Here is a 72,089-nt window from a genome sequence, read left to right on the forward strand (position 1 = left end):
GCCTTCTAGACCACATATGAAGATTTTACTTTAAGCAAATTAAACCTATTGGTATGCCTTAGGAATAAGCAGGGGATCAATTTATATTTTTACAAGCTGATTCTGGAGACTAAAAGTGGAAGCAGAGATACAAATTAGGAAGATGTTGCAATATTCCTGTAAGAAAGGCCATTGCCATAGCAACTGTGGTGGAGGGAAGTGGACAGATATTTCTTTGGAGGTCAAACTCAGAGACCTTGCAAATAGATTAGATAAGGATGATGAGGGGGAAAAGGAAGAATCAAAGATGACTTTCAGGTGATACTCACCTAAGTTGTTTTTTTTTTTTTTTAGAGGTAGACTATCTCAGAGCCTTTAATGTATATGAGACTTTCCCAGTGGGGGCTTATGTAACATTTTTGAACTTGTTTGTTTACTGAATCCCAGGCACTTCTTTTTAAACCGTAGAACATCCTTTGTGTCTGCATTCACCTCTTGATGCCTTAAAAATTAAAATATTTAGTGCAAAAGGTATCTGTGTTTAAAGGAAACTGCAATAGAGTTTATTTTCTGCCTTCAATGTATTCATCCATTTAATCATCCATCTGTCTATTCAACAAATATCTTCTAAACACACATTATGTTCCAGATTCTGTGATGGAGTCACCAAAGTAAATGAAAATAAGATCATTTTCTTTAAAGCATACATCTTTTAAAAACTATTTTTTGAAAACTAATTTAAAATAATGAATTCAGTGATGCGAAGAAAAAATGGAAACAGAGTTAGTAATAAGTCAGTGAAAATGTCTTACAAAATAATTTTGGAGAGAGTTAAATAATTTGCAGTAATATAAGGGCATTGCAGTCCCTTAGAAAGAAGGAAGCTGAGATACATATTTGGACCAGTTGGGTAGCCAGGTCAAATTGTTCTTGAGGTTCTGAAGGGTTTGATATGAGGTATTCCCAGGTAAAATGAATACAGTATGACAATGGGATATTGGCGGGTGGGGTAGAAGTACATCCTGGACCCAGCTAAGTAAGTTAATGCAGTTTAACTCAAATTATCAGTCACATTTTCTGTGATTAGATGTATGCTGGGAGTTCAAGAAAATGCACAGCATGGTGCTATCCATACTATTAAAAGGGTAATATGCAAATTGGTCATGACACCCTCACAGTAACAACCAAACAGCAGGCTGCGAGGGGCAACCAGACCGGCAGGGGGGTTAGTGAGGGGCAACCAAACGACGACCAGCAGGCAAACAAACAAGTGCAAACAACGACCAGGCCAGCGGGGGGGGGGGGGGGGGGGGGGCGGGCAGTGAGGGGCGACCAGGCCAGCAGAGGGGAACAGTGAGGGGCAACAAAGCTGGCAGGGGGGCTGTTGGGGGCGACCAGGCCAGCAGGGGGGCAGTTGGGGGCGACCAGGCTAGCAGGGGGAGTTAGGGGCTATCCGGCTGGCAGGCAGAGGCGGTGAGGGGTGACCAGGCTGGCAGCGGGGGCAGTGAGGAGCAACCAGGCTAGCGGGGGTGTAGTTAAAGGTGACCAGGCTGGCAGTGGGGGCAGTTGGGGGTGATCAGGCAGGCAGGCAGGTGAGCAGTTAGGAGCCAGCGGTCCCTGATTGTGAGAGGGATATCCGTCTGCCGGTTTCTGCCCGATCCCTGGGATCAGGCTGAAACTGGCAGTCGGACATTCCCCGCGGGGTCCTGGATTGAAGAGGGTCCAGGCTGGGCTGAGGGGACTCCTGTGCGTGAATTTCGTACACTGGGCCTCTAGTGTAACTATAAACAGCTACGGTCACAGGTTTTCTTCTCCTATTTCTTGAAGCTTTGCCATTAGAGATTATGACAAATAATCTTTGCCATTCTAGAAATTCTGAAGAGATCAGTTTGACATAAGATTACCACAGCTAGACATGGATAATTTAATTTCAAATATACACTGAAGACCCATTGAACTTTAGGGCTTTGTTATGCTATAGTAATAGTTTGGCAAAAGAGCCCTGGTTTTTCTTTATTATTATTTTTTATGCATTCAAAAGAATTTGAGCTGTTGGATTAAAGGTTGCTTATATAAAAATGAGATATAAAAATAAGTACTGAAGTGAATGTGGGAAATACTCATTGAGAAACATTGGGATACTGCTCATGTATCTTTGCTAAAAACCATATAATATTTATGAAAATTTTCTCTTTCTTTACCCTCTCATTCCATGACTGTTTTTGATCTGAAGATTGCATTTGCAGCTTTTAGGGTCACAGATCAGATTCCTAGGGAATAAAAAAACAAACCTGTCCAATTAGTAAATCCTACTCACACCATAATTTTTTAAATTTTATTCATATGAGTTGGGAGCATGAACATGGTGCTTGCAAAGTGAAGGCATTTTACATATTAAAAAGTAAGGCTAAAATAGTGCCTAGGAAGAGAAGAACAGTGTGATAAGCATTATATTTGTGTAATAAAATTAATTCAGGAAAGTGTTACATTTATAACCTAGAAAAGGTTGTTTTTCTCAAGTTAAATTAACTAAGACACACAGAAAAAATACTTGAAATCCTTACAAACACATTCTTAATTAGTGCTACAAACTACTAGCTATTTAAACTAATGACATTTCTAAATGAACAAATGGTTGAAATATACTTGGGGAATCTCAGGTATTCTAAAAACAAACCCTGTACTGTGTCAGAAATCACATGAATGAATGTGTGTGTGGTATCTTCTGATTTCCCAGATTCACTGTCTTCTCTTCACCACTCTATGACTAGCCTTGGGAGGCTCCTGTGCATGGACTGAATTAATGGACCTTCTTGCCTTCTGGTCTTTTATTGGATTCACAGGCGGGGCGCTCTGGCAGAAGCTGGAGGAAGAAGAACATTTATGACCTTGGGTCTTTGGCTAAGGGGTGGTCTCCTCAAGCCTGCCGTATCCCTCCACAGAAGGTTTTAGTGGCCACTTCCTAATCTTGTACTCAAGATGTGAACTGCTCTTATGTTATTCCACTGTCCCTTGTGTTCCCAGATCTTTGTAGATAATCTCCTCATTATACCTTCTTTAAACTATCTGATTTGTATTTGCATCTGTTTCCTATTGGGACGTACACATTAAATTTGGAAGGCAAATCTTGTCCCTGGAGCCTCCTTAAGGGATCTGTATGCCCATGTGGCATATAATACGGCATCAAGAATGAGTTCTCAGGGAAATATAGTGTGGGAATTACGTATATTCTTACCATGTTCCAGACACTATGAAAGATCTCTAAAATGCAAAGCTGTACCTCTAATTCTGAGGCATTTGTAAATTAGAATTTCTGAAAGGCGGAGAGTTTGGTTGGATTGAGGATTGATGCACCCAGAAACTTTCTCTTATCTTTGGAAAATACTGCGTGGGAAGCTCTGGCCAACCTGAGACTGATGGAAACTCTCTTCTCTTGGACATTTATTTATTCACCAACAATTTATTGTTCACATAACATGTGTGAAACATCATGGTAGGAGTGCATTTAACCCACATTTAACAGATAAAACAAATATCAAAGATGCTATATATTTGAACTTTGCCCAGTGTCACAAAAGTAGTAATTGGTAGAATTGGAACATGAACTTAGATATTCTGACTCAAAGTTTCATAGATTTCCACTACATTGTATATGAATAAAATAAAAATCCCCTTAAGAGAAACAGACAAATATGTATATTTAATATTAAAATTATGGTTGACAAATATCAAGGCAGAATTAGAGATAAAATGTGTTCACATTTAGAGAATGTAGGGAGCACTTCTGGTGAAGCTTCTGTTAGACTTCTTGGGAAAGACGGTTAAGTCCAGTTTACCCGTATTAGATCCATGGAAGAGGAGGGGGCATTAAGATCACGGATGACCTGGGAATGCTAAGCCAGGCAATTTGAAATGTAGCCCCTAGTCAGTAGGTATTTTTTAAACGTGTTTGATCAAGATTGTGAGTGATAAGAGTAACCACTTGAGGTTTATGAAAATTAATATGGCAGGACTTCATAGAATAGGTTGGTTATTTTAAAAAAAATGAAGGCAGACCTGTTAGAAAACTTGATAAGTGAAAAGTAACAAATATTATTGATAAGGTATCAAAGGGAATAAATAAGAAAAATACTTGCAGAGACAGAAATCAAAATACCCAATGACTAATTGAATTTTAGGAAATACGAAAGAAGTTAAGGAGCCCTGATGTTTTGGCCTTGCATTGAAGGCAAGATATTACTTCTAAGAGTAGAAAAGAAGAAAGAGTAATTTGCTTGAGGAAGAGAGAGGTGGAAAATAATAAAAGCTTAGTTCTGGAAATGTTGATTTTGACACTATAAGGTAGAATTTATATGTAATATTCAAAATGTAGAAATGAAGCCCAAAGCCAAATTGATTGGAGTCATCTGTATAATTATTTAGTAGATGTCTTATATTCACTTATAGACCACTGGAGAAACAGGGTTGGAGGGATGGCAGAAGTGAATGCGGACCAAGGGGGAACAGTGTCAAGGTAGGATATTCTTGGAGTTCAAGTATAACTGAGAGAGGTGTTTATGTAAAGCTGCTCTGACAGAGGGTGTTCAAAGTTGTATCTCAGAATATACTGCTTAGTGACAAATTCTTTAATGAAGTAAAAAAAAAAGTAGAAAAATAAGCAATAAAAATAAGCCAAGAAAGAAGAAAAAAAGATATAATATTCTATTAAAAAGCTCTGTTTAGAAGAGCTACTTAGTATTAGGCCATAGACAATAAGTACTGGAGTTTAATCAGTGCTGTCATATCTGATGAATGCTATAAAAATGGGCTAGTTGCTGAAAAACTTGGTGAATGAGGGTGATAATGTAAAAAGAAGAGGATGGAGAATTAAAGTTTGGAGGATGCCTATGTTTGAGTGTAGGGTATAGGTGGGAGGAGAAATGAGAGGGATTACAGAAGGGGAGACTAAGAAGCAGTTACAACTGAGGAAATAAAAGTTTTTCAGGATAAAGAAATAGTCAAGTTCCCATGGTGATAACTGAGGGAAGGTCACTGGAATAAACAATTGTGATACTGAAAACTGTTGAGATAGGTTTTTATTAGACTGTTGCACTGGAAGCTAGAAGGTTCAGAGTTAAGGCAGCATGAGGTGGTATAAAGAGTAGTAGTTTTAAAGTGTGACAGACCCAAATTGGAATCCCAGTTCTGTCACTTACCAGCTGTGTCAATTTGGCAAAGTTCCTTAAGGATATTCTTAGTTTGCTAAGCTGTAAAAAATAATTCCCAGTTGTATGATTCTTATAAGGATTCAATGAGGCAGATGAAATTGCTTGGTAGAATGCCTAGAATAAAAGTCTTTTAATTAAATCCATTCCTTTAAAAAAAATCAGGTGGTAAGGTAGGAAAAAAAAAGAATAGGATGATTATTTTGAAAAGTTTTATGGTGGAAGGACCTAAGGCATTTGTAGGGAGTTTTTTAGGTTAGTTCTAACTGAGTATGTTTGCTGATAGAAGAGAAGAGCCAAGATGGGAGAGAGGAAGTGAGGAGTCAAGAATGAAGAAGGTAGGAAGGGTTGGGGGTGGGCCAAAAAGGTGAAGGGGATCAAGAAGTACAAACTGCCATTTATAAAATTAGTCATGGGGATGCAAAATATAGCATAGGGGACACAGTCAGTAATATTGTCATAATTATGTGTGATGCCAGGTGGGTGTTATACTTATTATGGTAATCACTTCATAAGGTATATAAATGTTGTATACCTGAAACAAATGTAATTTTCTATGTCAAATATAATTAAAAATAAATTTTAAAAAAGTGAGAAAGTCAACAAGTACCACAACAAAAAGAGTGAAAAGGTAACTGATGAATCAAGAGCCTGGAGGACAAAAGATCAAGGATTTAGGGTCAAGTGCAGAGGAGAAAGAGTTAACTTTAGAAAAATACATAATTTATTTAGAAACTATTTGGAAGGAGAAGAAATTATATATATATATAATTATTATTTTATATATATAAATTATATATATATATAATTATTATTTTTTACAGAGAGTAAGGGAGAGGGATAGAGAGTTAGAAACATTGATGAGAGAGAAACATGCAATCAGCTGTCTCCTGCACATGCCCTATTGGGGATGTGCCCGCAACCAAGGTACATGCCCTTGACCAAAATCGAACCTGGGATCCTTCAGTCCACAGGCCAGCGCTCTATCCACTGAGCCAAACTGGTCAGGGATAGATATATGTTAAGTGTAGAGAAAGGAAGCTGTAGCAACTCTTTTTGAAGCACAATGTCATTTACTAAGTGAAGGAATGATGAACAAGTAGACTGTAAGTCGAGTAGAAAAGTTTGAAAGCCTCTCATGGTGAAGGCTATAGGAGTCAATAAAAAATAATAAATTAACTGCTCATCCGTGACTTATGCAGAGTTGAGATGGGTGTCGCTAGAATTTAGGAAGCAGTAGCCTGGACCTAAGAGGTGTGTCATGATGAGAAAGTTGAGGAGAAGATGTGATAAATCAGCAACATGGCCAAAAATTAGCCAAGTGGCAGTGATCTGAAAATACTTTTCATATTGATTCACTAAAATCTAATCAACTATGAGAACTTCGTAAATATCCTCAGTGTCTAACAGGAGCTTTATTTGTCATCCAAGACCTGCATGATATGTAGATGGGGGTAGTTGGGTATTGTACATTGTGCCAAAGGTTCAAACAAAGAAGGAAAGCTTAAGCCTGCTTTAATCTCAAGGCAACCTGAGGCTAAGACATGTCCTGGACAGCAGGGACTCAACCTGATGTGGGAGCAAGTATAAGGATGTATGCCCCTTCATGGATCTCTGCATGAGTAAAGCATGATATAGTCATTCGACTAGCCCCCTAAAGGAAAGGGCAGAAAATCTTTGACAGAAGATTATGTAAAATTGAAAGAAATATATGACTTTTGAAGAGCCAGATTATCTTAAACTTGGAGTGGGAAATAAAACCAAAGGATTGCTTCAGAGCAGGAGGCAGTCAATGGCAGCTTCAGAATGTAATGAACTGCCTTAGAATGAGGGATCACAACATCAGTCCTGGGGACCTGCAGAGGAATACATGGTTTCTAAAGGAACAAGTACTAGTAGTTTACAAAACCTTAAGACCAATGAAACCTACCATGCTGCATATCTTTAATATCTTTGTTCTTTCATTCATTCCCTACCATATGACAGACAATAATGGACTACATACTTGGAATAGACAAAATTCCTATTTTGATGGAGCATACATTCTAGTTGGAAATGGGCTTAGGGTAGGGCAGACACTGGAATATTAAAATAATACTACACGGAGTCTTCAGGATCTGAAGCATTTTGTGTACATGTGTACATGCCTAGGCTTGTGTTTATTTTTGTGTTCAGAGTGTAGGTTTAGATGTACTAGTAGGTGTGTATGTGTGATAAAGGTACAGAGAAAAGGTGGTAACTGTAGATTTCCTGGCTATGCCAGCCTCCATATAAAGAAAATAACTACCAAATAATATCATCATGGAAATGCTATTGGTGTCACATAAGTTAGTGAAATGCTTTTTTATTTGCTTTATATTGTTTTAAGGTTTGTTGCCTATCAAAGAAAAAAATTGATTCAGTATTGCCAAGATTATTATTATGAGCTAGACAATCTCTTTTGCTCTTGATGAGGTTATAAATTGTTAAATCTTTCTGGAAAGCAATTTGTAATATGTATTAAGAGCATTGATATGTTCATATCTTTTCAATATACAATTTTAGGGAATTTATCTTAAGGGAATAATCCACAATAGGGCAAAGCTTTATGCACAGAGATACTCACTATAGCCTAATTAATAACAGAAATAAAATGCCAAAAATTTAAATTATGTATGAATAATGGTTGTCTTGCTATGGTTCATGAACAGTATATCTTGTAAATAGTTAAAATTATGTCCTCAAGGAGTTTTAATGACATGGGAAAATATTTATGATATAGGAAGTTATGGTTAAAGATCAAGATACAATTTTTTATATGCTGTATAGTTTTAATATTTAAAACAATTCAATAAAATTGGGTGGAAGGAAATAGGCCAAAATGCTTTATACTTTAATCATTTTCTATGATTTGTACATGGGACTTTTATATCCAGGAACACCAATGAATATTATCTTTAAAACCCTGTGTTTTAGAGTAGAAGCTAACTGCCTCTGTGATTGTCCCATAAACCACTGAGTCCTATTCTGGAATGATGTGGGAAATGAACACTTACATATATAAACATAATATCAATTCAATTTTTTGCTAAAGAATTTGTCAGGTGGGTATATTTTAATGCAAAGAGGGCAATTCTTTTTTTATTTCGCTGTTCGTATTTTTTTAGAAAGTTTTTTTTTTTTAACTTTTTGTCATGATAGATAAAAGTTTATCCTTGGTCTCTGGCATTGTGAATCCAGTGAAAGAGTAGAAATGACTTTATGAGACAACAGTTTTACACTATTATTTTAATTAAGTAAATAGAAAGCAGAGATGTGTTACTTTAAGATTAGGGCAATCTTTCTTATATTTTTTTTCCTAATTGTCACCCGGTAAAATGTTTTATTGATTTAAGAGAGGAAGGGAGAGAGAGATAAACGTTGATATGAGAAACATTGAGATTAAAAAAAAAAAAAAAAAAAAAAAAAGCCAAAACCGGTTTGGCTCAGTGGATAGAGCGTTGGCCTGCAGACTGAAAGGTTCCGGGTTCGATTCCTGTCAAGGGCATGTACCTTTGGTTGTGGGCACATCCCCAGTGGGGGATGTGCAAGAGGCAGCTGATCGATGTTTCTCTCTCATCTATGTTTCTGACTCTCTATCTCTCTCCCTTTCTCTCTGTAAAAAAACCCAATAAAATATATTAAAAAACAACAACAACAACAAAAAAGAGAGAAACATTCAGATTGGTTGCTTCCCATAAGCACCCCTACCGGGGATCCAACTGCAACCTAGTTACATGCTCTGAGAGGGAATCGAACCCGCAACCTTTTGATTGGTTGCATCCCATAAGCACCCCTACAGGGGATCCAACTGCAACCTAGTTACGTGCTCTGAGAGGGAATCGAACCCGCAACCTTTTGACGTATGGGTGATACTACAACCAACTGAGCCACATGGCCAGGGCAGGGCAATATTTCTTAAAATGTAGTTCTGGGACCCCCTGTTTGAAATGTAAACTTCCCTGACCTACTTAATCAGAATCTGAAGATGGGTACCGGGAAGCTGTATTTTTAAAGATAGACCTGGGTAATTTTTTCTGTGATTCTCTAAGAACTACCAGTTGAAGAAGAGAGGCTTGAGATTTAAATATTCTTGCATAGGATCTTCTCTGCTCCAACACTTGGTAGAATTAGACATTTTCTCAATTGCATGGATCCCAAATATACTTTGCTTCCTGGATAAGTCAGAATTGGGGAATGGGATCTATCTATGGCTCTACTGCAATCTTATTTGAGAAGTTTAAATTTGGAATTCTCTGAGAGCTGACACAAGTGGTTGGTAACATTGCTGGGAATGGTGATAGGTGACCATGTAGGTAATTTGTCTTGGCTAGGAAATAGCAGCCCACCAGTTCCAGTTATTTTGAGGGTGTCCTTTGGGTGGAGTGTTTGCCTAGATCATTATTTACAACTCTTGATGAGACAGATGTCCATGAAGAATTCTAATACCTTATGGGTTAAAGGTGCAAGTGCTAGAGTCAGACACACCTGTCACATGCTATATGCCTGGAGAAATTAAATAACTCAAAATCTTAAATTCTTCTTCTGTAAAATTGGGTTACTACCAGTGACAGCCTAATGATGAAAAATTGTGTGCCAGTCATTTAACACAGGGCCTGACATAAAGATCCCTCTCTCTCTCTCTCTCTCTCTCTCTTTCTCTCTCTCCGCCCCCCTTCTCTCTCTCTCTCTCTCTCTCTCTCTCTCTCTCTCTCTCTCTCTCTCTCTGTGTGTGTGTGTGTGTGTGTGTGTGTGTTGGCAGTGGATCCAAGTCTACTAATAATTCTTCATCTGAGCTAGATTTTTGATATCTGTTGGTTTCATGGAACATCTAACCTTATTGAAATTCACCCTCTCGGGGTTGGTGTAGGACTTAATTGAATAATATGAAGTATCATTTGCATACCTTCTCCAGTTTCAAAGAAAGTCAAAAGCCATCTCTACACACATGCACGTGCGCGCACACACACACACACACACACACACATACACACATACACATAGTCTTAATACTGACCAGCTCTGTAATACTTCTGGGGTGCCACATTCCATTAAGCTATTTTAGATTCTAATAAATGTGACTTCATGATGATCACTACCTTGAAGCACATTTACATAACGCCTTTCTTGCCTCATTGGTGAATATCAACCGAGTAGACGTACTAGTTACACTTTTCCCTAATTTAAACTTGCATTTGCCAAGTTACAGTTTTCTCCAGTGGCTTCTTAACGTTAGGAAAATAACCATTCCCAGACCCATGACTAAATCAGGTCGAGACAATTACCAGGAGCAATCATTTATATTATCCAGTTGCATAACACACTTCGTGAATAAATGACATATCCCAATTTAGGATACATCACCAGATTCAGGTCGGAGAGTATCCTCTGCCAGTCGATAAGAGTGCGGGTCACTGGGAGATCTCTTCGTAGAATTTTTCTCAGGGCTTCATTCGATAACTCCTGTAATTCTTCTAAGACCGAAGCTTGAAATTTGTTCTCTTGCTCTTCCACAAGCCTCGCAAAACTTAGAGCCAGTTGTGCTTGGTTAACTATTTCCAAGCTTTCTTTCAGATCCTTGGAGATTTCAATATGAAGGTTGACATTCTTGAAGAAGTGAGCTTGCACAAAAATTCTTCCTGTTACTTGGGTTAGAAATGGATGCACCTGGAAAATCCATTTAGATTTCCAAAGGCCATTCCAGAAATTTCCTGTTTCATAGCAGTGATCTTCAATGCACGCTATTAAGAACTCCTTTTTTTTCACAGTTTTTCTCAGCACGTTGCAGTTTCCTGTTGGATAGTGGTCATTCACGTACAGCTTCAAGGCACACAGAACAACATTTCTCAGGTATTCTGTCTCATTCCGAATGATACCATGAGTTTTGATGTCTTTTAACTGGTTTTGAAGCAGGTCGAATTTGAAAGAAAGTTTGCTGTGACAGTCAAAAAACCGGAAGTCACCCACTACATTGTGGTGAGACAAGAGGACTGGATTTCCATCGATGCAGAGTGGAACATAATATTTTTGGCAGTGTTGATGGCCTGCACACTCACCTTGATAGTGCATAAGTTTTTCATCACGGATAAGCAGACAGAGATCATCAAAGGCATTTACAAATTCCCCTGGAGGAGCCTGTATTAACAGTCTGCGGATTGCTTTTTCTTTCTCCTTCCTACTCAGAACAGCAAGTGACATGTTTGGTTGCAGCAGAAGCAAAGCTTCTGAAATAAAGCGTGTTCAAAGGATGAGAAAACATTCCATGAGTCACCTTTCCCATCAAGGTGTTCAACATTCGAGCTGAAGATTACTGTGTCTAAACATGAAAACAGGTAGCCTGGCAAGCTCCGAGTCTCCTGATGAAGTCATAAAGAACCTTTTTCTATGAAGTGTGGAACTTTTGATGATATCACAATGGGTGCTCAGACCAAAAAAATAAAAATGACAGTCACTTGACAGCATGGTGCCCAGCCAACCAGTTATCTGTATGTTGGAGATATTATGAACTTAGCCTTCCGAACAGCCTTCTTCAAAAGGGGTGTGTCTCCACATACATTATATATTGTCAGGGATCTAGAGAAGTATCGCAGAGTTGCTAGAGAGTGTTTTGCAGCACTTTGCACCTCCTGGGACCACAGTGGCGCTGACTTATACTCAGGCTATCAGAATAGCTGTCTTAAACCTACTGGAAGCATGGTCTGCTGAAAAGGTTGAGGGCTTTGAACAAGATAGCAAAAGTAAAACCAGATTTGGTGGCAGTTCACGGAAACATGCCAGACAGCAGGAGATGCAGCATTTATAAACATTGTGGGTTTGGAGATGGTCAGAACATAAGCAATAAGCCAGAAAGTTTCCAGGGTAGTGAGGTGCAAGGAGCGCATCTTGTGAATTGTTTCTATGGGAATGAAGTGTGAGTCATCTCCAAAGAACAAGGATAGTAAATCACTTTTCCTTCTCTTCTTTCTCTCTAGAAAGGGGCAGTGACAACAGCTGATGAGTATCAAGAGATTCCTTTCTTGCAAAGAGGCAGAATTAATTATATCTGGAACCCGAGACAACACCTAATGTGGAGAGACTTCTAAGCAAGGAGAAAGGGAAGGCCAAGTCATGAAAATATGGAGAAATATCCATTCAAAAGTCCTTTCTATTCCTATTTCCTCATCTTCCTCTTGTTTTATCCCCTTTGTTCTCTTCTCATTCTTGTTTGAGGATTCCTGAACTTAAATCCCTCTCATTTACATATAGACTTATTCCTTCCATATCTGTTCTGAGTTTTTTCTGAGTTTCCCTAGCTTCCAGTATCCTTTTCTTATAAGAACATGAATTGTACCATAGTAAGTATTAGCCATTAAATTGAGGGGCTTCTCATTAGTTCTAACAATCTGAAATTGAGTGGGTTATTGAACAATTTTTTTTACCAATACCTTTAATGATTTTAAGACTGTCATGTTCTTTTCAATCTTAGTTTTTCAAATGGAAGTGTTCTCATTTTTGTAGTGTATCTGTAGATAACAAATAAGTTTGGTTATTTTCATGCCAAATATACACTTATTATGGCATTTTAAACCCTTTTTTATGGTACTGCATATGTTTCTTTTTTGGACATGTATGTACCTGGACATTTGGCTAATGCAGTAACCATATCAGATATGGTTACTATTTATTGAACACTCAGTAGCAGAAACTGTGTTCAATGGTGTTTTGTGAACTCATTTATTGTCCCTACCTTCTCTAAATATTAAATTGAGCACTTTTCAGATGAGAGGAAGGGAGAGGGATGAGAGAGAAACATCAATCAGCTGCCTCCTGCACACACCCTACTGGGTATGTGCCCGCAACCAAGTTACATGCCCTTGACTGGAATTGAACCTGGGATCCTTGAGTCCGCAGGCCAATGCTCTATCCACTGAGCCAAACCGGTTAGGGCTGACAGGGATATCTTGAAGTCCAGCTGCCTCCCAAGTCCATATCTGTAAGTAATAGACTGTATTTCCCAAGTAATAACTGATTTCATAAATGTTTATTTTTATTTTCCTATAATTTTTATTGTGTTATGCCCTTTCATACCTTTACTGAAGAATAATACCTACTTAGTTTGGTTTAAATATTATTTATCATATAATTACCTTGTAATATAAGCACAGGATAGACTATTCTTTAAAAACAAAAATAAACTGAAGAGAGATCAAATATTTCTTTAGGCATTTTAAGTACATCATGACTTTCTGTGAGAATTTCCTTAACTTCCTTCTTTTGTATTTCATACGTGGTTTTTGTCAATTGTTCGAGAAGACTTTAAAGGTGGAAAAATTAACCTAGACAAAGCTCAGAAATTACTTGAAAAATTTAATGTTCAATGTAATTATATTCATGTGAAGTATATTTTTAAGGTGAGATGCTATCTGCCCCTGCCTACCCTACTCTGGAAAGGACTTAACCCAATATAGCAAAATGTCAATAGCTACTTGGATGCTTTCTGCAGAAAATGCATATGAAAAATTAGTTTCTTAAGAATTAAAACAATTAATTATGCTAAATATACTTAGAAGCAAGATAGAATCTAGATAGGATGTAAAACCAGATGTTGATAAAATTTGAAATAATACCAGGTTATCAGTTTAGAAGAATCTACTGAAAATACAGGAATGTCAACATTAGATTAAGATCAGTTATGTGATTAGATTAAATCATTTACATGATGAAACAATTTATGAATTATATGTCAGTGATTTATAGAAAAGTGGGTAATCTTGAAAATAATTTGTATTTACTCACCTCAAAGTACAAAGTCATGCCCAAAGTTCTCCGCTTAAGGAAGATCTGGTAGAAAGGGAACCTGGCTCAGCCGTCTTCCCACTAGAGGACAGAGGGAAGATCATGAATAAAATGAGAAGTCAAGTGTTTAGCCAAGTTTTGCAAATATTGCAAATGGCACATTTCTTGGTGAATCAGGAAAGACTACTAGACTGGCCAATCCAGATAGTTAGGAAGTTAGATATCCTAATTTTGATTTTGTTTTTTGGACGTGAGTAGCCAGAAACACAATCTATGTTGAAATTGCTACCACTAGCACAAACTGGGAAGCTTATGTTCCCTTACTTGCAAGCTAACCAGCTAGTCTGATATAGTTTCACAGGTGCTGGCAGAGGCAGGCTTCCTCTTCAGAGAAACAAGACAGCTTGTTTATCACAAAAATAGCATTTGCCAGAGTATCAGCATTTTGATGCCATTTTTCTGAGCCCCAGTTCCCAAAGTGTGATGATGTGAGGAAGGCCAGGTGACATGCACAATACATGCAATGGGCTGCATTGCATGAACCTCAAGTTTGAGGAACCCACATCTTTTATTATGGGCTGTATGTCAGTCTGACCTTTTTCTCAGCAGGGTGTCATTAGCATTTTCATTGCAGACAGTAAGCAGACCTGTTTATTTCTCAGAGGGATGTACTATATCTTCATTATGCAAACATCCTTGAAAAGCTAGTCCTGAAGAAAGAATACTGGTGCCTCTGCTCCGAAAATGTGCAGAAGCACAAGACCTGTGGAGAATTGCCTCCCAACGAACACTTCTCCCAATAAGATGTAGCCCCCATATTTAGAAACCACAAAGAGGAGGTTCAAACAGAAAAGCTGTAGTACTCAGGAGACGGCAGTAAAAGACAAATGCTTCTGAGTTGTTTCAATGAATCTATGTAGCGTGTGCTGCAGTAAGCTATCCGAATTTTAATCAGTTAGTGCCTAATACTACATCTGAAGGACACAAGTTTTTGTGAAAGACCTTTAGACACACAGAAATTTTCCCCAGTGTTATTGTCCAAGGGGAGAAACAGCTACATCCTTTCACATTCAACATCATATAGAAGTGGCAATTAAATCTCTGTCAAATGTGAAATACTGTTTTATTCAGTGATTTATCAGGTTGCTTTGAATTTTCTTCGAGATAGAGATATCTGTTTGAAATGCACATGAGTGAAATGCATGCCATATTCAAAAGCATTGTGTAGAAAGCTCAACATTTATAAAAAATAAAGAAATAGCTCATTAATTGAAATTTATGATTATTCAGATATGACAAAGCTGATGGTCTATTTTGTTTAGCAAAATCTTTTTGGAGTGGCTATAAAAACAATGGTAATTATAAAAATTAGAGAGGCAGAGATTGCCTAACACACTTCAAAAACCTCTTTAAACTGACCCCAAGTACTTTAGAAGCATAAATTACATATAATTGAGGTCGATGGCCATGACAAACTATTTTTATTTATTAAAACAATTCCACTAGGCCCTCTAATAAATAATATTTGTTGCCTTAAGCTAAACTGCCATATATTTATTAAAATGTTGATTAAATAGAATTCTTAAGGAAGGTGTATTGGCTAACTGAATTTTCTGGATGGCTGAAGATTTAGTTTCTTTAATATCCCAGTCTTCTGCCTCAACTTTTGCTGCTAATATTTCCTCACTTTACGGGTACACCTTTTAGCCACAGTAAATAAAATAAATCAGAATGAACCTTATTTTGGTGACCAAAGGCTACTGTTATTAGCAAGCTCAGTAGGTATGGAGATTCTTCACTCTATTAGATACGAGCTGTGTGATACTTGCAAGGCGAGTCAGCAGTCTCTCTGAGCGAAAGCCTTAATCTGCAGAGTGGGGATACTAATATAATTATCTTGCAGGGTTGTTCTGAATGTCAAATAAGGTGTCATTTGCAATGTACCTAGCACCAGGCTTGGCAAAATGTAGGCACTCAGTAAATTAGTAAATTAGTTGAAGGTATGTCCATTATGATTAAAAAAAATATATAGAAAGTCGTATTACATTTATTGATTTCCTAAGAAGCTGACATCAATTCTGACATGAATTTATTTCCTCACAATGTCAATGTTTATTATAAAATTTGAGTAAAAAATATACAGTGGTGGGCAAAAGTAGGTTAAATTGTCAGCCAGCATTACCTAAAAGATAAATCATAAGATAATGAAATAATGATGATGATAATAATAAGGTAAATAATACAGTAATAAATAAATAATATAAGAATAAGCTCTGTTTCGTGTACTCACAACTGTAAACTTAATTTTGTCTACCCCTGTATAATACTATGAACATAGCAAAATATTCTAAACATTTTAAAAAAAATTATTGAGTCATGGCTTGAGCAGCAATTCCCTAATTTAAAAAAAATCTCTTTATTAATTTTTGTTGTTGTTAATCCTCACCTGTGGATATTTTTCCTTTTTTTTTTTTTGTAGAGAGAGTAGAAGGGAAGGGGGAGGAGAGGAGGCAGGGGCCAGGGCAGAAACATCGATATGAGAGAAACACATTGATTGGTTGCCTCCCGCAGGGGCCCTAACCAGGGCCGGGATCAAGCCTGCAGCTAAGCTATGTACCCTTGACCAGAATCAAACTTGGGACCCTTCAGTCTGTGGGCTGATGCTCTACCCACTGAGCCAAACTGGCTAGGTCTTCTTTGCTTTTATCATTAACTTGTAGCATGTAAGATATTTTATAGGAAATCTGTATAATTTCAATGCACATAACCAATCTTAGATTATACTCTGAATTGTTGGTTGAATATAAAATAGTATCCTCTTAATTTCAAAATTTTATATTATTATAGGGCTTACCTTAAGTCTTCAAATTCTCTAAACAGTTAACAACCATTATTAAATCATATTATGTACATGGCACTAAGTTAGAGACTTAGAAACTATAAAACATGAATAAAGTGTTATCTCTTTCATAAGGAAGAAAAGCAAGGCAGAAATTATTATTTTATAAGTAGATTATAATATCAGAGGTAATACTAACAGAGCACCTGAGAAGACAGAGACTCCAACTTGGGCTTGTGTAAAAGATGCCATGGTGGAGGTGGCCTTCTTTTTGGACCTTGAAGAATGAGAGGCAACATGTATAGAGTAGAGTACAAAAAGTACTTGGGGGATAAAAGGTGATCAAACATGATCTGAGTATAGGATGCATGAAGGGGAGTGATGAGAAATAGCTACAAATGCCAGTTCTGGCCAGATAAGAAATCCTGAATGGTAGGCCTTAGAATTTGAATTTACTTTTGTAGGAAATGGATAGCCATTGAAGTTTTTGAGTAGAGACATAGTGTGTATTTTAGGATACATATGGCAGCACTGTAGAATGGATTAGAGTACAGCAGCAGTTCTCAACCTGTGGGTCGTGACCCACAGGTTGAGAACTGCTAGCAGGGTCCGCTAAGACCATTGGAAAACACAGATATTTACATTATGATTCATAACAGTAGCAAAATTACAGTTATGAAGTAGCAACGAAAATAATTTTATGGCTGGGGTCACCACAACATGAGGAACTGTATTAAAGGGTTGCAGCATTAGAAAGGTTGAGAACCACTGGATTAGACGATAGAAGGCAGGGAGACAAGGTAGAGAATTCCCTGTAGCTTTGGCCCTACAAATCTGCAACTTGGGTTGATTCAGCCACTTATATTTTTGTTTGATTCCACTTAAAGTTTATGAGTTTCTACCACAGTCCAACCAAGTTTATTTTTAATCTTCTCTGGAAAATATGTAGCACCAAATCCTTTTTTAAACATTACATTCTCTCTTTTAGTAGATAAGTTGAAAGAATTCTTTACTGTACATTTCTTTCTCCACTTCTTCCATCATCTACTGCAATAAAATTTGCTTTCACATCAATTTTGGAAACATATTTATTTCTAAAATTCTATTTTCAATGGTGAAGCCTCTATGTGCATTTTATTATTACTCTTAAAATTCTCTCTATTCTGATTTCTGTGACATCATTGTCACCTAGTTTTTGCTTAAAATTTTCGATCATTCCTTCTCACCTGTCCTTCTGCTCTCTTCTTAAAATTCAGTTCTTAATTTTTTTTCTTTTTACTTTACAACCCTTCCTGAGGAATCTTACTGACTTTCTTACCTTCCTCTCTAGTTTTATTGAGATATAATTGGCATATAATATTGTATTAGTTTTAGGTGTACAACATGATTTGATATATGCATATATTGTGAAATGATCACCACAATAAGTTTAGTAAATATCCATCACCTCACATAGTTACAATTCTTTTTCTTGTGATAAGAACTTTTAAGATTATTCTCTTAGCTACTTTTAAATATATGATACAGTATTGAGTTTAGTCACCAGGCTATACATTACATCCACATAACTTATTTATCTCATAAGTGGAAGTTCATACTTTTTAACCACCTTCAACGGCCCTCTCTTGTCCCCGCCTCCGGCAACCATCAATCTGTTCTCTGTATCTGAATTCAATTTTTTTTAGATCCACATAAAAGGAGATTATACAGTATTTGTTTTTTCTCTTTCTGACCTATTTCACATTACATGATACCCTCAAGGTCCATCCATAATGTCACAAATTACATAATCTTCTTCCTTTTCATGACTGATATACATATCACATTTTCTTCATCTATTCATCTGATGGACGCTTCGGTTGTTGCCATAGCTGGGCTATTGTAAATAATGCTGCAATAACCACAAGGGTGCAGATAGCTTTTCAAGATAGTGATTTTATTTCCTTTGGAGAAATACCAAGAAGTGGAATTGCTGGACATATTTAGGTCTATTTTGAAAAATTTTGAGGAAACTCCATTCTATTTATGACCATTATTTGAACTCTTTGACAGATAAGTCATTTATCTCTGTTTCATTAAAGTCTGTTTGTGGGGTTTTATCTTGTTCTATTGTTTGGAACATTTTCCTTGTAACATTTTTTAAACTGTTGCTTTCTGTGCCTTAGATGGAGCATTCACCTCTGCTAGTCTTAAGGAAGCTGTCTCATTTAGTAGATAAACCTCATTGTTTAGCTCAGCCTTAGCTCTTATTTTTCTCAACCTTTGTGATTTCCCAAAGCCACTTTGTTCTTAGTGGCTCCTAGTCCGGGAGGGTGTGTGCCAAGACCTGCCAGCGTCCCAAAGGGAGGATCTCAGCACCTGGCTGCAGGCTAATTGGAAGCTGGACCCTCAGGCAAAATATGCAAATAGATCTCTTTCAGGGAAGGACTGGGAGATGGGTGGAGGCATCAGTCCACTCTCTCAGAACTGACAACCAGGGACTTTTTCTTTGTTTGCCACAATTCTGCTTAACCCGTGAACACAAGCCTCACTGTCCACCAGAGCCAGGCCATAAATTCCCTCCAGTGGGATACCTCCAACCCAGAGCAGAGCAGAAGGACAACACAAAGTCTCTGGAGAACTGCAGCTGTGTTAAACCTTGTTGTTGTTGTGTTAAACCTGGCCTCCCTCAGAGACAGCCTGGGAATTGGGTGCCTCTGACTCTGGCTGTGTCTGTGCTGAGCCCTGGGGAAATAGCCAGTCAAGAACGGTTTCCTTGTGTGTCACAGACCTGTAGCACCTGCAAATGCAAGCCCCACTGGCTACCACAGCCGGGCAACCAAGGAGCTCATCCCCCACTAGCAGCTGCAAAAGCCGGGGTGCCAGATGTGTGCACAGCTTCTTTCAGGGAGACACTGGTGATCTGAAGTGAGGCAGCAGGGGAGCATGAAGATGGCACACTCAGCCCCTAGGTGTGTGTTAGATCAGAAGCATGTCTCTCAGACTCTGTAGAGCTTTTAAGATATCCAAATAGGCCTCTTGCAGGAGAACACTAGGTGCTCACTGTCCTGCCTCTGTGCTGAGGGGTGAGAGTGCTTGTAGGGGGAATGCCACCAGTCCTCAGGAGCCATGAAGAACTGTTTACTGTGCTCTTTTGGGTCTTGTGGACCCAAGGCCCAGTTGTCTTTCAGAGCTAGGTATCTTGGGAGCCTGTCTCTCAGGTGGGAATCTTAAAAGTTGGGGCACTAGGTATTGGGTCCAAACCCTTCATTCCTCAGGGAGAAACTGGGAGTTGGGAGTTGCATCCAGGTTAGAGGTCACCCTGCTGGGGCTGGAGATGATAGACAGATTATGTTTCCGCCTCTCCTACCCTTGTTGATGTGGGTTTTCCCCTCATCCACCCCATGTGTAGGATTCGCTCACTAGTTTCTGGATTCCTTTCTGAGAAAATTGTACCATATGCAGCTGTAGATTTGGTGTGTCTGTGGGAAGAGGTGAGTTCTGTAGCCTCCTATGCACTACCTTATTGACTTTCAGTGGCTTGGATTACTGCTCTCATGGGAACAAAATTTAAGTTTTCTATCATGAACAACAAAGCCATATACAGAGACATGATAAAATGTGTTCATCATCTGCCATGTTCTAGGCAATATTAGGTCTTTGCACACATTATTCTTAAATAAACATTCAAGGAGGTTATTATTAGCATCTTTTAATACAGAAGGATATAGAAGATAAAGACATTGATGTAATCTGTTCATATCTCATATAACTGTGGGAACTCACATCTGGGTATGTCTGACTCCAAAATTCTTATTGTCATGTTTTCTCCTGTAACACACCAATCCTCTCTTTCCACTCCAACCAAGTCTCTGCTTGGATGCCCAGATACTTTAATGTTTAAAATGAAACAGCTTTTTCTGCAAAACTTCATAGTTGATTCCCAGCTCAGACTGCTTCTTGAATTCCTCATATCAAACTCTCTGGTAATCACCACTGAAATTTTCCTCATGAAATGAAGAGTTCATTTCCAGCATGTTTGTCCCCTATTGTACCCAAAGGTTCTCTGTATAGGCCAAGTTGTCAAAAGATGAGATCCTAGGGTGGATGAGGTGAGGGAAGCAGAGATAGATAAGACATACAATACATTGAAATCTAGAACTGCCCATCTTATACATCTCCAATCTGCACAGCAACTGGATGACATAGGTAGTATTATCTATCCCCATTTTGCAGATGTAGACTATGAAGCTCAGAGAGTTTAATTCATATGTCCAAAGTCTCACATATTGTGGAGCTACGAATATGTTAGTCCATTTTGTCTACCAATTGTTAGCTTTTCACCAAAATGTAATGGCCCATGTTTCTTGCATTCAATCTGTTTACAGTGTAATGAGAAAGTTAAAATATAAATGCATAGCCTCTTTTGAAATTAAAGGCCCAACGGTGAACTTTCTGTGCTCGGTTTGTTATTTGTATTACTATTATTCCAGTAGTTATTCTAACTCTTTCCAACACCGGACATTTCTGACTTCTCTCCCTTATGTCTCTAAAATTTTAATATTTAAGTTCTTCTGAGTTCTTCCTTCATACTTTCACTGACACCTGTTCTTTAGTTGCTTTTTAAATTAAATTTATTACTGTGACATTGGTCAACATGAACATACAGGTTTCAGGTGTGGGTTTCTATGTTACAAGATCTGTATATTGCACCCTGTGCCCACCACCCAAAGTCAGATCTTCTCCCGTCAGCATATATTAGGACCCCTTCTCCCCCCACTCCTTCCCTCTGGCAACCACCACACTGCTGTTTGTGTTCACAACTTTCAGTTTTATATCTCACATATGAGGGATATCATATGGTTGTTAGCTTTTTCTGACTGACTTATTTCACTTAGCATAATGTTCTCAAGGTCCATTCATGTCGCTGCAAACAGCGGTTTCATCTTTTCTAACAGCTGAGTAGCATTCCATTGTGTGTATGTACCACATCTTCTTTATCCAGTCCTCTATTGCAGGACACTTTGGCTGTTTCCATGTCTTGGCCCGTGAATAATGCTGCAATGAACATATGGTTGTCTATATCTTTGCAAATACATGATTTTGAGTTTTTCAGGTAAATACCCAGGAGAAGAATTGTTGAACAAACACTGTTCGCTCCCTTGCCACTTGCCCTGCTGTCGCTCCCCCACCTGCCCACTTCCCTCCCCACCCTGCATGCTTCTCTCTGCCAAAGGAAGCGCCTGCTACTGGCCCAACCGTGAGTTCCCCGATGTAGGGCTGCACTTCTTCCTATTTGGTCTCCCTGTTTATTCCTGGTTGCCCACCTTTAGATGTTTCAATGCCTGGGTCTCTCAGGCATGCATCTGTGTTGAGCAGGGCTTTCTTTGTTGAATTATAATTTGTTAACTTGTTGAAATGCCAGGGGGAGAGGACAAGGGGTTTCACTTGGATGTCACTTCTTCTTTAGTTTTTATCCTCTTGGATTATATCCTCTCTGTTATGAATCGTAATGTAAATATCTGTGTTTTCCAACGGTCTTAGGGGACCCTGCTAGTGGTTCTCAACCTGTGGGTCGTGACCCACAGGTTGAGAACCGCTGCTCTAGAGCCTAAGACCATCAGAAAACACAGATATTTACATTACGATTCATAACAGTAGCAAAATTATAGTTATGAAGTAGCAACAAAAATAATTTTATGGTTGGGGGTCACCACAACATGAGGAACTGTATTAAAGGGTCACAGCATTAGAAAGGTTGAGAACCACTGCGTTAGATGCAATTCTCCATCTCTTCCAATTAGTATTGCACAGATAATGATACTAAACTTCTGCTTTTGCTAGTCATTTTCTTACTCAACTTCACAGTGTTGCTGTAACTTCTAATAACTGGACCCAGCCCAATTTTTTCTCTTATGTCATAAAGTTCAGAAATGGAAATTCCAGAACAGCCAGGTGAATCCATGTGTTCTTATTGGAACCTACCTTGTTTGTCACTGTCCCAAATCCTTCATGATATGCAGATACTACCTCCTTCAGGCACTACCTAATTTCTGCAGCACCTGTAGCTTAGTGATCTTGCATGCCTCTGATTTTCTCTGACATTTATGGTGCAGGCTGCATATTAGTAGCATGAGATACATACTGTCTAGCATGGTTTCAAGAAGGCCCTGACAGAGACTGGAATAGGAAAAGAAAATGTGTATTTCAAAAACATACTAGAATATTCATCTTTTTCCAAACCTTATTCTACTCCTGCTACAGTGACCAGGTTTTAAGTGGTGGTGATCCATTAACCTTTTCCCAACTTTGGCATCACTTCCTGCAGTTTTATATATTTTATCTGAGATACTAATCTAATCTAAGATTCATCTTCTTTCAAATATAAGTTGCTCTGTATGTTGTTACCAAATATTCTAATTTATTGTTTGTATATTTTTTTATATTCACAATGTGAGCCCACCAGTGATTTTTTTTAGTAGGCTAATGACAGGCTGAAGCAAGGAAGAATCACCATAGAAGAATTTAGATCAATTTATCGAAGTATTGTATACAGAGAAGAAATTATTGAGATTTTCAATGCGTATTCTGAAAACCGGAAATTTCTTTTTGAAAAAAATCTGGATGACTTTTTGACACAAGAGCAGTATATAGTTAACATGAGTGAAAGTATTGCTTCTGAGATCATTGGAAAATATGAGCCTATTGAAGAAGGTAGGCTTGCATTTCAAAGTTTTATCAAATATTTACATTCTTAGCATTTTTTTATGAACTACAGTTATCAAATTCAAATTTTTGGGTGGGTCAAATTTCTTCTGGATAATATAAAATATTGGTAGTTTTATTCTTGTATTTTATAGCATGTATATATATCTTTTAGAAAGCTACATGGTATTTCTTTCCTATTTCATTTTCCAGCTCCTTCCTTTTAACCATTTTTATATATCTGTCAAATGTTCAGAGATAAGCTTAGTGGTAAAAAGCGATATGAAGATTCTGTTATATGTACTATAATAGAAGAAATTGTCTAAATAGTCATTAATAAGATAAAAATCCAGTTATGGGTAGTCTTCAATCTTTACACATTATATTATTGAAAAAACACATGAATAAATTAGCTAAATGAAAACAATTATAGGAAAGACATAAAATACTACAAAATCACTAATTTCTCCACTTTCTATACACATAATTAACTACAATATTTTAGACACATTTTCAAAATTTTGCTTTTTCTTTATTTTTGAATATAGTCTTGGTTTAAATTAAATGACCACTTAGGCCAGCGATTTTCAACCGGTGTGCCACAAGAATTTTTAAAACATGCAATACCTGACTATTTAGTCAGGGGCACTGACCTCTTTTGCTTTAGATTGTAAAAAAAAAAAAAAAATGACAGAAGTAAACACAAAAATAGCTTTCTAGTGTGAATGTATTGAAATTATACTTATCTTTCTTTGTCAGATTGGGAAAAAATATATTTCCTGGTGTGTTGCAAAATTTTAGTAATTACTTCAGGTGTACCATGAGATGAAAAAGTTTGAAAATTGCTGCCTAGACTAATGAGCTTTCATATATTTTTTATTTTTGTTCCATCTTTCAGTGGATTAGAAAAACTTCAAAATTTTTTATTTATGCTAATTTTTAAATAAAATAATGGAAACATTATATAATAAATTATTTTTATAGTTGCCTAAGTAACAAGTTAAAGCATGGTGTTTAATCCTACAGGAATTAATTGGTAACTCAAAATATTTATTTAACAAGGAGGTATGAAAGTCCAAATTCTGCCTTTGAAAGTTGGTTTATGCCTACCAGTGTTTAACATATAGCATATGAACCAAACTGATTCCTTCACTGAGTCACCCATTCATAATTTATTCAAATATTTATTGTGGCAACCAAGTATGTTTTTAGGGGAGGAAATATAGTGGGAAACAAGGCAAACTAGATCTATTATATTCCTGATGGGGGTTGGAGGAATTTTGACAATGAAGAATTAGAGATACAAAAGTGTAATTTCAAAGATTGCTATGTACTGTGAAAAAATAAAACAGAAAATCAGAGCGAGTAAACCACCCAGGAAGTCTAGTTTAGGTTGGGTGTTTAGGAGATTCCTCTATGAGGCTGTGACATCTGAGCTTAGGCTTAAATGATGAAAAATAATTAGTCATGTCACAAAAATGTGTGAGCAATGTCTGAGCTGAGGGAAGAAAAGTGTTGGACCTGAGTTGGAAAATTCAAGGTACAAGAGGATAGTGCGGCTGGAACTTGGAGAATGAGGGCGAAATGAATTTGGAGGGATAGTCAGGGATCAAATCCTGCCAGTCTTGTAGGTCCTTATTAAGATTTTGGCTTCATGACTCAGTTCTACCTAAAGACTTGGGAGGGTTTTAAGCATAATAGGACTAAATGCAGTGCCAGCAAATGGGAGTTTGATCAGATCACCATTAAAACTTTTTTAGGTTTGCAACAAGATAGTTTGCACCAGAATGTAAAACAACTACAATACTACCACACCTGATGAATTCAGTTAACTTCTTCTTCTTCTTCTTCTTCTTCTTCTTCTTCTTCTTCTTCTTCTTCTTCTTCTTCTTCTTCTTCTTCTTCTTCTTCTTTTTCTTTTTTTAGCAGCAAAGACTTTCTCTAAGGAAGTAGTGAATTGATTTATATTCTGGCTCAAGCCCTTTATCATCAATGACTAGAAATTCACTGATAAGCACTTTCAGTAGAGCTGATTTAGTGAATATTCAAAAAGACATATTTTGGCACTGCTACCTGCAGGTGGTAAAAGATACAACACAGTAATGCGATGGTGGCAATGACATCTTGGAATTGTGTTTGCATTTTAACTATAATATTGCACTGTTCTGTTCATCCATTTCATCTTTTGGAATGTCCTCTGCCTCACTTGGTTTCATACTCAGCCAAGTCTTTGCATTTTATATACATGCTTACTGATCACTTTAGAGGTGTGTTAAGGCCAATTTTAAATATGATTTTTGAGTCCTAAATGTTTCCAAGATTCTCAACTCATCCCATATTGGTATATGACATGTAGCAAATGAGGATTTTAAAAATCCATGAGGTTCTCATCACAATCTTGTAGTTTTAAAGGATACAAAATGAGTTTGATTTCTATTCCATTACCAGAGAACTTTATTTAATTATTTTTTAGTTCAAAGGGTTATAAGCCAATTACTGCTAATTGCACCTGGAAAAAGAATCAATTTATGCAACCGTTACTATTATAATATATGATGCATTTGCCCCACAAGTTCCCATAAATTTGCATGGCTTTGACACAGAAAGCTTGCATGCCTACAGTGTCCTCTATGCATTTTTTCTAGCTTTTATTTTTTATACAAAAATGGTAATAGTATTTTTGAATGCTAAGTTTTTCACTGTTATGATATCATAAACATTTACTTTTGTCACTATATATATTTTTCTGATACATTATTTTAAAAGGCTGTTTAGTATTGTATTATATCTTGGGCTTTAATCTGTTCCCTCCTCTTATTAAGCATTTATAAATCATGCAAGTGTGAGCGTGCTTGCACACTGATCTTTGTTTGACTCTCTATTTCTATAGTATAAATTCCTGGTGATAAAATTCTTTGCTAAGGATCACTCTCTAGTCTAAAACAAATATTCACATCAGCTCTTATTTTAGGATGAAATGAATTATTAACAACAAAAACAACAACAACCAACTTAGAGCTCATATATAGGATAAGTACTCTCATTACCATCATTCCAAACATAGGAGGAAGTTAAATAACATTCTCATTACATAACAAGTGAATAGGTTTAACCCAAGCTGTCTGATTCCACAGCCAGTGTTCTGCTTAAGTAGATAATTTTGGTATAGACCATACTGTGTATAAAAGTTTAGAGATAACTTACTGAAGATGGTAATGTACAAATGACCCAACAATTCAATATTAAGCATTTGTGTCAAAAGATATGTACAGATTGTTTATAGCAGCACTTTTTGTAATAACCCCAAACTGGAAATTATCTAAATGCTTATCAAAAATAGAATCGATAAATAAATTGTGGTGTAATCACTCAATGGCATACTATACAGTATGGGAACAAACAATGTCTAACTGAAAGAATAAATCTTAGAAATGATGTTGAGTAAAATAAACCAGTCACAAAATACCAGCTGTATGAGATCATTCATAGAAAGCACAAAACCAAGAGACAATGAAGATATGCTGTTAGAAGCCAGACCATTGAATACCCTTGGGTGGGTTGTGGGGAGAGATTGAATGTTAGCAAGAAGCAAGCTTTTGGGGTGCTCTGATGTTGTGACCTGTGACCTGGGTGCTTGTTAGCTAGATGTTTAGCTTGTGGAAATTCATTGATCTATGACATTTGTACTTGTGTATATTTTTAATATATTAAAAAAAATCAGATGTAATTGAATAATACATTCTGTACATTAATGTTGAAGAATTAAGGGTATTGCTTAGAAAAATTTGTTTCCAAAGACAAAAATAATATTAATGTTAATTCTAAATGAATATTTTAGAAACATGCTCTATTACTGAATATGTTTTAAAGTGAGATATAATGTTTATACTGCTAATGATATTATTACACCTTTTTACTTCTTTTTTTTATAGTTAAGCAAGCAAGCCAGATGTCATTTGAAGGTTTTATAAGATACCTGTGCTCATCTGAATGCCTACTATTTAGTAAAGAATTTAATAATGTTTATCAAGATATGCACCAACCATTAAGTGATTATTTTATCTCAAGTTCACATAATACATACTTGATATCTGACCAACTACTGGGGCCAAGTGACATTTGGGGATATGAAAGGTATTTATTTGGATCTTAAATTTATTACATTTTAAAACCCTTGGAATTTCCCTCTGGTGTCTGCCTCCATTGGTGGGAATTCGCAGTAAAAGCAGGCTGTGCATATTAGGCAATCACATAGGGAAGAGCCATTTTGATTTGCACATATCTTGGAGACCCAACCTTTCGGTGACTATGCAATCTTTCACTTTCCTCCTAATTCTAGCTGCTGACCTCCTTTTCCCAGTTAAATTGTTTCTCCAACTTAAAATCTAAGTAAATACATAACTTTACAAACTCAGAAGTGTATCCACTTAGAATTCTGTAAGAATAGCCCAACTCATAGCTATCCATTCATTATAGAATTTTCTATTCATACTTTATTAGTTTAATTAAAAATATAAATTTTAAACAGGTTGATTTAGAAATATAATTACTTTTTAATTCCAAAAATATGTTACACCCAACTGAATATTTAAATTTAAATTTAATTATAATTCTTCCTCTATTTCTCTACCCACTTGTGGAAGATATCATTTTAGATCATTTTAGAAGACAATTCTTTTAAAATTTCTTTATTCATGAGAGGTGGTGTAATGTAATGCTTACCTATTAATGTTTAAGTTTTTGGTACTGATTTTTCCTCACTTTTTCTCATTTGTTAATTATGTGACAAACATAAACTCCTTGTGCCTAATTGCCTCATCTTTAAAAGAAAAAAAAACTAATATAAGCTTTCCTAATAGCATTAAATATTTTAATCCATATAAAGCCCCTCAAACTTATTTAAGTGGATCATTTCTATACAGAGACAGTAATTTTCATTATTCATTCCCCAAAAAGGGGTCAATGTGAAATAGTAGAAAATGGCTTCACCACTGGAGGAGACTTTCTCTTACATACTTTCTTGTATATTCCTCTGAGTAACTCACATCACTTTTGCTGGGAATCATATCAAGGAGTCAAAATATGTAGTTTGGTAAAGGTTGTTTGGATCCAAGGATGAAATCAGAACTATCGAGAGAAGTATGTAGCAACAATCAATATTAGGTAGGTTGTCATTCATGAAAAGTTTTCTTCTACAACTGAATTTTTGGTAGTTTTTTTTGGTCTTTTGTTTTCCCAATAGAGAGTTCAGGATTATTCTCTGTTAGCACCCCAAGCAACTGATATCTGTGTTGATAAACAGGGCAAAAAATATACTTTGATAATAACTGAGAGGAAGGCAAAACAAACATTCTTTCCTGGAAATTACCAAACTTTACAAACTGGTATTGATCATTCTACAATTTAAAATCCAAATAAATAAACACATAAGGTGAGAAATAAAATCAGTTTGATTTCTACACATATAGCCCATTTTAGAACTTGTACTTAAAATTAGGTGGCCACCTTATTTGCCCATGGAACTACCAGCAGGTCAAACAAGATTTCCTTAGAAGAGGGTTCTCAGGATATTCCTCCAACACTGGGACAAGTGGACTAAGACACTGAGATTTTACATTACAGTGCATCTCTATATGCCCGAATAAAGCAGTGTGCACTTAAAAAGTAAGACAAAATGGTTTTAAAAAGCAAACCACCTCAAAACCTCAACAAATAACTTATGAACCATTTAGCTTTATGCTGCTTTAGTGAAGCCTCCAATATAAATAAAATTTATTAATTCTCTTCCCCTTTAATGCCCTACCTCCTCAGGTCATTTTCATCTTTTATCTATGTTATTCCCAAAGGAACATAAGGTCCTTTTTTTTTTCTTTTTTCTTTTGTTTTTCTCCCCGAATTCAACACCTCAACTTCAGTGACATAATTACTTTATCTCTCCTCAGTTACACTCCTACCTAAATATTGCTGGAGTCATCTCCCTAACAAGTTGACTAAAATGATACCCAAAGAAATACTAGATCTAAAATGTCTATTTTTTGTGAGTGGTTTATTCGGAACTCTGTATTTCTGTTGAAAGAATCACTGATTCCACATCAAATACTTTGTGCTGGGAGCACACTCTCTTCTTCAGGTTTTTATGTCTCAGGGAAACATTTCTCAAATTCTTCACATTTTATGTCAGATAATTCTTTGTTTACCAGCGTTCCTGGCCTCTACCCACTAGATGCCAGTCACAAACCTCTCCTCCATCCCCAGTTATGGTAACAAAAAATGTCTCCACACATTGTCAAATGTTGCCTAGGAGGCAAAATTGTCCTGACTGAGAACCGCTGGCCTGGACACAGTGGGCTAAATTAATATTTGTTTTGGAAAACAAATGCTAACTTGGTTTTCTATGGGAAAAATGACTTCATGTATGGCAGGGACCTTTTTTTTTTTAAACCATCTCCCTGATACATGAGTAGCACATCTAAGATTCTGATGTTTCAAATCAGCTTCTTTTCATTCATTTGTCTCTCTTCCAAGATTTTGTTTAGAGGATCACTTCTGTCTGCCTTCCATTTTCTTCTTACATATCTATAGCTCTCAGTTTTTTCTAATATAAACACAGTAAATATTTATTTATTTATTTAATATATTTTTATTGTTTTCAGAGAGGAAGGGAGGAGAGAGAGAGAGAAACATCAATGATGAGAGAGACTCATTGATTGGCTGCCTCCTACACGCCCCCTACTGGGGATGAGCTCACAACCCTGGACATGTGCCCTTGAGCAGAATAGAACCTTGGACGTTTAAGTCCGCAGGCCGATGCTCCATCCACTGAGCCAAACAAGCTAGGGTGACAATAAATATTTATTGATAGTGAACTATATAACAAACGTTTTCTATGAGACGTATAGAACTTAAAGCATAAGTAATAGGTAGAAATTGCAGGAGTCAGAGCCCAGAGCCCTGCCCGTGGCACCCTCTTGGCGGTGCTGGAACTGTGGTTGGCCATAGTTGCTCCATGTTAGGCCATGCTCACAGTAAAGAAGAAGAAAAGTGTGTTCAGTTCAACACAACAACTTAGCTTTGTTATGACTTCATTTACAAATTTATTGCAAAATTGCAAGTAGTCTTTGGAACATTTTAACATTTTTAATGATCCAGGAATGACTTTATTTTGTTTACATTTTGCTAGTGCCCTTGTGAAAGGATGCCGGTGTCTGGAAATTGATTGCTGGGATGGATCACAAAATGAACCTGTTGTGTACCATGGTTATACACTCACCAGCAAACTCTTGTTTAAAACTGTTATTCAAGCCATACAAAAATATGCATTCATAGTACGTGCGTATCTTTATTAAATTATATTTAAACACAATATAATTTACATGTTTCAAAATTCTATGATCCTTGGTATTAGTGTGGATTAGTGACAATTAAAATTATGGGTTATGATCCATTAGTAGGCAATGGAATTCATGCAGTATATAGTTAATGATAGATTTATCAAAGTTAATCTCCAGTAGTAAGGTACATGTTTCACGGAACTTTATGTTTAATTATATAAAATGTGTGTTTATTTCATCATAAATATATTTCTTAATGTATGAAAAAGTTTGAGAAATATTCTTTTATATAATAGTAGTTCTATATAATAATAAATATTTTACCAATATTCAACTATTTTACTTTCAAGATACAAAAATAAAACGCGTTAAAAATGTATTATCTCCATTGTTGACTTTTTTAATGACTATGGTGGCAACTATTTTATTAAAATATCTTCTTATTGATTTTAAACAGAGAAGGGAGAGAGAGAGAGAGAGAGAGAGAGAAACATCAAAGAGAGAGAAACATTGAAACATTGACTGGCTGCCTCCTGCATGTCCCATACTGGGGAATGAGCCTCCATCCCAGGAATGCCCTGACCAGGAATCGAATTAGTGACCTCCTGGTGCATGGGTCTTCGCTCAACCACTGCGGCATAATGGCTGGGCAAGTGGCAACTATTTCTACAGCAAAAATGTTTAGAAGTTTATTTTGAATTTAAAAATTATTATTCAATTGTTAAAGCTAGATTCAAAGATCCAGTTCTTTCTAGAGCTTCTAAAGTCAGCTTACAAATCCAAAGCGTATAAATTGGGTAGGTTTTAATAATCACTCAGTTTTGAATACTTGGCCCCATTTACATACTTGGCTAATTAAGCACCTTTATATATTTTAAATTGTTTTTGTTAACTTAGTATATTTGATTTCTTTCTTAAGTAGTTCAATTATAAAATTGAAGATATTTAATCTAATCTTACTGAATACTTAATGTATATCTAATAAATTAATGCATATCTATTAAATTAGACATAAATTTGATAAACTTAAAGTTCTCATAAATAGATCAGTGTATTAACTATAAAAATAAACATAACTTGCTCTGGCTGGTTTGGCTCAGTGGATAGAACATTGGTCTGCAGACTGAAGGGTTCCAGGTTCGATTCTGGTCAGGGGCACATGCCTGGATTTCGGGATCAATCCCCAGTAGGGGGCATGTAGGAGGCAGCCTATCAATGGTTCTCTCTCCTCATTGATATTTCTCTCTCTCCCTCTCCCTTCTTCTCTGAAATCAATAAAAATAAATAAAAAGTAATAAAAATAAACATAACTTAAATAAATTGCTGTATCATTTATTAGAAATATAGTATAAAGTAAGTAAATATTTACAAAATATAAAATATGAAAAATTTCTTAATTTAAAATGTTGATGAATGGCATTGATTTTCTTAAACATACAATTTCTAATAATTCTAAATTTATATCTTTATCCTAACTTCCTGCTTGAACTCTACACCAATACAGACAACTACACACACATTCTACTTGCATATTTAACAGGCGTATTTAACATAAGGTATTTAGATTTGAGCTCCAGATATTCCTCTTCTGCCAGTCCCACTCTTCTCACGGTCTTCCCAATTTCATTGAATGGTAACTTCTATGTATTTAAGCCTAAAAGAAATCATTATTGTCAACTTTAACTCTCTCCTCCTTTTCTCGAACATCTCAGTCAGTTTTTTAGCAAGTCCTGTTGGCTCTACTTTCTTTAATCCCTTCTTCCCATTCTCATTGTCACTGTCCTGGTCAACCACCATCCCCTCTCACATGGATTATTGCAATGACTTCATATCCAATGTTCCTGCTTTTCTTCTTCCTTCCCCGCAGTTTCATCTCAATGTATCAGCCAGAGTGACTTTTTGGTAAATCAGATCATGTCATTCCCCTTCTCAAAACTTTCAATCCCACTCAGAATGAAAGCTACAATCCACACTGGGACTCCCAAAATCCTACATCCCCTGTTTTCTGTCACCTCTCCTATCCTTTGGCCTTTGTCCCTTGTTTGCTTGTCTATTCTGGCCTTCTTACTCTTTTTCAGACATGTCTCAAAGCCTTTGAACTTGCAATTCTTTTTCCAAATATGTGTATAGCAAACTCTTTCACTTAATCCAGGGTGGGTAACGAAGGGAAAAAAATATATAGAGACAATCTTAAAAGTCAAAGGTCTTGCAAGGATGGAAACCCTTACAGCTTCTAAGACTTCAAAGAGAAGGAGACAAAATGAAAAAAAAGGCTTTGAGCAGCAAGACTCAATGAACTTTCTCAATTGAACAGCATAAGTCAATTTTGTGGCAAAGATGAGGTTGAAGGTTGGATTTTCTACCATTAACTTGGGAAAGAGATAGCAATGAAATAAAGTAGATTTGGTAACTTGATTGAGGACATAATTTTGGGCATAGATACTGGCACATGCAACTTATTTAGAAGCAAATACATAAGGAAACTAATTTTTAAAGTTAATGGTATTGTCAAAAACCAAAACAAAACACAAGTGTGACGCAGGTGAGCATGAAAACAACCCTGGGTCAGGAAGTGAGCTATAAGAAAAGCAAACTCCTCAATACTTACTTCAGATGTGCCACGAAGGATAAAAGACAAGAGGACTTTTCTAGAGGTTAGAGCCAAGGACCACCACAGAAGCCAAAAAAAAAAAAAAAAAAAAAAAAAAAAAAGAGCTTTCCCCATCTGCTAAGCTATCACTTTGCCTAGTTTCAAAATCACTTTTTATTTTTGGAAAATTCTTTACATGTTCTCTTAATATTAGACGGAGTCTACATATGTGTGTATAAGAACGTATATTATAGTAGGCTGAATATGGGTCCCTGAAGAAATTAGGTCCTCATTTTTGGAACCTCTAAATGCTACTCTATTTACAAAAATGGGTATTTACTAATGTGATAAAGCTAAATAATTTGAATGAGAGGATTTTTTAAATCCTGGATTATCTGTTTGGGCCCTAAATGCCATCATATGTATCCTTATGAGGGAGACAAAGGAATATTTCAAGCACACAGGGGAGGAAACCATGTGAAGACACTGGGGAGGGAGGACAGAGATTGGAGTGATAGGGTCACAAGCCAAAGAATGTTGGCAACACCGGAAGCTGAAAGAGACAAGGAACAGATTTGCCCTGGAGCCTGTTGATACTTTGAAATATTTTTTTAGCCAGTGAAACTGATTTTAAATTTTTGGCCTCCAGAATTGTGAGAGAATACATTTCTGTTGTTTCAAGCAACCAAGTTTTAGTAATCTGTTACAGCAGCCACAAGAAAGTAAGATTCTGATCCATTAAATAGGTATAATATATATCCTATTTAAATGTCTGGGATAATGCAGCAGACCCTGTAATTCCCTGGCTTGCTTATAAAGTTGGTAAATTTGTGTCCTGATGATCATATATGGAGACAAAATAATTTTGAATAAGATCCAAAAATGAGTGATGCTCTCTATTTTGTAGCAAATTTCAAATTTACAGAGGTGAGAAAGGGCAGAAAATGTCTTTGTAGAGTCACCCTTCTTTAATATATCTCCTGTATTATTAAAAACTAGAAATATCTTTATTGTTGTTTTAAATGATAAAACAGTAAGTTTTGATTTTAGCATTTAAAATGGAAAAAGTAGAAAATTAACATTTTCCTTAACTTATCAGTGTTAAAGTTTTTTCCCTCACATTTAAACACATATAAATAAACACATACGTATGTACGGTATTTTGAAAAATAAAAGTGTAGCCTTATATTCTCTGGCAACTGCTTTTCTTCATAAGACTATAGACCTATTTCTACAGCAGTGTACTAGTATATAGCTGCACCTCCTTTTTTTTTTTTTGCACCTCCTTCTTAACCGAACTATATTATCTCTTTAAATGGATATGCCATTATTTTTTTTTATATTTTATTGATTTTTTATAGAGAGGAAGGGAGAGGGATAGAGAGCTAGAAACATCGATGAGAGAGAATCATTGACCAGCCGCCTCCTGCACACCCCCTACCAGGGATGTGCCTGCAACCAATGTACATGCCCTTGACCGGAATCGAACCTGGGAACTTTCAGTCCGCAGACCGACGCTCTATCCATTGAGCCAAACCAGTTTCGGCTGGATATGCCATTATTGATTTAAATAAGTATCTGTTGTTGTATGCTTCAGTTGTTCCCTATACTTCTGGTGCAAATAGTAATCATTTTTCTTTTCCTATAGATTTAATGTTCTCTGATTTGTCAAACTTAAACGTACTCTCAGTTTAAAAAATAATTATTTTCCAAAGGTACGGAACATTAGAAGGGGTAAAATAGATTAAGTGCTTCTTTTAATTACATTAAAATTATTAAGGAGTTCTGAGAAATAACTGTGGTAATGGTTCATTTTTTAGACATCTGACTACCCAGTGGTGCTCTCTTTAGAAAATCACTGCTCCCCTTCCCAACAAGAAGTGATAGCAGACATTTTGCAGTCTGTTTTGGGAGATGCCTTGCTGTCTGATATGCTTGATGATTTTTCAGACAAATTACCTTCACCAGAGGTAACATTTTATCATAGAAGCTCAGGTTAAGACCAAAAGAAAAAAATATGTCACTATGCTATTGGTTCATGAAACTGGGTTAGAGATCGTTGAGAATGCTTAAATTGGATTATTTGTAGAGGTGTATCTTTGCAATGTGTTGCTTAGAAATGTTTCTATGGACCTTTAGGTGAATATATTTTGTATGTTAAGAATTGTGTACAAATTGAAATGTCTATGTATTTATCCTCACAACCTCAGCCCAATGCCTCAGCACCTGGGTGGCAGGTTCCCTATTTTAATCTGCTCACTGTAACTGTCTCTATGGTCCCTTTCCACGTTCAGTTGAGCATATGCTAGTATTTGGTTTAAAAAAGGTACCCCCCCCCATCCTACCCTCAGGATTTCAGTTTGATTTCCAGCTATTTATTTTATTATTCCTGGTCTTAACCACATTTTTCACTTTCTCATCTCCTCACAACCTACCTAATCGGGATTCCTCTTGCAACTGCACCGTGGTAAATATCTCATTTTGGTCATCAAATACTTTTCTGATGATAAATTCTAATGGACCTATTTCAGTCTTTATTTGACTTATTCCCTTGACAGCATCAAACACTGGGGCTGCCTCCTTCCTCTCCTTAAAGCACTTTCTTGTGTTAACTCCACATTTTTTAGGCTTTCTTCATTCTTCCCTGACCCTTCCTTCTTAGTTTCCTCTGCTGGCCCCAATTTTTGCCAGATGATAAATGAACTCTTTTTTTTTTTTTTTTTTTGCAGGATAGTATTGTTTAACAACAAAGAGTTTAATTTTGCTATGTCATCATTTTGGTGCAGAACAGTCTTTTTTAAATATTTGAATATTTCCCTTTATATTTTTTACTCATTTTATTTAATTGAGTGAAAAATTTAAAGATGAAGGTGTTTTGACAGTGTTACTACTGTGAGCTAACTGCAAATCTGATGAAAGACTTTCCAGTGACTGTTACAAATGCAAACTTACCTATAAATGTGTAATTGTATCTGTCTTTCAAATTGTCTCTGTAGGCATTAAAATTCAAAATATTAGTTAGAAACAAGAAAATAGGAACTTTAATAGAAACCCATTCAAGGAGAGGTTTGGATAAGCATGGTAAAGTAGAGGAATTTGAAGAGTATGAAGATATAGGTCATGAAGAGGAAGTGGACAAAGCCAAAAGTTCAAGATCATTGGCTATTTTAACAAACAGTCCAGAAAAGGAAGCAGAGTCAAAGACTACAGCTGGATTTGGACTTTTCAGGAAAAAGAAGGTGAGATCATGATTTGAGAAAATCTTACAAGTGATTGAAAAGTTGTTTTATTTTCTTTTTGGTGGAGAATTAAAATATATTTTTTAGAGAGAAATATTTTTTCTCCTTATAAAAACTTTAGTTTATCATTCAATTTTTTTTGGGAAAAATTAGCAGTAGAAAATAATTTTTAAAAGTTATCTCTTTTCCTTTTGTTTTAATCTCTTTCTCTATAGTGACAAATATTATGTGGTATTATGTGCTAGGCATTGCGCAGTGTACAAAAGATACAAACAATATAATGTCTTTGCCTTCAAGAAGATCAGACTGTCAGAGATAAGAGAATCACTGTTTGTAAAATATCCTATATAATAAAAGCCTAATATGTAAATCAACTGAATCATGGAATGACCAGTGAAACGCCCGGTTCCTATGATGTGCACTGACCACCAGGGGGCAGACGCTCAATGCAGGAGCTGCCCCAAGCCCACAAGCTCCAGGCCAGCCAAGGCGGGTTCCAGCAGGGGGCCCCCTGATTACCCTGCTTGTCGCCCTGGCAAGCAGGTGGTGGCGGGGGGTCAAAGGAGGGACCAGCCAGTGAGGGGGCGGCACCAGGCTGGCCAAGGGGGCTGCCAGCAGGAGCCCCTGATTGCCCTACCGGTCGCCCCACAGATGGGCCCTTATCGCTGGCCAGGTCTAGGGACCCTACCCGTGCATGAATTTCATGCACTGGGCCTCTAGTAGTATTATAAGTATACAAATTAACATGACATAAGAAGGCATATCAGCTTGCAAGTGATAGAAACAAATTTATCTATTTTAAGTAAAAGTTATTATTTTTGGTGCAATTAATTAATAATTGCCCTACATAAATGAAAAGTTTAGGGAAAGGAATGTTACTTTCAGGAAAGACTTGGTATCATTTCTCCAGCAAAGTCCACAGAACTTTGTTTTTTTCTCCAACTTTAGACTCACTTTCCCTATATTGGTGCAAGACTGTATCTGCTTTCAGGTTCCAATCCAGTGGCAGGCCCATCTAGCTCTCAGATGACCAAGCAAATTCTTTTTGTACATTGGCTTTGACCCAGTTATTTGCACATCCCTGAACCTATTAATGTTGCTACGGAAGGCAAAGCTTTGATTAGTCAGGCCCAGTTCATATTATCGATACTTAAGCACATAGATTTAGCATGAGCACAAAATGTTTTTCCCAAACAAAACTTGGGAAGCGGCTAACAGAAGTATAGAGCATATAGATGCAGGGCTGTAAAAGAGCCAATGAATACTCTACAACAGAAGTTACTCCAAGATGTTATATCATCCTGGAAATATGACTTACTCAGGACTAAAATTCCTAAATTTGCAAATTCATGACAGCAAACTGAAGTCTTTGGGAAAAAGAAAATAACAGTTACATTAATTGGGAATTTTAGGTTTGAGCTATTTCATCTTAACATAAAGTACTGTCATAAAATATAATCACATTGACCCAATTCAAATAGTTTTTGAGGAGATAATCTTTTGAAAAGACCCAAATTGTTGATTTGAATGCATATTTTCTCTGTTGGAAAAAAAATTCAAGTTATTTGTGCAAAAATGTGAAATTACTGCTTTATTTTTACACTTTGAAGGTAAAAGTGGCCGTGGCCCTATCTGATCTTGTCATTTATACTAAAGCTGAGAAGTTCAGAAACTTTAGCTATTCAAGAGAGTATCAACAATTCTATGAAAGTAATTCTATTGAGGAGTCAACAGCTCGGAAACTTTCCAAGTTAAGAGGTAAATTCCTATGGTTCAAAAAATTTCATAAATCTCATAAAATTTCAACATGTTTAGCATATTTTAAAAAGGTTATATGCCTCAAGTACATTAAGTTTTATTTCACAGAACTCAACCAATAGTCAACTTCTTTAAATCATGAAGTTTTGATTGAGACTGTCTAGTGTGGACATCTCCGTGGCTGGGGCTGTGATGAGTGGTTTACATGGGAGGGCAGAGAGTGACAATTTTGCACAGAAAGGCAGAACCAAATTTACAAGTAACATGAACTTTGTCCTGAAATCAAAGGGGGATCAGGAGAAGATTGAAATCTCAGGAATTACATGATTTCTGGTGTGTTTCTGAAAGATGTCTCGATAGCCCCATAAGGGTGAGACTGTCTATAGGGAAGAGAGGATGAAGGCCTCGGTGAGAGTGGAGCCAGGGTGAACTCTTTGGACTTAGGATCTGAGAGGTAGAGTTAAGTAGACCTGGAGGCTGTCGTATGTCTGAGGTGAAGGAGAGGGAGGAAACTGCACCCAGGCCAGACTACCAGGCGGCTGAGCTGAGTGCGCATTGCCACAGCACACCTGTAGAGGGACATTTGTCTCTGCATCTTCTTTTGCCTGTGTTCTGATTCTAAATCGGAGGTGGGTTATTCTGTTTGGTGGAGCCCAGACGCAACAAAGCCTGGGAAACACAGTGGGAGGCAGACCCTACCCTCTTCTCAGACTTATATGGCAGGGAATATCCTCAACTTACAAACGGATGGGTCGCTAACTCAACAGTCAGATGACTCAAAGTGCTTCTGAGAAATTGCAATCTACCATCTTGTGTAAAAATTGACACCTGCAACTGACTTGTGGAAGGCTGTTGGCTGTTTGGAAATGTGGATTTTGATATATTTGTTGGTTAACCTCATTGGGTTGGCCACTGGTACCCATGCATTTGGAGGTATGTTTTAGCTCATCTCCTTAAATTTCCTATTAGAAAGACCCTGAATATTATAGATCTTGGATGTTTTTGTTTTTAAATTGCAGATAGTGACCAAAATCACTTCAGTAGGCATGGACCAAAGTTGACATAATGTAATGTAATGTAATGTAATGTAATGTAATGTAATGTAATGTAATGTAATGTAGTATATGTATGCAGTGAGAATAAGTATTTTATTTATAAATTATAATTGTGTGTGTGTTGGGTTGTGATACAAATATATTTTTCACTGTAAAGTCTTGTCAACAGTGTTTAAATTTGAATGATCTACTTTATTGTTCCCTGTCCTTTCAAACAATTGAGTGTTCTCTGTTGTTGTTCATGGGGACAGGACCTTTAGGTACAACAAAAGGAGTAATAATTCTCTCACTCTGATTATATTAAACACTTGCTCAAATACTGAAAAGGGACTGGGTAATTCTGAGTAGAGTTAAAAAGTGTAGGATCACCATTTCTTTGGATAGAGTATAGAGCATTTTTCTTGAACCCAAAGTCAATAGTAAATAATTAGTGAAATAGGCAAAGGTGTACTGCAAGGATGTTCATCATTATTAAAAACATAATAAAAGCCTAAGTGACCGTTAAGGCAGAACGACCAGAACGACTGGTCGCTATGCTGTGTACTGACCATCAGGGGGCAGACAATCAATGCAGGAGCTTCCCCCTGGTGGTCAGTGTGCTCTGGGAGCGCCGCTCAGCCAGAAACCAGGCTCATGGCTGGCAAGTGCCATAGCAGTGGCGGGAGCCTCTCCTGCCTCTGTAGCAGTGCTAAGGAGCAGTGAGCTGAGCAGTAAGGAGGAGCAAGCAGGCGGGCGGTAAGGAGTGAGGGGTCCTGGACTGTGTGGGGAGCGGGCCTAAGCCAGTAGGCGGACATTCCCCAAGAGGTCCCAGACTGTGAGAGGGCACAGGCTGGGCTGAGGGACCCCTCTCCCCTCCATTGCATGAATTTCATGCACCAGGCCTCTAGTTAAGTTTATAATAAGAAAAAATAAGAAACAGCAATGTCCATACATATATTTTTTAGTCATCCTATCTAATAATAGACAAATATGCAAATTGACCGCACCTTCGCTACACCCAAGCCACGCCCACCAGCCAAGACACACCCACCAACCAATCAGGACGAGTATGCAAATTACCCCAACAAAGATGGTGGCTAATTTGCATATCAAGACAGCATCGAAAGAAGCCAAGAGCTGCAGAAGGGAGTAAAGCTTCGAAGAAGCAAGCAAGCCTGGTGGGGGGGAGGAGAAGGGAGGACCGAAGTCAGGGCCGGAGGCGAAGGGAAAAGCAGGCGGGCTGGCGGAGAAGGCGGGGCAGGCGACAAGGGAGGAGCGGAGGCGGGGCCGGGGGCGAAGGGAAAAGCAGGCGGGCTGGCGGAGAAGGTGGGGCAGGCGACAAGGGAGGAGTGGAGGCGGGGCCGGGGACGAAGGGAAAAGCAGGCGGGCTGGCGGAGAAGGCGGGGCGGGCGACAAGGGAGGAGCGGAGGCGGGGTAGAGTGCAGCAGGAAATCCTATTGCAGGATTTTTCCTGCAACGGGAACGCTAGTTAAAAATAATATGGTAGGTGAATATTATTGAAGTGGAATGATTTTCATGTTATTTTAGTAAATAAAAATAAGTTCATAAAAGGGAATAAATAATATTCAATTTAAAATAAATATGAACATATGACAAAAGAATGAAAATATTTATACCAAGATGTTATCAGTGGTTATTATTTTAGTGAAAAGATTATATGTGGTTTTATTTTTTTTTTTTTTTTTTTTGTAAATATATTTTATTGATTTTCCACAGAGAGGAAGGGAGAGGGACAGAGAGCTAGAAACATCGATGAGAGAGAAACATCGATCAGCTGCCTCCTGCACACCCCCCACCAGGGATGTGCCCGCAACCAAGGTACATGCCCTTGACCGGAATCGAACCTGGGACCCCTCAGTCCGCAGACCGACGCTCTATCCACTGAGCCAAACCGGTTTCGGCTGGTTTTATTTCTTATTTTTAAAATTTGATTTTCTCATTTATCTAAAATGAAGATGAATTGCATTAGTAATAACAGCATATTTTTATTTCTAAAGGTCAATCTCAGAAGTAACAAAAGCATATTATGTTAAGAGTCTATAGTGATTATTCATGCTTATTGCTTTGTAGATGAGAAAAAATAAAGCACAGAAGAACACATTTTAGCTAAAGATAAACATCTAGCTTAGTACTGGATAAGGGATCATGATACTGGGATGCACATGCATTTAAATATGAGTAGCTTCAAAATACACTTTTGTCTCAAAGAGTGTATAACTTCTAAAAATGAGAGCTGATGAAGTTAACTGTAATTAGTGTTAACTTTAGTAACTAATTTTTTGCTTGATAATGCTTCCTAAAGAATAATATTCAGGATGAGTATGGCAATGGTTCTGTTCTAGTTGACTAGCAAACACAGTGGGCTATAGGCATTAATCATTTATCCCATAACTGGACACCATATTAGAAAGAATAGGTGTCTCAGAGAAACAAAAAATTGTGTTAAAAAATTTGAAGGAGTGACCAATGGTAGAAGGTGTAAATTAGTTTTGCATCACAAGTAATTTAAATAGAATATATGAAGGTGAAGGGATTAAGATGTACAAATTAATTATTACAGCATAGTCATGAAGATGTAAAATACAGTATAGGAAATATAGCCAATAAAATTCTAATAAATATGGTGTCAGGTGGATATAAGATTTATTGGGATGATCACTTAGTAAGTTATATAATGTACAATCATTGGGGTATATACCTGAAACTAATATAATAGTGTATGTCAACTAAAATTGAAAAATTGAAAAAATGATTGGAATAAAAAAATAAAGTGTCAATAAATAAAAATAGAAACATAAAGAATATATAAGTAGAAACAAAAAATATATAAATTCAAATAAATTATGTGTGTGTGTTAATGTACACTACAGGTATAGACCTTATCTCAGTAAGAAAAACAATTGAAATAATCAGAAACATTGGGAGATAGCAAATTTTTTAATTTTTTTCCAGTGGAAGGATGCAAACAGAAATGGAATGAATTTTGGGGGAAGATGTAGTGGTGGTTGGGATTGGCAGCTGAATTGAATAACTTAAGGTCCCATTCAACCCTGGGAATCTATTAAATATTCAACTGAGTTAATAATAGCATCATATAACTTTATATGACTTACATGTGATTATGTCCTAGCGTGAAAACCAAAGTAAGGCAAAATCTGGAATGATACTACTTTTTTAAAAAAAAGAATGCATTTTATTTTGGAATTTTATATATCCTTATGTGAAAGTGAAATTAATTTGGTTGTAAACCACCCCCCCAAAAAAATCCCCCAAACATGTTATCTAATCACTTTTTCTCAGGTGAATGATTAGTGTGCATAAAATCCTATCTAATAAAAGAGTAATATGCAAATTGACCATCACTCCAGGACACAAGATGGCTGCCCCTATGTGGTCAAAGATGGCTGCCTCCATGTGGATACAAGATGGCCACCACAAGATGGCCTGCAAGGGAGGGCAGTTGTGGGCAGTTGTGGGGGACCCAGGCCTGCAGAAGAGGGCAGTTGGGGGGACCAGACCTGCAGGGGAGGGCGGTTGTGGGCAATCAGGCAAGCAGGGAGGGCAGTGAGGGGTGACTGGGCCAGCAGGAGAGGGCAGTTGGGGGGGGACCAGGCCTACAGGGGTGGACAGTTGGGGGGTACCAGGGCAGCATGGGAGGGCAATTGGGGGGGAGGGCAGGCCTGCAGGGAAGGGCAGTTGGGAAGGGGACCAGGCTGCAGGGGAGGACAGTTGGGGGTACCCAGGACTGCAGGGGAGGACAGTTGCGGGGGACCCAGGACTGCAGGGGAGGGCAGTTGTGGGCAATCAGGCCAGCAGGGAGGGCAGTTAGGGGTGACTGGGCCAACAGAGGAGGGCAGTTGGGGGAGATCAGGCCAGCAGGGGAGGGCAGTTTGGGGGACCAGGCCAGCAGGGGAGGGCAGTTGTGGGCAATCAGGCCAGCAGGGAGGGCAGTTAGGGGTGACTGGGCCAACAGAGGAGGGCAGTTGGGGGAGATCAGGCCAGCAGGGGAGGGCAGTTTGGGGGACCAGGCCAGCAGGGGAGGGCAGTTGTGGGCAATCAGGCCAGCAGGGAGGGCAGTTAGGGGTGACTGGGCCAACAGAGGAGGGCAGTTGGGGGAGATCAGGCCAGCAGGGGAGGGCAGTTTGGGGGACCAGGCCAGCAGGGGAGGGCAGTTAGGGGGGCAGACCTGCAGGGGAGGGCCGTTGGGGGGGGGGGACCAGGCTTGCAGGAGAGGATAGTTAGGGGCCACCAGGCCTACAGGAGAGTACAGTTAGGGTTGACCAGACTGGAAGGGAAGGGCAGTGGGGGTGACCAGGACGGCAGGGGAGGGCAGTTAGGGGCAATCGGGCCAGCCGGGGAGCAGTTAGGTGTTAATCAGGCTGCCAGGGAGTGGTTAGGGGGTGATCAGGCTGGCAGGCAGAACCAGTTAGGGGCAATCAGGCAGAGGCAGGCGATCGTTTGGGAGCCAGCAGTCCTGGATTGTGAGAGTGATGTCCGACTGCCCATTTAGGCCCAATCCCAGTGGGCGGTCGGACATCCCTCAAGGAGTCCCAGATTGAAGAGGGTGCAGGCTGGGCTGAGGGTCACCACCCCCATGCATGAATTTCATGCACCAGGCCTCTAGTTGTGTAATAAATTATTATTATCTTCTTAATAATGGTGAATTACACTGTCAAATACAAAGGCATAAATTTATTTTGATTTACATGAATTGCAAATATTTTTAGGAAGATAACACACATAGAAATTATTGAAATTATTGTAGAATTATATAATATATATATATATAAAGTAGTTCATTTAATTTATTTGAAAAAAATTCACAATGTTTTAATAATTTATTTTTTAGCCCATGATTTTATTCTTCACAACATGAAGTTCATTACCAGAATATATCCCAAAGCAACAAGAGCAGACTCTTCTAATTTTAATCCTCAAGAATTTTGGAATATAGGTTGTCAAATGGGTATGTTATACAGGATATTGAGTTTTTTGCAAAGATAAAATTAATTTTATAAATTAATAAAAGATTCTTGAAAAGAGCTTCTTTTGAAGATTTTGTTTTGGCTCTGGGTGTTTTGCAGTCAAGCAATAATGATGAATCATTGGTTTCAAGAGTTGAAGTTATTCCTAAACATGTTGGAGAGGGTAAGTCTAGGTGAAAGTTGGGGGCATGGAATAAATTCATCAAGAGTTAGTAAGGGATGTGTAGGAAGGGAAAAAGAAAACCAAAATTGATGTAAGAGGAGATTGAAGACCAAGTCTTTTGTTTGAAAGATTTATTAAGGGTCTCTTCAAATTAAGTAACCTCTACCTTTTACACATTACACTGACTTTTGCATTCATAGTTGAAAAGTGAATGAGATTGCGTAGCTTTGTTATTTTTCCTTATCAGACTCTCCCTGATCCAAATTGGTCAGGTATAGCACTGGTACTAACAGTGGCAAGTATTAACCCTTTTGGTACTGGATTGTGGCAAGGCCTATAGGTTTGGAGATATGGGGAGAGAAGGGTCAGAATGGTGGGGGTGGAGTGTTGGGAATGGTGGAAGGTGATACTGCACTTGGTGGCTATTTACCAGCTTATATGGTTGTATTCCTATATTTTAACAACATTATTGCTCTGCAAGTTTGTGTTAGAGTTGGTGTCTTCCCTTCCTGCATTTAATGTACTGATTTTTTTAAAATATATTTTTTATTGATTTCAGAGAGGAAGGGAGAGGGAGAGAGAGAAACATCAATGATGAGAACCATAGATCAGCTGCCTCCTGCACACCTCCTACTGGGGATCGAGCCGGCAACCCAGGCATGTGTCCTTGACCCGAATCAAACCCTGGACCCTTCAGTCCACAGGCCAACTCTCTATCCACTGAGCCAAACCAGCTTGAGCAATGTACTGATTTTCTTTTTTCTCATATTCACTGGTTGTTATCTGACATGTACATAGTTGTTCTATAATCTATATTGTGTGTCATTTTGATTCTTTGACTCAAAACTATAAAATAATTTACAGATTAAACTTTGAAACTCACCTTCCAATATTGATATAGACATGACAGGAGGAGATGTTTATGAATCTTGAGTTATTTGACTAATAAGGCTTGCTCTTAAGATGTTTGAAGATATATAACCCATGATTAGGTTTCAGTAAATCTATTAACTTGTTTTTTTAGCTATTCTATTTCCTGACCATGTCAAAATACTTTTTTTCTCACAGTGGCCTTAAATTTCCAGACCCCTGGTCTGCCTATGGACATTCAAAATGGGAAATTTTTGGATAATGGTGGTTCTGGATATATTTTGAAACCACGATTCCTAAGAGATGCTGAAACAGAGTTTAATCCAAAGAAAACACCAGAAAACAGCAAGCCAGTTACACTTACAATAAAGGTAGGTGAACTTTTTCTTTTCCTTTTCTGGTTATTGTATGTTAGATAGTATACATTAATATTTTGAGTTCCATTGATGTCCTTTAATGCCTTTTAAGTTTCTGTCTATGTGTTCAGCTATTACAGGTGGTTGGTATTTTAGCATCCTTCCATATCCAGAAAATGTCTTTCTGTTGACTTTTTGCATGAATGATGTGAATACAAATATTGAGGTTAAAACTTTCTTCTCTCTGAAGTTCCTTTATATTATTACATGGTCTTTAGGCATTTAATATTGTGAGAGAGAAGTCTGAGTTCAGCCCACTTATTACCTGTGGATATACTGGGTCTCCCGCCCCCCTCCCCTTTAAGTTTAAGGACTTTTACTAGAAAATACTAGGAGCTATTTGCTTTTCATTAATCTCAGAATTAGACTTTTGCAGTTCAGAATCCCCCCCTTATATTTCTGAATATTCCTGATTACTTAGAAACTAAAAGTATTAATATGCTTTCCTTGAGTGTCTTCATGTTTACTAATTTGTGTCAACTTCATCATTTTTCCTGTTTCCTTTGCATTTGATTTTCCTCTCTATTTGATTTTATTCTTTACTGATTAAAATGTAGATGTGAATTTTCACCTGCATTATTAGTTTCCCCCCAATTTTTATTTACCTCATATTGCTTACTTTATATTTCTACCCAGCACCCTTCTCCCAACTTCTATCTTATTATCCCACCTCTCATCTTTTGTATTATTACATCCTGTGTAATTTTGGAGAGCATAAGCAGTCGTTTAAAATGTATTATTCCCCACAAAGTCTTTTCAAAAACTTTCTTATTCTTCTATAACTTAAATGTTATTTTTGTTTCCTTTTTTAAAAATGTCACCAAACCTTACAAATCCCAAGCTTTCTCTCTGAACTTAATTATAAACAGTTCTATTTTAGATTGTATCTGTACCTGTTGTTTGCAAATAAATGGGGTGAGTGTGGTCTCCTTCGTCCCTCTCTCTATTTAAGTAGTTGTTCATAGAACCATATGAATCATCTCAGATTCTATTCTGGAATTTTGGTACTTTGGTCAATTTTATTGTGTCTCATGTTAAGACTGAGTGTAGCTCTCTGCTGGCTCTGCTGGCTGAGGAGAAAGCTCTCCAGCCACTGTTACTGGATGTCAGGGGGGCAGGAAATACTAGAACCTCCAGACTGTGCATCTCCCTCTATTCTTCCCATCTCAGCTCCCTCGTCTACTGATGTGAAGTCACAGGATTTGGGGGACCACTTCCATCCACTACAGGCCCTAGCCAATTTGTCCCATGTGATAATGTGTAGAAGTTTAAGAGGTGTTTACCAGAGATTAATGTGGGAACAAAGCACATCAAAGATAAATGGGACGAAAATGATTCTGGCCATAGCAGAAAATGGTGCCCGTGAACTATATAGCTGACTTTTCTCCTGGTTCTTAGGAATTTTGTGACTCTAGAATAGTCACATCTAGAAATTGCCTACAGCTCCAGGTCAATTAGTTGGCATTCCTTCTAGAATCTGACAAAGCATTATACATTAAGCTTACTTTACAATCCTATATAATAAAAGCCTAATACGCAAATCGACCAAATGGCAGAATGACCAGTTGCTATGATGTGCACTGACCACCAGGGGGCAGATGCTCAACGCAGGAGCTGCCCCAGCCCACAGGCCCCAGGCCAGCCAAGGCAGGTGCCAGTAGGGACCCCCTGATCACCCCACTGGTTGCCCCACAGAGGGAAGTGACTGACAGCGGTGGCAGGGGGCAGGGTCAGTGAGTGGGTGGTGCCAGGTCACCCCACAGATCAGCCCTGGTTACCAGCCATGCCTAGGGACCCTACCTGTGTACGAATTTCATGCACCAGGCCTCTAGTGTTATTATAACTTCGGTATCTCTTTTGTAATTTTAATACAAACTAAGAAAGATTAATAATTTTTTCTTTTCCTTTTTTTGGTTATTATATAAGCTCAATAGTATGCATTAATATTTTGAGTGCCATTGAATTCCTATAAGACCTTTTAAATTTCTGTTAATCTTTATAGATAATATAGGTGGGTGCTATTTCAGCATCCTTCCATATCTGAAAATAGTCTTTCTGTTGCTTTTTGGCATGAATGAAAAATGCAAATAGTTGTATTGTTCTGGTTGTTTTAAGCAACTAGTCTGTTTGTTCTAGTTCTAGTGAGAATAGATGAATCAGCCACCCTTTAAGATCCCTTCCTACTGCACACAAATCTTGCTGCGCTTCTGTGGCTTTTCTGTCTCCTTTTTTTTTTCTTTCCTGCTAAACAATTATTTCTCACTTTCATTTGTGGGTTCCTCTTTCTGTACCTCCACTAAAATATTTATGTCACCTAAGGCTTTTTCTTAATCCTCACCTCAAACTAAACATTCTCCTTGTGTCCTTTTATATACATTCATGGTTTCAACCACCAACAATACTCAAATCCTTAATCTGGCCTCATTTTGGAAATATAAAAGTCTATTTTTAATAACCTACTTAACATCCATACCTATTTTATCACTGTTCTGTCAAACTTAAAATAGTAAAGCCTGAACATTGCTTTCTAGTCAAATATACTTTTATTTAAATCTCAGTGAATTAAGGTGAACCCGTTCACTCCATTAACTCAGGTTGAAAAAGTGGGAGGCATTTTCCTCTTCCACATCTCCTTCACTTCCTATGTCCAACCATCTCTACATTCTATGAATCCTACTCCTTAAATGTCTTCCTTATCCAGTCAGCTGATCTGATGTGATTTGCTGCTGTCCTACTTTAGTAATTTGTTACCTCTATCACATCTATTCTTTTGGCTTCCTGAGGAGTTTTCGGATAACCGTAGTTCTCTTGATCCATCTTCCACAAGTTGAGGCCTTGGCATACTTCCCTAGCCCTATCTCTCACTACTTCTAGCCTTTCACCTTGTTCTTTAACTATAGGGAATCCTCCTTTTCTGTCCATGATGACACCTCCATGTATCGCATATGCTATTTTCTTTGACTGAACTATTGTTCCATCTTTCACATGCTTATTGTGCTAACTCGTTTTTTTAAGACATGAGAGTCACTTCTTTTTGGCAGCTTTCCCCTACACTTAATTGTGTTTCATTTTCATTTTGTCATTTCCTTCTGTTTTTTCATAACACCCTATGCATGAATATATTAGACACTTACCACACTGTATTATAGTTGTTAATTTACTTATAGTACTTGTCATTCTCCCCCACTTGACTGAGGGTCTTTTAAGGACAAGGATTGTATTTTCAATCCTTATCCACAGTACCTGACACAAAGTACATGCTCAGTACATGCAGGTTAATTGAATGGATGATTTCTTTTTCATGCTTAATGAAGAGACTATATTGCTCTTTTATTGATAAAGCAAAGATGGACAATAGCCAGTATGCACAGATGTTTACAAAAGCCATCTGTTTGTATTATAAGAGGTCTCATGTAGGGGAATAAGTGACATGTTGTGAAACAGACAGGGTTAATAATTTTCCCACAAAGCTGCTGCCCTAGCCATGTGGGTCTTCCCTCCTGCTTTGATTATTCTAAGGAGATTTGTGATTACATTATAACTTGTACAAATTGTGGAGGGCATGACTTGGGAATCAAAAGACCTAGTTTTATTAGCTTTCTGATGCCCTTGATAATGTCATTCAACATTTTTGGTTTAGTCTTTGTCATCTGCAAACTAAGAGTTTTGAATTATGTAAGTTATTTTCGAGCTTATAAAAACTATGAAGCCATTATTTTAAGTTCCAAATCTCATGCATAAGCCCAAGAGATGAAAGCAGAGCTACTCTGGCTGTCTACTGAGGGTTTCTGTTTGACATCCATCCTCTGCAATTGTCCCTTAAAGGGTTTTGTGAATCAGAGTGCATAAATGATTTAACAATAATCTCTAAATTCTTTTTCAGTTCTTATATTCAATTATTATTATTTAGTTAGTTAGACAATTTTCTTTTTGACCTGAGGTGTACCAATAGAGAACCTTCTCCATATTGGTAAGGGTCTATTATCTGCAGAGCTGATATTCAGCTGGTAGGCTCTGATATAGGTGTACTAGCTACTTATGATAAATTTTCTTTCTAATTACATTAATGTCTAATTATGCTGACTGATCAATGGTTGATAAATATTTGCACAGTCACTCTGGTTTCTAGGTAATGCCATGACATATGGATGAAGAAAAGGACAAATTACACATTGACACATTTTTGGGGTTTCTTTTTCTTTCTCTTCCTTCTTCTTTATTTTTCTTTTCAAACAAATTTTTATTTGTTTCTCTTTAGTATAATCCTCAAAATTTGAAGTCATACCTAAATTTTTACATTAGCACATTTTATTAATTAAGAAGACTTCAAATATTGATTTTTGTTCAAACTTTATTCTTCAATATAAAACAAGTTTTTGCTTCCACAATTAGCTTGACTAATAAAAGGCTAAGTAAAACTATTAATTACTTCATTAAGCATTTTTCTGATACCTGGTTCCTAATATGCATATGAAATACTGAATTTAGTCAGACTTAGATTACATATGATAATATAGACAACAACAGATAATATAAATTTGTGATAAATTATCTAAACATATAAATTATACAACCATAAAATGCTATCTAGGAAATAGTGATGCTTTTTCTTACATTTCAGAATATTGATATTGCTTCTAATTTTTGCTGTATATATAAAATATGAATTTGAAAATAGTTCATGTTACCAGATTATCTCAGCCTGAATTACAACTGAAGGTGATCATAACAATGCTTTTAAGATTGCTTTTTTAACAATTAAAACAAATAATTTAAAAATAAAAACACATGTTGAACCATAAACCTTGGACAATGTGGATTCTATTATAATCACATATCTCTAAAACGGAATAATTTAGACATGTTTCTGGTATTCAACTATTGGTATTTGAGGATAAAAGTACATTTTAAATTTTACATTATTTTATACTTAAAATGTTTTTAGGGAAACTAACTTAAAATCTGTCAATTTTTTACAATATATATTTTATTTTGAAATTAAGTGGTGATGCAGTTTGGTATTGTGTTAAATTCTTGTATTCAAATATTTTTGCACAGGTTATCAGTGGTATCCAGTTGCCTCCCAGTATTCATTCATCATCTAACAAAGCTGACACATTAGTGATTATAGAAATTTTTGGTGTTCCAAATGATCAAGTTAAACAGCATACTCGTGTAGTTAAAAAAAATGGTGAGCTCCTAATATATTTCATTGAACTTCTATTAGACTTCTTGTTGAAAAGCTTAAAAATTATATATTGACAGTTTTGGTATCTAACATTCATAAGGCAAAGGTTTTGCATTATGTTCAAGATGATGGAAGTGTTATATGCGGCAAAAGCAATTTGATAATAATTTAATGTTATTTAGATATATTTTCAGATTACAGATACAAAAATTTACGTGAAAAAATTATACTTTTTTCACTTTTACCTCCTTTTTATGTTTTCCCCAATATCACTGAAGTAAGGGAGACATTATGAGGGCTGAAAATCTACTTAGCTTCCAGCCTCCATGTAAAATGAAGAACTTGTGATTATTCTGATAGAGCATGTTATGCATTTGTACTTCACTTCTTGAGTTATTTTAAAAGTCTGTGCCTCTGACTCAGGCTAAGGCTGCTATAGAAACCTACTCATGCAGTATTTGGATTCATAATTCAGTCATTTTTGCCAGAAGGGAAATGTAGGAATGGAAGAAATGACTTTAGTAAGATTTTCAGTGTTCCAGGGTCTCGTGATATTTTATGTAGTACAGTACTGACATTGTCATTTCTTCCCTGAGGTTGAAGTCATTCAGGAAGTTAGACAAGTATAGAGTCCTGGGATTGACTCTTAGTCAGATCACCTTGGAAGAAACCTTGGAACTGATATTTGAGTCTAGAATCTTCTTTCAGTTGATATCCCCAAAGTATAGTGGACTTCACTTCAGAGTCTGGAAATATGCTACAGGCTTAATGACACTGACAGAAAAGCAGGTGAAGTTATATTAGTTTTTTTCTTCTTGGGTGATAATCTCCTGTGATGCCCACTATCTGCCCATTATGTTAAAAGCCTAATGCTAAGTATCAGGAAACTTAAAATCTTGGTTTATTAAGTGTGTTATTTTGTCAGTCCCAACTAACTGTATTACAAATAGTTCACAGTTCAGTATGGGGATTGAGATACAAGTAAAACTATTATAGTAAAGAATTATTAGTGCTTTAAGAAAAGTACAAAGAATTGTAGTGGACAAAGCAAAATTGGAGATAGTTCATGGAGAATCAGTAGAATTTTTTTGCAGAGATCAAGGACAAGAGCACTTAAGGCAAAAGGAATAATGTGAGTGATAAAATATGGAGGAAAAATTCAAACATACTGAGGAAAAGTAAAGAAGTTCAAGATAAGTGGAATACAGGTTACTTAAGACAGATTAGTATGAAATAAAGTAAGCAAGTTCTATTGGGAATGATCATGTGATTGTGTTTATGAAAGACAAAGAGAAAGAGAGAGGGAGAGAGAGAGTTTATATTAAAGAAGGGTTGGAGGAGGTAGAATCAATCAGTATAAGAATTTTGTGCAGCGAAACCAGTTTGTTTCAGTGGATAGAGCGTCGGTCTGCAGACTGAAAGGTCCAAGGTTCGATTCCGGTCAAGGGCATGTACATTGGTTGCAGGCATATCCCCGGTAGGGGGTGTGCAGGAGGCAGCTGGTCGATGCTTCTCTCTCATTGATGTTTCTAGCTCTTTATCCCTCTCCCTTCCTCTCTGTAAAAAATCAATAAAATATATTTTTAAAAAAAGAATTTTGTGCAGACATTTGCAATATCTATAAAAAACTGATTCTTAAACCAGTCCCTTTATGGGATTATTTCCCCTCTTAGGAAAAGGTAATACAGTCATATTCCAACATGAGTCCATTAGTTCAATATTTTTGTGGGAATCCTGTATTACTGTCTAGTAAATTCGCACTTGTGACCACAGATAATGTATAATTAGCGACAAATTCTTCAATGCTTCTGGAGATGTAACTCAAAGAACAAAAGCTATTGACATAGCCGGCATAGCATTGCCTTTGTCCATGAAAAATGATACATATTTTTCTCTGAACCTCTGAGTATTTATTAAGTGATTTATTTATTATATTTGATCTGGATGTGAATTTCTTGATGCCATTAAATTATGCTTACATAGTGGATGATTTGGGTCATGTTGTGACACAATTGGATTTCTTTTTTGACAAGAGATTGTTGATTGGGATGATCTATTTTGCTAGAAACATAAATTATTCATCAACTTTGTACTTAAAAAATGAGCACTTAGTCAAAGAAAAGATCAAGAGCTGGCTTTAGAGCACTTACTATCTAGCTTCCAGTCCCACAACTGTCCACGGTGCTCTGCCCGTGATAGGACCTGCTATAGAAAAACGATGTTACTTCTTCATGTCTCAATTCTTTGTTAGAGAAAGGCCTAAACACAGAAGTCATATTGCATAATGATGAAACATTTCTGCTCTGAAATCAGACTCCATTTACTTGAGATCTTGACCTGTCATTTAATGGCTGTGAATCTGAACCCTTAGGAAATTATGTAGCATCTTTCTGGATCAGTATTTTCATCAATGAATGTGGATAACAGTTACCCTGATGCAGTTCTTGTGAAGATCAAATCACAGTATCTACTTAAAGCTCTTAGAATATTGCTCAGCAATAATAAATACTCAAAATGTTGTTGTTGTCATTATTGTTTTCTCAGTGGGTGAGTTAAAAATTTAAATGATCTAAAACACAAGCTATTATTATTAAAGTATTAAAGAGAAAAACTTTTGGAGAATAGATGTTATGAAATTTTCCCTATAAGTAGTGTCTATGATTTTTTGATTCTGTCTATTCCTTTATGTTTCAGCTTTTTGTCCAAGATGGAATGAAACGTTCACATTTATTATACAGGTGCCAGAATTGGCATTGATACGTTTTGTTGTGGAAAGTCAAAATGTAATAGCCGAAAATGAATTTCTTGGGCAATATACTTTACCACTTTTATGCATGGGCAAAGGTAATATGCTTAAAAGTAAGATGATTGTGCTGACAATTATAACTTTTTACCAAAGACAGACTTTGATATACCAAATAGCTGTATCCATGACAGCCAGATATAAAGGAGATTTTATATATTGACAACATGTTTTCTCTTGGTGAAATTACAGGAATGTGTTCTCATATGGAATATGGGATTGGGGTGTGGGATCAATAGGAAGATTAATTAGACAAACTTGGCATGTATGAGCATTTCTGTATATGGATCATAGCTTTATGTTTCAGCTAGGAATAGTCACAGCTACCATAAGAAAATGAAGGAAGGGAATCAAAGAGAAGGGAGAAGCAGTGGCTCATTCTTCCCACCTCAGGAGAAGAGACTGGGAGCTCAGGATGATCCTTTCTTGACTCTTTTCAGGGCTGCCTCTATATTGCATCCCCTTGCGGGCTGATTTACAATGTACTCCCAATGCCCTCGTCTCAATATGCTTACTTTTCTAACACCATCTGAGATGTCCCTAGGAGACAGAGTCTGAGAAGGGTGGTGGCTAATTTTGGAGACGTTGCACTTTGAAGGGAGACACTGAGCTGTGTTCTCAGTGTAATTCAGGAGAAAATCAGAATAGAAATTTATTTTATTTTGTCCAAAATTAATATGCAAGATGAATATAACTAGGCAGCCAGAGTTTTTATGGTATGTTTAGTAAAGACATATTCTTTCTCAGTAGCACTATCGGGGCCATGGCTGGTTAATTTCTTTTTATTGTTCTAATTAGATATGATTTATTTTCTTTTTTTGCAGGTTACCGTCGCGTTCCTCTCTTTTCCAGAACTGGGGAGGATCTTGAGCCTGCTTCCCTGTTTGTTTATGTTTGGTACATCAGATAGCAACTAATAGTACCTGACCCATTGTTAGCTACATATCACAATAAAATGGCCAAAATAAAAGTTCACATATATTTTTTTTCTTCTTTTCAACATACACCCACATAATTATTTACAAAAACAGAAAAACTGAGCAAATTCACTTGTAAATATGCACAACAGAGCAGTGGGGAAAGGAAATGGACAGGTCAGAGGATCCCGACTTAGTGCGGTGTTCTTGTCAGCCCGTTTCTCCTGCCCCTCTGCTGGGGAGGCTGCTCTTCCAACTGGCTTGTATCATGTTAATTAGTAGAATTTACAACCTTTAAAAATATGTCTGAGTGTACAAGATATGTTGGCAAATATTTGGCAGTATAAAAGAAGTGTGACATCAAAGAGTGCTTTAACTTCTAGACACCCACTACTGCATATTGTACTGGGAAAGAAAATTTCCAGGTAGTATTTTGTGTTCTTGAGCAATTAGCCCCTGCAGTCTCAAGCTGGTGTTTAAATGCTGTGCATTGGTTTTGGTACCTAGTAATCACACAGACGTATTTATGAGTGTTTATGAAATTGATTTGGGTTCCAACTGTATTCAGGTTCCATGTCTATATAAGAGATCTGTTATGTGGATTTACATTTTGGATCTCTGAATGAATTTTCAAGGATTCTGAATCTGTACTAAATGTACTTTGGAGATTGTTTCTTTTAAAAATATATATATTTTTATTGATTTCAGAGAGGAAGGGAGAGGGAGAGAGAGATAGAAACATCAATGATGAGAGAGAATCATTGATAGGCTGCCTCCTGCATGCCCCACACCTGGGATTGAGCCGGAAACCTGGGCATGTGCCCTGCCAGGGAATTGAACCATGACCTTCTGGTTTGTAGATTGATGCTCAACCACTGAGTCATGCCAGCTGGGATGAAGATTGTTTCTTGATCACAGATGAGATCCCTGTGCTGTTTCATATGCTAAACCTACTACTGTTAGTAAGACTTTGCTTTACAAACTCATATGTAGAAGAATATGGTTTCTTATTAACTGTTCTTAAAAGAAACAAGCTTATTAATATTTTCCCACCACATTATTGCATGGCAATGAGGTGAAAGCACTCAGCATAATTTTTTTTTTACAAATTATGGGGTCCTCATAGGTATTTGTTGATTTTAAATCTGAACTTATAACTAAAATAACAAAAATGACTACTTGAGATGTACACTGATGCCAGAAAAATGCAAAATAATTCATCTGTCATGTTTTACTATTGCCATAGTTTACTCTTGAAAGTAAATATTCAAAATAAAAATGTCACTGGGAATTCAAATATCCAAAATAAGTAGTAAGAAATGTCCCAAATCACTCAGTGCATAGTCATCCAGATTCTCCCTCGTGGGCTCTCTGCATCAAAGATCAGGGTGTACTCTTCCCAGTGGAGATGCATAGCCAGAGGGGTGCTTCGGTTTTGCTAGATTATGGAAGGATTTGATTTACATCATTTATTGTGGAACCTAACAGTAGGTGGGATGTTCACCCCATTGGCCCATGGCTTTAATTTTCTCTAACTTTCTAAAGTCTTTTGAAGACATGAAATTATATGAGATTTAAAGATTTTGATCACATGAGCTTTGTAGGAGAGATCAATCAATTCAGCAAGATACACTTTTTAAACATCATTTATACTAACAAGATTTAAAATAAGGGAGAAAAAAGGATATATTTTCTTTCTCACTTTTTCTCAGGTATCAATAAAACTCAAGTCACTAAGTTTGAAGACCAAATCTTTCATTTTTTTTAGCATTATATTCTACATGAGAAACACAGCTTTGAAAGGAAATATTAGATTATTTTATTTCCTGTCCAATAACCCATAATGTGTTTAAATATCTCTTTTTTGTGTGCGTTAATTACCACTGACTTTACCCTTTAAATGGAATAGGCATCATCATCATCATCATTATCATCATCATCATCATTTTCTCACAAGAACTTTTTAAAAAATATATATTTTATTGATTTCAGAGTGGAAGGGAGAGGGAGTGAGAGATAGAAACATCAATGAGAGAGAATCTTTGATTGGCTGCCTCCTGCACGTCCCCTATTAGGGATTGAGCCCGAAACCCAGGCATGTGCCCTAGGCCAGAATCGAACCTGGGACCCTTTAGTCTGCAGGCAGACGCTCTATCCACTGAGCCAAACCAGCTAGGGCTCTCATAAGACCTTTTAGCAGATACTACCCATAGAAACTCCACAGTCATGGAATGTTCTTACATTAGAGGAGATTTGGAATGGTGTAAGAAGCCAGCTTTGGTATGTGCTTTCTATGCATAATTCAATTGTAGGAAAAAATAGTGTTGGTGAGTGGAAGGAAACAGAAGAAAAGGCTAAGTGAACCACTGGGCTGTGACAACAAAAGACCTTTTAACTTTTATTTTTTTTAAATTATTATTTTTTTAACCCTCACCCCAGGGTATTTTTGATTTTTAGAGAGAGTGGAAGAGAGAGGGAAAGACACAGAGAAATATTGATGTGAGAGAAACACGTTGATTGGTTGCCTTGGAGGAGCCTGCAACAGAGGTACGTGTCTTTGACCGGAATTGAACCTGGGACCCTTTGATCAGCAGGCCGAGGCTCTGTCTACTGAGCCAAACTGGCTAGGGTCACTTTTTAACTTTTATACTCTCAATTTAAATGTCAGTTCCTTAGGGAAGCCATCATAATTTCCTGGATTAGGTTATATTCCTTGGTTGATGTTTCCATATAGTAACTGATAAAAGTGACAGCTAAGAACTGATTTTTCAGGATCAGGGAGGCTTTGATGTTGCTCAGAGCAGGCCTGACACTCATGGTTAGGCCATGCTGTTCTCCTGTTGAACATAAACAGTTTCACAGAGCAGCAACACCGGCCACGGGCACTCTGTAAAATCACTCTATAATCATGCTTCAACACATGACGTTGTTCAAGTTGATAAAATACAAACCCTATAAAATAGTACAGTCTCAGCTCTCTTTTGGGCATTCTTACCAATAACTTGTATCAGTTGTACATTAAAGCTTTTTAGTTGACTCAGATATAACAATATGTGTTCTAAGGCCAGAATTAGCCAACCCTCTAAGCAGATTTGGTTATATGAGCCTCTAAATTGAAGGACACACAGATTGAATGGAGTGCTAGGCATAAGATGCTATTCTAGACTATAGAGGCTTCTGAGCTTGCTAGAAACTTTTATGGAATCAAAAGTATCATCTTAATTCAGGGCAATTTTTTGCTAGATGAGCAATGAAGATTGAGCCTGGGGGATTAGGACTGAGTTGTTGCAGAAGAGACAGTAAATAACAGTTGCTGAGAATTAAGTTAGAATGAGGAGACAGCTGTATTTTCTCATTAAAAACCAATAACACCAAACAGTTTCCTAAAATAATATATGCTAATTCGGCAAACCTAGGAAGTATCAAAAACTATAAAGCTATAAATCATGGTCAACCATGAAATAAAATAATCTCTTAATTTTTTTTTTGTTCTTTAGAAAAACATCAAATCTCTTTCCTACATCATTTCTTTAAGGCTGTGCATACCACAGAATTGTCTGTGATGGTGGAATTGTCATATATCTTCTCTGTCCAATAGGGTAGACATTAGTTACATGTAATTATTTACCACTTGTGATATGATTAATGTGTACAGTAGCTAGTGCCACTGAGGAATCGAATTTTAAGTCATGTTTTATTTAAATTAATTTAAATTCAAGTAGCCACATGGGGCTGGTGCCTACCCTATAGATGGTATCTCTCTGGAGTGCTGGCCTCTCTTCTGCTCCTGAATATTAAGCTTTCTCCATTATGCTGGCTCACTCACACATCTTCCTTATTACCCACAGATGCCATGATCATATTCTATTTCTCTGATCTGTGTCTATTTCTTCTCAACCCTTTCACTCTATTAGTGATTGAATCCAATAAAATATATAGCATCTTACTTGTATAGCACTTAACAGTTTATAAAATACTTTCATATACATTTAGTTTCTCATATTAAATATAACTATAAGCTATGTTTTTCTTAAGTGATTTTCCCAAATGAAAGCTTAACTGGCGTGATCAAGTAAAGGAACTCATTTGAAAAAAACTCTTTGACAATATAAACATTGGTGATTTTGGTGATTGGCTAGAAAAAAAAATTTCTTAAAATGCATCAGAGTGATAATGTGAAAAGGACACTGAATTGGTCATCAGGAGACTTCTGTCTGCCACCAGTGACAATAATGATAATGATAATAGGAATCAAGTCATGTGTTATTTACTAACCATATTCTAAGCATAGTGCTAAGAGCTTTATATGCATGAACCAGTTTAGCCATCAGAGCCATTAAGTGAGAATTTGCAGAGGAAGACACTAAAGATTAAAAAGCTAAGTAATGCGTTTAAAATCATATAGTGAAGGTATCTTGGGTGGGCCCTTCATCTCTCATTGCTTACTGAATCCTCTTTAAAAGTGAGGTTTCTGAACTAGATAATGTTTTTTCACTTGCAGTTCTCTATGACACAGACAACTGGGATGTCTAACTAATAATCTGATTTTTGGCAGTGCCGATTCTGATATTGATGTGTGTATAATTTTTGTGATTATGGAAAAATGTAGCAATCAGAGATAGAAAAACTCTTGAAATATTTATTTTCTAAAAACTTTGATTTTATATTAATCTTGTTTCATGGTAGCATATTTCTATTTTAATTTTTTATATTTGTTATGGACTGAATGTTTGTGCTCCTCCCAAATTCATATATTAAAACCTTCACCCCCAATGTAATTGTATTAAGAGGTGGGTCTCTGGGAACTAATTAGTTTAGATGAGGTCATGAAGATGAGTCCCTAGGATGGAATTAGTATTTTTCTAGTAAGAGGAAAAAGACACCAGAGTGTCTTCTCTTTGCCATGTGAGGATGCAGTGAAAAGGCAGCTGTCTGCAAGTTTGGGGGAGATCTCTCACCAGGGGCTGAATCTGCTGGCACTTTGATCTTGGACTTCCTAGTCTCCAGAACTGTGAGAAGTCAATGTCTGTTGTTTAAGCCATCCAGTCTATGGTGTTTTGTTATAACAGTCTGAGTTGATTAAGACAATATCTCCTAGAATTTCACTGACAATATGAATTAGATTTAAAATAAAGTTACTATACCTCCCAAACAGATTTATTATAAAGATTAAAACAAATAATGTATGTAAAATGCTTGCTACTGTCCCTGCCACATAACAAATATGCAAAAAAAAGTCCAGAAGTCTAATTGAAAGGGAACATAGCCCAGGGATTAAGAAAGTGGATGCTAGTACTTGATGTCCCAGGCTTATTTCCTCTGCTCCCTACTAAGTGTGGGGCCTTGGGCAAAATACTCATCTTTCCTTTTTTCAGTTTTCGCATCAATGGAATTAATAATCATTGTTACAAGGATTGAATCTTAAAAATGCACATGAATAATTTAGAACAGTGCCTGAAACATGAATCCCATAAACATATTAGCTATCATCACTAATATTATTCTCATCATTTATTGCATTAGATTTCTCAGTGGGGGAAGTTACTCTGAGAACTCACCTGGAGCTTCTCTTCTATTCTTTTATTTTTCTCACATATCAACTGATATTTAGGGTTTCTGCTCACATTTATGACTGGAAATCAGACTTTTTGCCTGAATGAGCTCCTTCTACATGAGTGGGCAGATGTTCATCAGAGAGCAGAGCAGGCCTGTAATATGTCTGTAGGCACATCCCTGAGCAATAAGTGTAGTAATGAGCACTTCTACTCAGAGAGTAATAAATGGTGGTGAGTTGGCCTGCGGTGAGCAACACCTTACAGAAGGGAAGTGAGTCACACCAAGATCTGTGAGCTTCCCCCGGATGTTGGTCCTATCGTCAGTGTGTCAGATGATGACTGAGCAGCAGACATAATCTCCTTGGGGAAGGCCAGGGGTGGCAGGGCTGCAGCCCTGGTGCTTCAGCAAGAAATGTTAATACTGCATTTCAGTCCCTGTCTCACCTGAGAAATCTGAATGCTGCATGTGTAGGTTGCATTCTATCTGATTTTCAATAGACAAACAAGGCTTTCCTTTCAAAAAATATTCTTTGTTTTATCACCTCAGTAGGAGTTTAGTAAACTGGCAATCTGGGCGAAATGGTAAAGATGTATTAGATTCTTCATCTTTTCAAGGAATAAGTTCTGTTTTATCAGTATAGAACTTCCTGGCGAATATGAATCTATTTTATAAAATCTCGATGTGTTTCTACTTAAGAAATACCATATTTAATGTGATATTATATATAGGACATTATTGTGGGTATCGATGGACTTCTTTTTCTCTTAAATTCCTGGATTAGTCCCTGGGAGATACAAGAGAGCATAATAAAGAGGTGGAAGAGGTGGGGGAGCTTCTGATAATATAGGTTGCACTTGAGAAAGAGACAGAGATTCTTTAAGCATAACTATCAGTAAGAGATGCTAACTGGATATTGTTTTTGACTACATCAAAAGTCTGATCATATTTCCAGTACTCTCTCCTGAGGTTGCCCTCAAGTGAAAATCTTCCCATTTCTTTTATTCTTCCTCAGTATCCATAGTTTGCCCCAGCCTTTCACCCGACCCTTCACCCTGTTCTGTTCACTGGGAGAAGAATCTGGTGGAGCCCTAGGCTGAGTCCTCATCTATGGCAGAATGGTGTGGTAGAAATTGCATGGACTTGGTGGTCAAGCCAGAACTGGGTTTGAATACTGGGCTCAAAGACATTTCTTAGCCTTTCTGAAATTTCATTTTCTGCCCTCTTCATTGGACTTTGTTGTTGCTTCTCATAGTAGTTGCTTGTTTAGTGAATTTTTCTGAACTAATTTTTTTAAAAATATATTTTATTGATTTTTTTACAGAGAGGAAGGGAGAGGAATAGAGAGCTAGAAACATCAATGAGAGAGAAACATCGACCAGCTGCCTCCTGCACACCCCTCACAGGGGATGTGCCCGCAACCAATGTACATGCCCTTGACCAGAATCGAACCTGGGACCCTTCAGTCCGCAGGCCGACGCTCTATCCACTGAGCCAAACCGGTTTCGGCTGAACTAATTTTTAAGAGTCTGTGTGCTTCAGCTGCCTTGACCCTCACAGCCTTGGCTTCGCCTGGAAGGTCATCCAGAAGGTTGTTCGGCTGTCTGGTCTAATTAGCATATTACCCTTTTATTATTATAGATAATCACTGAATTCTCTGTGTTCAACAAGTGATTTCACAAAAAATTTCTTAACTCCTGGAACAAAAACCACACCCACAAACAAAAAAACATTAAACTAAAAATCTTCCAGTTTTGTATATGGCCTCAGTTCGGTGTGTTGGGCAATGCCTTTAACATTCATCATGGAAGCTTGCACCTCTGCCTTAACCTTCACTTCTTGTTTGAATAAAGCCTGAAGGTCAGCCAGAGATAACAGCTTTTTGCCTTCTGGGATCTTTTCTGAACATGCTCCTGCCATGGGCATGTGTGTGTTCTTACCATTCCTAGGAATATGTGAAAGTTTATCCATGCCCTTTTTCTGCAAAACTCATTCCCTAGCCTTTCCTCCTAGGCTTTTCAATTAGCCCATTTTTCGCCCAACTTGTGGATATAGATGGACTTCTTTTTCTCTTAAATTCCCTTGTCCCCAGAAGCAGTGGCTAATACAGTTGGCCTTAAATGTTTTTCTTTTTTTAAAAAAAAATATTTTTATTGATTTTAGAGAGAGGGAGAGAGAGATAGAAACATCAATGATGAGAGAAAATTATTGATGGGCTGTCCCACACTGGGGATCGAGCCTATAATTCTAGCATGTGCCTTGACCGGGAATTGAACTGTGACCTCCTGGTTCATAGGTCAATGCTCACACCGGCTGGGCACCTTACATGTTTTGAACAAATGCTCCCTGAATAGCCACCTAAACAATGGGAGAGCTCCGAGTTAAGTGAAATAAACACAAGCCCTTTGAGTCTGTCCTTCAGGAAACACCAGACAGGTCAAAACAAACAACCAAACTTCTCTTAGAATAAGGTCTATTCTATTTCCTTCCATATTAGGAACTTATGCCAGGCAGGTTCTGAAAGGCTATTGCCTTTAAGGCTGTCACCAAACTGGGGAGCAGGGGATGGGGCCAGGGTCAATTAAATGCCACAAGGCTCTGCTATTAAAATTCATCTGCATTCTTGATTAAGCATTATTCTGTTGCTGTAAAATTTAATTAGTTTTTATAGTTACAATAAAGTTCTGACAGTTTATTTTTGTGGCGGAATGGGTCTTTGGAGTTCCCTACTCCACCATTTTTGCAGATGTCATGCTCCACAAATATTAACATCTAATATTAGTATGCTGCGTTTGTTATAATGAATGAACCAATCTGGATACATTATTTTTAACTAAAGTCCGTACTTTATTTAAATTTTCTCCGATTTCCCTTTTTCTGTCCCAGCTCCCATCTAGAACACACATTACATCATTCAATAGCATGTCTCCTGAGGGTCTTCTTTGCTGCAACAGTTTCCTTCAGATATTCTTTGTTTTTGATGAGTTTGACAGTTTTGAGAAGATCTAGACAAGCATTTGGTAGAATTTAAGTCAACTTGAGATTTGAGTGATGTTTTCTTCATGATTAAACTGGAGCTATGAGTTTTGAAAGAAAGACCTTAGTGGTAAAATGCCATTTTCATCAAATCTTATCAAAGGTACATACTAGCAACATGATTTTTCACTTTTGATATTGATCTTCATTACTTGCCTGACATAGTGTTTGTCAAGTTTCTCCATTGTAAAGTAAACCCCCCTCCACACTTTCCATAACATACTCTTTGGAATGAAGTTACTATGTCCAGTCTACACCTAAAGAGCAAATAGCTATGTTCCATCTTCTAGATGCTCAACATCTACATAATTTATTTGGAATTTTTCTGCATTGGAGATTTGTGTCTTTCCCCAATTTATTTGTTTACTAGAGGCCTGGTGCATGAAATTCATGCACTCAGTGGTGGGGGGTCTGAGCCTGGCCTGCTCCTCTTACAGTCTGGGAGCCCTCAGGGGATGTCTGACTGACGGCTTAGGCCCGCTCCCTGTGTGGGGAGTGGGCTTAAACCATCAGTTGGACATCCTTAGCACTGCCAGAGGTGGGAGAGGCTCCCACCACCACCGCTGTGCTTGCCAGCCATGAGCCCGGCTTTGGCTGAGTGCACTGACCACCAAGGGGAGGCTCCTGTGTTGAGCTCCTGCCCCCTGGTGTCAGAGTGTGCATCACAGTGACAGGTCGTTCCACCGTTTGGTCGATTTGCATATTAGCCTTTTATTATATAGGATTTATCCAATTATTTACATCAATATGGACTCATAGATAATTATTTTATAGTTTAGATGGTAATTTAATACTACTAGCCCAACTTGTCTTAGCCTTGGTCATTGGGAGCTCTTCCAGTTGTCTCCTTTGTCCCAAGGTGCAGTTTGCACCTCTATCACCACATTTGTTTCAGCTGGTGGATCACTGGCAGCAGGTTCCTTACCTGAAACTACAGTTGATGTCTGTGAACATTAGGCGTCTACTGAAGATTAGTATTCTTGCCATCTGGTCTTCAAAACACTTTCTTTTCCCAGTTTTTAAATTTCATAAATCTTTAATAGTATTTTATTCAGTTAAAGTCTTTTTCTGAAGACATGGGGAACACCTTTGGTATTTCTCACCTTTTATTGTTTCTACTTTCTTTTCAGATAATTTCAGCTGGGTCTATAACCTTTTATTCAGCTTTTTATAGTCATCTTTTCTCTAGCTCACATAGGAATAACATAGTTTCTTGGACCTGGGTACCTTTTTTTACTTTTCCCTTTGCTCCCTGGCACAGACATTTGTTATTCTAACTTTCTACTCTGAGTTTTGTCTGAGAGAGATAAAGTCAGCGAGTTCCATGTTTGTTACACATTTCTTGTTTAAACAAGTCTTAACTATCTTGATCCTCTTGCATAAGGACATTTCCACCTAAAATATAATATTCCAATCAAATCAACACCTGATCCAAATCAAGCTTTAATCTCTAATCATCTTGTCTGGTTTCCCTTTAATAAGTCCCCTCTTTGCCCTATTTCCTCATAGAATATCAGCTCCATAAATTTTCTAGATGTTTCTTCAGAGCATCCCCTTGGCAGTAATTCTGACCCTTTGAAACACATGCAATAATTCTTTGAGTCCTTTACACTTATCTTCCTGGATTTCCCTCTTAAATCTGACTTGATGTTCTTAACCACTTAATCACTCTGTTCCAGTTTTTAAGGGATAGTTCTTAAGAGTGCTACTGTTTTAAGAAGGATCATTTTTTTTTTTTAATTTTGGATCTTAGGTCTCTCTGGGATATCATTATATTTGCTTTCCAAGGCATTTCCTCTTTTTATTTGATTGGTTTTTTAAGGCACCAGTCTTCCTTTGTGAACCATTAACAACTGAAATGTACTGTTCTTTTCTATTATCTTCTCTAAGAGAAGTTGAACTTGAGTGTATCAACTTTTAAATCTTGTAGTTTTCTCTCTTAGCTCTTTGCATCTATTTCCCCTTCAGATCTGCCCAGGCTATGTTTTAAGATATCAGTATTTCTTTTAAGGAAATGTCTTTCTCATTACTACTCAGTTTGACAGAATTCTATTTTATTTTCCTGCTTCCACTATCCTTGTTCGGATAGTAAGGAATTAGCTCCTTTTCAAACTAATCTAGTTCCTTCTTGATTCCTGGGGTAAGTCAGGAACTCAGAGCCAGAGTCTGATGGGCACAGACCTTTAAAACTGCTTTCTCAGTTTGGGGGCATTTAATAATCTCAGTCAGTTATTTTTCGACTTCAGCCTAGGAAGAAGACATATTCTCTTTACAAAAAGAGTCTCTATTTCTTTTGATTTAAATATTAATCAAATCTACCTTTCTTCTAGGGTAGCAATCATGCTTTAAGTCTCTGAGCTCCAATAATCAGAATTTCTTTAGTTATCACATGCAGAGCCTCCTTGAGACTGTGTTGTTGAGGTGACTTCAATCTATGGACATGACACATGAATTCAGGTTTGGTCTTGCCTTTTCTAGTACTCTATCACCCTAAAGTCCTTCAAAACAGCGCGCGCACACACACACACACACACACACACACACACACACACACGAACACAATTTGGGGAAGTTGATATAGTTGGCAGGTATACCTGTGTCTGGAGCTAAGAATTTTAAGCTACCGCTTCACTAGAGTTTATAGCACAATCTGAATTCAGCTGCTGTTTTAATTTCTGGCCTAGTAGTTTGAGATCTGGCTGAGAAATTCATTAAAGAAAGCAGCCAATGTTCTTTTATCACCTAATTCTTAAAAAGCTTATTTAAGAAAAAAAAAAAAGGTTTGTCTTTTCCTTAGAGTCTACTTCTTTCCAAGAACTATATCCTATATTACCAGTACTCACTAATGCCTAAGGTTATTAAACCTTTAATGATGAAAATCAGTCATTTGATTCAATGTAGGCCATTACAGACCACCAAGGTCAATAAATCCACATGGCCATGTTTACCAAAGCTTAAAGTCTATAGCGTGTGTCTTGGCTCACTGAAACTTCTGTGTCGATGTTATATTGCCCCTAACATTCTTCTGATGAAAGGGCTTTGGTTAGGTTTAATCAGTTTAACTAAAATGTATTGAAAGCATACAGGATTCTGTGCTAGGAAATAAAAGATATCTTAATTTGTGCCACTTGTGTTACAGCTGGGTAATTGCTTCAGGCACTGGAATTTCTCCCATATGTTATCAAGTCCTCACTTGTGGTCTAAAATGAGGGTCCTGGGTATGGCTTAGAGTCACAACTGGAGGAGGCAGGATTCCCTGTGGTGAGGGCACCAGGGAAAGACCTTTTTGGTTGGATTTAGGCTGTACTTTCCCTATAACTTTGGGATCTATGGTCTAATGAAAAGAGACAAAACTTAAATAATAAACCAAATTAATAAGTGAATTTATAAAATTTTCAAACTTGATGAGTACCTTTAAGAAAGAAGGAGAGCAAAGGGTATCTGAGGACAGGGAAGGTTAAAATACTATATAAAGTGGTCAGGGTAGGCCTAAGAGCAATGGAAATATTTAATCAAGACTTGAAAGAGATGAAAGAATTAAGCAAGTGAATATATGGGGCAAAAGCACATTTTTTGAAAGCAAGAGGATATAATAGGAGTTAAAATCAGAGAGATAGCTGATGGGAGGCCAGATCACATTGGACCTTTCAGGTTATTTTAAAGTTTGGGCTTTTACTTTGAGATTAGAAGCTCCTGCAGAGTTTTGAGCAGAAGAATGACATGATCATTCCAGTTGCTGTGTTGAGAATAGACTATGAGGCGGGCAGGGTAAACACAGAATCAAGGAGACTGTAGAAGGCAATTGTGGTATACAGAGAGGTTACACAGAAAGGAAGCAATGGAGAGGGATAAGTGGTTGGAATTGGGATATATTTGGAAAGTAGAGCCAACAAGAGTTCTTGCTGGATTGAATTATACTGAAGGTGGTGGAGGGAATCAAGGATGACTTCAATATTTTTGCTCTTTAAAAGTGTTTTTTTTTGGGGAAAAAATCAGGAGTTTCATAAAATTCTGGATATTCTGAGTTTGAGATATTAGATATCCAAGTGGGGTCTTGAGTGGGCAGTTGGTATGGAACTCTAAAATTTGGAAGGCATTCTGGGCTGGAGTTATAAAGCTGGAAATCATCAGCAGACAGATGATACTTAAAGCCATGTGAATACTTGAGATTATTAGGGAATGAGGGTTGATAGAGAAGAGGACCAAGGAGTGAGCCCTGGAACACTCCAACATTGGAGGCTGTGGAAGGGTGGATGCTTTGCAAAGACTGAAAAGGAGGGACCAATGTTATAGAAGGAAAGCACAGAGTATGTGGTATCCATGAAGCCAGGTGAAGAGCGTGCATTGAGAAAGATATAATGTTTGTGTCAGATACTGCTGATCAGTAATTTCAGATTAGGGCTGAAAATTGATCTTTGTGTTTCTTTAAATATATTTTTATTGATTTCAGAGAAGAAGGGAGAGGGAGAGAGAAATGGAAACATTAATGATGAGAGAGAAAAATTGATCAGCTGCCTCCTACACACCCCACGCTGAGGATGGAGCCCGCAATCTGGGCATTTGCCCTGACTGGGAATCGAACCATAACCTCCTGGTTCATAGGTCGATGCTCAACCACTGAGTCACGCTGGCTAGGCTGAAATGGATGTTCGGATTTACTAGTAGCTATCTGGAGGTCAGTAGAGACTTTGACAAAAGCAGTTTCATTGAAGTGTTGAGGTTAAATATCTTCTTGGAATGGATCTGAGAGAAAATTCAAGAAGAGAAACGAGACGAGAGCACAGACCACCATTTTGAAGATTTTTGCTACAAAGTGGAACAGGGCCATGTGTCCATATTTGGAAGGGGAAGAAGGGTGATGAGAAGTTTGAAGCACCACCTAACCATGTAATATCATGGCTGTACACTGACGAAAATTTACCCAGTAGAGAATAAAAAAAAAAATGATGGTGTTCAATGACGAGAATTCCAGTAACGTTTGTGCATTAATGGTGAGAACAGCTGGGATCCAATGTGTAAGTTAAGAGATTGGTTTAGGGTAGGAGCAGGGTAGTTTTTCTACAGTAGCAAGTAGGAAGATGGAGCATAGAATTTGCTAGGCAATAGTGGAATCTGTGCAGGTTTTCTTTGGGCTGATTCTAATTTCTAGTGAAGTAGAAAACAAAGTCATCAGCTGAGAGTGAGGATTAGGGGAGGAGATGCGGGAGTTTCAGCAGAGAAGGGTGTCTAATCACTGACCAGCTGAAAGGGAGAGTAATGGGCTGGAAACAGAATGATTGTCCAGCAGCATTAATGGCTTACTGACTTGCATGATCACATGTTTCAAATGGGGCCGTAACAGCCATGGAAATATTTTCAATTAAACAGTGTATAGTCCTCTACATGTGTTTTAAAAATTTTTTAAAATTTTTTCTTTATTGATTAAGGTATTACAGATGTGTCCTTATCCCCCTTTGCCCCACCTCCCACCCATGCCCTCACCCCCTTGGTGTCTGTGTCCATTGGTTAGGCTTATATGCATGCATACAAGTCCTTTGGTTGATCTCTCCCTCTTACCCCCACCCTCCCCTGCCTTCCCTCTGAGGTTTGATGCTCTGATTAATGCTTTTCTGTCTCTGGATCTGTTTTTGTTCATCAATTTATGTTGTTCATTATATTCCACAAATGAGTGAGATGATGTGATATTTATCTTTCTCTGACAGACTTAATTCACTTAGCATAATGCTCTCCAGCTCCATCCATGCTGCTGCAAATGATAGGAGTTCCTTTTTACACCAGCATAGTATTCCATTGTGTAGATGTACCACAGTTTCTTAATCCACTCAACTGCTGATCAGCACTTAGGCTGTTTCCAAATCTCAGTCATTGTAAATTGTGCTGCTATGAACATAGGGGTGCATATATTCTTTCTGATTGGTGTTTCTGATTTCTTGGGATATATTCCTAGAAGTGGGATCACTGGGTCAAAGGGAGTTCCATTTTTAGGTTTTTGAGGAAATTCCATACTGTTCTCCACAGTGGCTGTACCAGTCTGCATTCCCACCGGCAGTGCACAAGGGTTCCTTTTTCTCTGAATCCTCGCTGCACTTGTCATTTGTTGATTTGTTGATGATAGCCATTCTGACAGGTGTGAGATGGTGCCTCATTGTCATTTTGATTTGCATCTCTCGGATGATTAGTGACTTTGAGCATGTTTTCATATGTCTCTCAGCCTTCTGTTTCTCGTCTTTTGAAAAGCATCTATTTAGGTCCTTTGCCTGTTTTTTAATTGGGTTGTTTATCTTCCTTTTGTTAAGTTGTATGAGTTCCCTGTAAATGTTGGAGATTAAACCCTTATTGGAGATAACATTGGCAAATATGTTCTTCCATGCAGTGGGATTTCTTGTTGTTTTGTTGATGGTTTCTTTTGCTGTGCAGAAGCTTTTTATTTTTATGTAGTCCCATTTGTTTATTTTCTCTATAGTTTCCATTGCCCTAGGAGCTGTATCGGTGAAGATATTGTTCGGCATATGTCTGAGATTTTGCTACCTGTGGATTCCTCTAAGATTTTTATGTTTAAGTCCTTTATCCATTTTGAGCTTATTTTTGTGTATGGTTTAAGTTGGTGGTCTAGTTTCTCTTTTACATATTTATATGGTTATGTAGATGACCAATAAAAGCTTAAGTTACTTTTTAAATTCAAACACAATAAAACACTGAATAAAGCAAGGGTTTAAGATCTTTTTTAGTAATTTAAATAGCATGGATCTTTTTAAAGTCATATTTAGTTCTCATAAAGAATGAGGCATAGTGTTTTGAATTATATGTTGAAGTTGTAAATGAAATCTGTAGGGTTGTTTATTCAGATCATAGTGGGTATAAAGGTAGGTTCAGAAGAAAGGAAAATAATTGATGTGCAAAGAAAATAGGTTTGATCAAGGGGAGAGTTTCAGAGTTTGAGATCTTGGATTTAGGGGATAATGAAGTTTAAAATGTGATCATGCCTTTGGGTGGGTGAAGTCCAGTGATGATGAATTGACTGCTGTGGAAAAGGGTAAAAAACAACAAAGAAGTTTTTGCCAAAAATTGTATTTAAGTATCTCCAGCATTTATGTTTTGTTTTCCTAATAAAAAATAATATAACATTTTGCTGGAGTCTATCGATACCTATGATACTAAGTGGTTAGGTAGGTATACATATATTGAATTCAAATGTGAGAAATTTATTGCAGATATAATTATATCTTGATTAATTATGAGATTTTATTTGGCTGTGTTTCTTAAAAAATACATTATTACTTTTAACTGTAAGTGCACAATTAAAAGAAAGTGTGAATATACATTTGGTTTAAAAGATGTATTTAAATTAAATGTCCTTTTATTATTTTACATATTGAATTTTATACAAGCAATTGACTTTCTCTTTAAGGAGAAAGGTTTCTAAGAAAAGAGTGAACTGCAGTTAGAGAATAACTAACTATAAAAGACTGATTCTGATTTCTTTTTTATGTGTCCTTAGTACACTACACTATTTTTGACAACAAAAATGTCCTACTCATGTGATAGAGAGTGGAAAAATATACAAGCAGTTAATGAATAATGCATATGGTCACAGCAATGGTCAAATTATACTGTTTCCTAGTGGGTACCATTTTTCTTCATTGAGTGGAACATTACAAAGTTGGATGTTAATTGCTCCCACAAATGTGGCTTTGCTCTTCACAATTAGCATTAAGACATGTCCTTGGAGCTCTGTGACTTCATCATATACCACCTGAAAAGGTAGAAGAATAATAAAAATGTATGCCAAATAAATCTTTAAAAATATTGCTTTTAATAAAAATATTTAGCTACTAATATCTTGTACCTTGGAATGGATAGGTTGATGTTGTTAGAATCCTTCATTTCTAACTCTAATTTTGAAAAGCTAAAGGTTCTGCTAACATAATGAAGTTTAATGAAAGAATATTTTATAAGAAGCTTAGACTATACTCTGATTTTATTAATAATGGTCCATCCCAAGTTTAATAAAACTATAAATTATTCTCTGGAAAGAAATTTAAATACACTTCACCTTTAACTGTCCTTGAATTTTCTGTGCAACATGGGAACTTGAACACTATCCTTCTTTGTTGAAGGCTAATGAGGAAAGCAGACCAATTTCCATGATTTCTTTGTGTTACTTTAATGCAGTGCAGCAACATTTCTTTCTACATGTGAAGAAGTCACTCTGTGGTTACTATAATTTATTTAAAATTGCTTTATTTTTAATTATGAAAATATGTGCTCATTAAATAAAATATCAACAAAACAAAAAAGAACATAAAAAGAAAGGAAATACTTATATTTTTGCTATTGGGAGATAATTGCAGTCAACATTCAGCTACTCTTTTTGTTTTCTATAAATAATCACTTTTTATGAATCTGAATTGTATTTAAGTTGTATATACAGTTTTCGGTCTTGCTCTTGTTCAGTTACTAGAAATGTAACCATTTTTTGAAAGGCATATGTTTAACTGTGTTTTATAATATCCAGGGAGTAAGTAAGTCACAGGCATTACCACTGGGTGCCTGCAGTGGCAAAGCAGCTAAAAGTGTAGTACTCTTAAGAAATTAGTTATGCATCATGAGATGGGGGCTGGGGGGCAGGGGAGAGCTGTGTGTAAATCCAACATGGTTCCCGGGGAAACTCCTTAGAATACATTTA

General features: G+C 37.2%; 3 protein-coding genes across 4 annotated transcripts in view; 1 reads left to right on the forward strand and 2 right to left on the reverse strand.

The window, feature by feature from the left end:
• Positions 1 to 10,482: 10,482 nt before the first annotated feature.
• Positions 10,483 to 11,542, reverse strand: CAPZA3 (capping actin protein of muscle Z-line subunit alpha 3). The gene has a single exon (XM_008140466.2). The coding sequence runs from the start codon at positions 11,397 to 11,399 to the stop codon at positions 10,500 to 10,502; it is 900 nt and encodes a 299-aa protein (XP_008138688.1). The 5' UTR covers positions 11,400 to 11,542; the 3' UTR covers positions 10,483 to 10,499.
• A 112-nt stretch (positions 11,543 to 11,654) lies between these two features.
• On the forward strand, positions 11,655 to 54,872 carry PLCZ1 (phospholipase C zeta 1). Its single transcript, XM_028143885.2, has 14 exons — positions 11,655 to 11,739; positions 12,173 to 12,324; positions 13,468 to 13,591; positions 23,277 to 23,508; positions 27,432 to 27,633; positions 30,680 to 30,824; positions 35,241 to 35,390; positions 36,417 to 36,659; positions 38,270 to 38,417; positions 44,322 to 44,438; positions 45,689 to 45,861; positions 50,965 to 51,097; positions 53,789 to 53,938; positions 54,722 to 54,872. The coding sequence occupies exons 2-14, from the start codon at positions 12,317 to 12,319 to the stop codon at positions 54,805 to 54,807; spliced, it is 1,911 nt and encodes a 636-aa protein (XP_027999686.2). The 5' UTR covers positions 11,655 to 11,739; positions 12,173 to 12,316; the 3' UTR covers positions 54,808 to 54,872.
• A 16,034-nt stretch (positions 54,873 to 70,906) lies between these two features.
• The window catches only part of PIK3C2G (phosphatidylinositol-4-phosphate 3-kinase catalytic subunit type 2 gamma), a 262,489-nt gene continuing 261,306 nt past the window's right edge, over positions 70,907 to 72,089 (reverse strand). For both annotated transcript variants that reach the window (XM_054719240.1, XM_008140463.3), the window contains one exon: positions 70,907 to 71,156. In XM_054719240.1, coding sequence (XP_054575215.1) covers positions 71,004 to 71,156 — 153 coding nt within the window. In that variant the 3' untranslated portion in view covers positions 70,907 to 71,003. The remainder of the gene's footprint in view (positions 71,157 to 72,089) is intronic.

The sequence above is a fragment of the Eptesicus fuscus genome, chromosome 7, assembly GCF_027574615.1.
Source record: "Eptesicus fuscus isolate TK198812 chromosome 7, DD_ASM_mEF_20220401, whole genome shotgun sequence".
Taxonomy (NCBI): Eukaryota; Metazoa; Chordata; class Mammalia; order Chiroptera; family Vespertilionidae; genus Eptesicus; species Eptesicus fuscus.

What these genes read in the sequence shown, in the direction of transcription:
- CAPZA3 (XM_008140466.2), bottom strand. Translation starts at nt 11,399, where the DNA reads ATGTCACTTGCTGTTCTGAGTAGGAAGGAGAAAGAAAAAGCAATCCGC.
- PLCZ1 (XM_028143885.2), top strand. An exon ending in ATATGAGCCTATTGAAGAAG is followed by an intron (nt 23,509 to 27,431) that starts GTAGGCTTGCAT and finishes TTTTTTTTATAG; the next exon opens with TTAAGCAAGCAAGCCAGATG. An exon ending in GACATTTGGGGATATGAAAG is followed by an intron (nt 27,634 to 30,679) that starts GTATTTATTTGG and finishes ACATTTTGCTAG; the next exon opens with TGCCCTTGTGAAAGGATGCC.